General features: G+C 41.2%; 4 protein-coding genes across 6 annotated transcripts; 2 read left to right on the forward strand and 2 right to left on the reverse strand.

The window, feature by feature from the left end:
* Positions 1-14307: 14307 nt before the first annotated feature.
* LOC125007825 (tripartite motif-containing protein 16-like) lies at positions 14308-17023 on the forward strand. Its single transcript, XM_047584668.1, has one exon. It carries the CDS (start codon positions 14408-14410, stop codon positions 16202-16204), a length of 1797 nt encoding a protein of 598 aa, XP_047440624.1. The 5' UTR covers positions 14308-14407; the 3' UTR covers positions 16205-17023.
* Positions 16884-38500, reverse strand: LOC125007813 (broad substrate specificity ATP-binding cassette transporter ABCG2-like). 2 transcript variants are annotated; one of them, XM_047584655.1, is made up of 19 exons: positions 38457-38500; positions 34458-34545; positions 34259-34386; positions 30545-30604; positions 29874-29988; positions 29591-29743; positions 29346-29503; positions 28596-28698; positions 28447-28495; positions 28262-28360; positions 20512-20616; positions 19566-19714; positions 18755-18837; positions 18571-18660; positions 18305-18429; positions 18064-18218; positions 17621-17710; positions 17450-17526; positions 16884-17337 (listed from the first exon to the last, which is right to left on the reverse strand). In XM_047584655.1, the coding sequence occupies exons 2-19, from the start codon at positions 34512-34514 to the stop codon at positions 17190-17192; spliced, it is 1944 nt and encodes a 647-aa protein (XP_047440611.1). In that variant the 5' UTR covers positions 34515-34545; positions 38457-38500; the 3' UTR covers positions 16884-17189. The 2 variants fall into 2 exon arrangements, with proteins under 2 accessions (XP_047440611.1, XP_047440604.1); XM_047584648.1 differs by lacking the exon at positions 38457-38500 and adding an exon at positions 35511-35663.
* Positions 23147-25147, forward strand: LOC125007834 (tripartite motif-containing protein 16-like). The gene has a single exon (XM_047584677.1). The coding sequence runs from the start codon at positions 23312-23314 to the stop codon at positions 24977-24979; it is 1668 nt and encodes a 555-aa protein (XP_047440633.1). The 5' UTR covers positions 23147-23311; the 3' UTR covers positions 24980-25147.
* A 2668-nt stretch (positions 38501-41168) lies between the features above and the next one.
* On the reverse strand, positions 41169-50986 carry ppm1ka (protein phosphatase, Mg2+/Mn2+ dependent 1Ka). 2 transcript variants are annotated; one of them, XM_047579776.1, is made up of 9 exons: positions 50839-50986; positions 48693-48851; positions 48373-48549; positions 47313-47485; positions 47135-47235; positions 45570-45735; positions 44066-44210; positions 42991-43125; positions 41169-41678 (listed from the first exon to the last, which is right to left on the reverse strand). In XM_047579776.1, exons 2-9 carry the CDS (start codon positions 48801-48803, stop codon positions 41547-41549), a joined length of 1140 nt encoding a protein of 379 aa, XP_047435732.1. In that variant the 5' UTR covers positions 48804-48851; positions 50839-50986; the 3' UTR covers positions 41169-41546. The 2 variants fall into 2 exon arrangements, with proteins under 2 accessions (XP_047435732.1, XP_047436609.1); XM_047580653.1 differs by having other exon boundaries at positions 48693-48822; positions 50839-50969.
* Positions 50987-57281: the final 6295 nt, after the last annotated feature.

Genomic DNA, 57281 nt, shown 5'->3' on the forward strand with positions numbered 1-57281 from the left:
CAGACTGTGAATAAATACTCGTACTGGACGTCATTCTCTCGTCTCTTTATTCCTCACATCAACGGACCCGGAGAGGAGAGGAAAGCAGGGCTAAAATTCCTCCTCAACAAAGTCCAGCTGACCTTATTCAACGCCTTTTTGGATTATCATGACCTGGATGACTGAGAACCTTCACAGACAGTATTGAGCATAGACATATATATGTAGACGCGGCACTGAATGCCGAATCGTACGGCAACATCGCCGCCATCTTGGATGTGGCAAAGTGGAGCAATGGGAGAAGATTCCTCATTAATTTTTGGAAGTGTACCAACTGGTTTACAGTAAAAACCGGATGTCACAGCATTATGTAAGAGTGAAAAGGGAGTTTAATAGGTGGAACTGTTGGTAGTTGTAGTTGATTTTGTTTAAATATGCCAATTTGTGATTTTATGGGTTGCTGTTTGGACGGTTGCGCAAATCTATTGGCTGTTACTTGTTGCTAATATATATGAATATTATCCGGGTAACTGTATATGTAAATGTGGGGTTTGTATATGTTTTAAGGGGCTGGAATTACGCTCCTTCAGCCAGACAGTTCCAGGCCATCTTCCACCATCTGATGGTGCAATGCGACCATGTCCCTGTCTGCTTTTGAGATGTCCTCTTCTCCAGCAGCGGAACAAACTAAAATATAATATAATGTTAATCAATGCCACCCGTTTAGATAAATATACATATGGGTCATTCCTACTATTCAGTGACATTTGAGTTCCCATGGCATACTATGGCATAGGGTATTTTGGGTAAAAATGGGCTAACACTTAATTAATTATTAATTAAATAAAATATGAATAATTTCATTACTATTTGTTTCCCAAACATATTGGTGTGTGTGTGTGAATGGGTGAATAAGAGGCATTAACTTAAAGCACTTTGTAGAAAGGCGCTTTATGAAGTTCAATCAATTGCCTTTTATTAGTTTACGGGCAGATTTGCCACATCCAATATGGCGGACGCGCTGACGTATCGGAGCAACGGACCAACCCGCTCAATGCGGCCTCTAAGTATATATGTCTGTGGTATTGAGTGTCAGAGCTGCGCCCCCTGCTGTCGACAAGGAGCTATAGCAGAGTGAGTCGGTGCATCGGGGGAAACGTGCTGCTGACAGTTAATATTTTTGATGTTACCGTTTCTGTCGGGAGTTGGGAGCTTGACAGTGTGCGTTCCGAGACCAGTGAGTGTGATGTTTATGGATGTTCACTATATGCTGTTCATTGCGGTTTATATATGTTGATAATCCGGCTAACCAGTTAGCTCGGTAATGCTAATAATTGCTAGTAGTAAGAAGCCTCTCACAGGCACCTTTTTGTATTATTACTGTTTATTATTAAGCTGAATGATTCGCTATAAGTTCGTTGGTTGTAGTCTACTGTACAGTTAAAAGAGTATGTGCTGTTCTGATATCTGTTTCTCATTCTATGTTACAGAACCACACAGCTTTCACATAGCTCACACACACATTTCATCCCCACATATAATCATATGTCACACTCCAGAGGTGGGTAGTAACGAGGTACATTTACTCCGTTACATGTACTTGAGTACGTTTTTGAAAAAATTGTACTTCTAGAAGTACTTTTAAATCGCTATACTTGTGTAGTTTTTTCACCAAGCACTCTTTAACTCTTACTCAAGTAATTATTTAGATGACTACTTTTTACTTGTACTTGAATCATATTATTCTGAAGTAACAGTACTTTTACCTGAGTACAATTTTTAGCTATTCTACCCACCCCTGTCACACTCACACCTTCGACATTCTTAATGAACAATAAAGAGACTGATAGGAACATCATCAGGACTCTTGCATTCTAACCGATGCCCCCCAGCGCCCTCAAGTGCTTTAATCCTGTTCATTATACAGTCCTTCAATAACCTCCAGAACAAATTGGTCCTTCGAGCCGGATCCGTCAGATGTATGGTAATTAGTGACCCCAGTTTCTGGTCAGCAAGTTCCTGGTGGGTGTTACCCACAGAGTTTTTTTTCCTATTTAAACCTCAATTTCCCACTAGTTTATCAGAACTGAAGAAGCTACTCGGATGAGTGGCGAAACGTCTTCAGGAAATTCTACAAGTCCAGCTGACCTTATTCAACGCTTTTTTGGATACCATGACTGGATGACTGAGAACCTTCACAGACAGTATTGAGCATAGACATATATATGTTATAGCCACCACCCCCTGTGGCAGATGATGAGATCTACCAACCAGTACCACCATCACAGGGGCCAGAGCAGAACTGGCAACGATGCTGAGAAATGTGAAGCCAATACATCAGGAGCAACCTTTATTTCAGCTAGAACTGCACACCGTATGCCCCACCCAGGCCTGAGTCACTGTGCAGCAAGCCATCGCCCTCCCCCCACCATGAGTCTATATACCGTGGCCCCCAGCCCACGATGCCTTACTTCTCCAAAGGAGATCCAAGAGAGTTTGCCAGGTTCAAAGTTGCGCTCGACAATTTGTTGCCAGAGGGTGTTACAAATTGCTTTAAATACCAAATCCTGGTGGATCATCTGAAGTAAGAGGAGGCATTGCTCATAGCGGACTCTTACACCAACTCACCACAGCCGTACACTGACACCATGATTATCCTCACTGAGCAGTACGGACGACCACACCACCCGGCTCTCAGGAGAATTGCTGAACTGATGGGTGCCCCAAGCATTTCATGTGGAGACACCCGAGGTTTTAAGCAGTTTGCCCTGAAAGTGAGAGCCCTGGTTGGAATTTTAGACCAGCTTGGAGACAACAGCCAGACAGAGCTCCGCTGTGGGTCACACATGACACGGCTGTTGTGTAAACTACCACAGTACATAGAAGCAGAGTTCAAGAGGTTCCTGTATCCCATGCGCGCCACTATTCCCAGCGTCTTGCATTTCTCTGACTGACTTAACTATGAGTTAAACATCTTCAAGCTCTGCATGAAGTGAATGCAAAACCTGCAGCTGCGGATACATCCTGCCTTGTCAGGACCACAAATGAAGTCTGGTACTTGGATAGACGCTCTGGGTGCAGTCAGGTCCTGCTGAAAGTGAGTAAGGTACTGCTGCAGAATGGTAATGGTAGACACACTCGCCATTTTGGATGATGGATCTGAGCGGACTATTATTCTCCCAGCTGGACTGTTCGTCAGGATTGCATGCGACTGCTGTGTTGTTTTCCATATCCCCAGCTGACCAGCCCCAGAAGTCATTCAGGATAAATAAAGCATTCACTTCAGATCAGATGGGCCTGGCTGAGCACACATACCCTGTGAAAGCTCTTCAGAGGAAACATAAGCACTTAAAGGGTCTCTCCCTCCAGTCCTTTAACAACGTGCAGCCCTGTTGTTAATTGGGTCAGACTACCCCCACCTCATTATCCAGTGGAACCCGTGGGCCTTGGACACCTGGGAGACCAGAGCAGTGAAGACAAGGTTGGGCTGGATGCTCAGGGCCCACAAACACAAGCGCAGTAGACTCAGTCAAATGCTGCATATCCATCACTCTCCCACGACGGTTCTCAGATTGATTGGCATGGGTGTTTTCCCTTACCACAAGCTGCAGCCAAACATTCAGGATAAATAAGCATTCACTTTAGACAGATAGCCTGCTAGACAATGACCACCTGAAAGCTCTTCAGGGTAAGCATAAAGTTCCCAGCTTTAGCAACAGGCAGCTGTGTAATTGGCAATCCCCCACCATCAATATGCCAGTGGTTAACTTTTGGGCTTGCTGAGACCGGCATGACAGACAAGTGCTATGCTTCAGCTCAACCAAACCATGGAGTAACGTACATCACAATGCCATGATATCCCAATCTACTTTCCCACACGAGCTTCGAATAAGTTTGCAGTTGGATGCATACCTTACAGAGTGAGAGCTTGTACACAATCCAGCTGGACGACATCACGTGGAGAAACTACACGCGTAGCTGGAGGCCCAACGCACACAACCCTCTTCTCAGGGTAAAGAAAATGCAGCTATCCACCAGAGTGTATTACCAAACCACGCAAGAGACAGGTTGAGCTTTGTGTTGGCCATGGCTCTCATGTCTGCTACTCTGTGAGTAGACCGGACCATAGAGATCATTTGGATGATTCCACTACTGTCGTAAAAGTCTTCTGGACACCAGTAGCAAAGGTACGGACTGACATGTGGCGGAGGTGTGTGTCTCAACAACCAGCTACGACATACAGGGAAGAAATGGATGTTGCAACAAGTCTTCCTGTCTCCGCAACAATCACCTAGCTTGTGCCCACTCAGCCAGTGAGGGATAAGAGAGTGTACTCCAATATGGAGCTGGGAAGTGAATTGGTTTTTGCAATACATCTTAAACTTATTGCTGCCAAGTGACAGTTTGCTTTCAGTTCTCAACAAGTGTTCATGTCCTGTCTGCCAGGATCCTGTCTATCCTAGAGATAGAGAGGACTGGAAATCCAGAGATCCCCAGCGTAGCTGCGAACCATGACTATCTCTCCAACATAGTCAGACACATCCTCAGCCCATTATGATGGACTGTGACTAGTTATGTGGAGAAGTGCTGGGAAAATAAAATAAGACAACTGTATCTTCTGGGAACAGGAAGTAAAATTTGGTATCACTCCAGTGTTTTTGTCCCAGGTTTACTGATATTGTCGTCAGTTCTGGCTTGAATCTCTACGATTTGTTTGATGGTGGTTAGTGGTGTAGGATTGAGTTGCGTCACATACAATGGCTACAGGAGAAACAGCAGTGAACTTCTTTATCTACAACGATCTTAGTTTCCCAAATAATCATGTTGCATATTTTTTTACAACATGTCCAATGATGTTCAGTCTGTCTAGAGGGAGTGACTGATCACATATGCTCTACTGCCTTATTACAGGTCTCTGAACATGAATAAGTCAACCAAAATTACACTCTCGTATGCTGGACATATGGTCCTGTGTGAGACCTGCAGTTATAAGCAATAGACAGAGTTTACAGGAATGCATCTAGTCCAGGGGTTTTCTAGGTTGCTAAGCTATATTGCACATTGTTAGATCAATTGTTGCTCTGACTCCTGACATTTGACATTAATATGAAGCTGTGTTTGTGTGTAGTAGTGACGTCTTCCGATGAGGACCTAAAGAAAACACACCAACTTCTGATACCAGAGAGATTTATTACAAAATTACTTGATCTTTTATTCCCCACAACATTGCTCAATGGAGTAAAAGGGGGTCTGATGTTCTCATACAATAACAGCTCATCCTCAAAGAATTACTAAATAAAGTGACCACTGTGATGGAAATATAGAAATACAAGTTTGCTTGAAATAAACTTGCTGTGATAGCACGTTAGCATGCATTAACAAAAGATATACCCTACTAAAAGTCAGAAGTTTCTACCTTATAACGTTAAAATCCTTTATTGCCGCATTAAATCAACTCTCTGGTCAGTAACTGTTTTTAAATAAAGAAAAACCTTAACTGCAATTTGGAACAGCTGAAACTCATTCAAATGAACAAATTTTTTCCTTCTTAGAAATCTTCACTCACGCTGAAACCTGTGTTATTGTTCAAACAGTTACCTGTGATAGGGAGACGATACTGACCTAACTTCACTACATCGATGAGATTGATCAGTAGCAAGAACAGTACGTTAGTCTTCACTAGTAGATCACCTTACAAGATTTTAAAGAAGTAAGTGGAACCACTGTGAGGAATATAGATCATCTGCTACCCAGAAACACACTTGTTAGTTAGTAGATAGCATAGCAGTAACACTAGTTAACTAGTTTCATTAATTTTCAACATAACGTATCACAGCTGAAAATAGATGATTAATTACCTTTCATACATTTTAAGACAGAACTATATCAATTTGGAATGTAAACTTGTATTGTTTGTGTTGTACCTTCTTAATCTTTCCGCAACGGGTCAATAAGTCTAACTGTATTATCATTTATAGACTGAGTTTGTCAAGACACGTACTGTATTAATATATCAGTCCATACACATTTTGTTTCGTGCAAAACTGTGTAAGACTCATACAGTATCTATATGTGTATCTCAAGTGAAGTAGGTTTCAGTCACGATACACAGACTCATAGCACTAACTGTTAGCTAGTTGCAACGTAAATAGATTGAACATGAACATAAAGTTCATCTTAATATTTTTCCTGTAGTACCATCAAAAATTTTGCAGTTGTACTCTTTTTCCACAACGGATCAAAGTCACCCTTACTTACATTACCAAGTTTAGCCAAAGCAAGTAACTCTCCCCCAAAACATGTGCATATACAATGAGTTTAGCCTCGCTTCTGTGGTCAGGTCCAAGTAAAACCTAAATATACGCAACAAAAAACATGATGTTCTGTCATTGATGTGAGTGATAAACAGAGTGTGTTCAATTTAAATTTTTATCAGATTTCATGTTTAGTTCATTATTGGTGCAATAAAACAGGAAGTGTACATTCATGATGACTGACAGTATGCGCTGACCACTGCAGCAAACAAGTGCCCAAACCGACAGTAGCGCCCCCTGGTTCAGTATATTTATGCAGAAATGTGCAAACCTTCTGTGGGTAGAAAGAACAAAAACGCACAGGATTTCATCACTTCTATGTGTTACACTGAGGTGTTATTATTTATCAACAGTTTGTTCAAATGGTCTGCTGGTAATTACATCATGTACTGATTAACACAGCTCAGCAGAAACCATATTCAACTGCATGTTCATGTATTTAAAAAGCTGGTAAATAACACAAAGTTTCAAACTCTTCTGGAATGAGTCAACTCTGATAACCACTCCTGTTCCTTCTGCTATGAAAAACAACAGCTCCACTCATATTTCCTGATGTTCCTTGTTCCAACCCCTTTAGATCTCTACAGGGTAAGAGTGAGACTGATTGGTTCATCACTGTCACATGTTGTTCAGGTCAGAGCTCAGACTAGAGTCACTTCTAGGAAACAGAAATTCACTCTGTCGTCGACACTGAGAGGAGAAATGGAGCAGAAAGGAGTTCATCTGGACAGAGAAACCTTGTCTTGTTCCATCTGTCTGGATCCACTGAAGGATCCTGTGACTACTTCCTGTGGACACAGCTACTGCATGAACTGTATTAAAAGACACTGGGATGGAGAAGACCAGAAGGGAATCTACAGCTGCCCTCAGTGCAGGAAGACTTTCATACCGAGGCCTGTCCTGGAGAAAAACACCATGTTAGCAGAGTTAGTGGAGCAGCTGAAGAAGACTGGACTCCAAGCTGCTCCAGCTGATCACTGCTATGCTGGACCTGAAGATGTGGCCTGTGATGTCTGCACTGGGAGGAAGCTGAAAGCCTTCAAGTCCTGTCTGGTCTGTTTAGCCTCTTACTGTGAGAAACACCTCCAACCTCACTATGATGCAGCTCCATTAAAGAAACACAAGCTGGTGGAGCCCTCCAAGAAGCTCCAGGAGAACATCTGCTCTCGTCATGATAAGATGATGGAGATTTTCTGTCGTACTGATCAGCAGAGTATCTGTTATCTCTGCACAATGGATGAACTAAAGGCCATGAACAGTCCAGCTGCAGCAGAAAGGACTGAGAGCAGAAGAGGTGGAGGTGATGCTAAAAACATCCTGCAGGGATCCAGAGAGAAAGAAAGATGTGAGTGCTTAGACGAGCTGAAGGCCATCAAAGACTCTGCTGATAAACAGTGAAGGACAGTAAGGAGATCTCACTGAGATGACGTCTCTCAGAAAGAAGCTCTGATGTGGAGCAGCTGGTCAGATCCCAGCAGAAACTGAAGAGAGTCGAGTCAAGATGTGAGGAAGCTGGAGCAGCAGATCACTGAGCTGGAGAGGAAAGGCTCCGAGCTGAAGCAGTCTTAAACAGAGGATCACAACAGTTTCTACACAACTACCTCACTGCACCACCAGTAGTCTACACACTCATCCACATCAAGATTCGTCCTCTGAGGAACTTAGCGGAACAGCTGTGACAGAGACAGAGAGACTACAGGACATCTGAGAGAGACATGACAAACATCTCAGTGACAGTGACTGAAGTGATGTTTTACTGCACAACCAGAGCCAAGACAGAGATGAATTCTGAAATATTCATGTAAATCACACTGATCCAAACACAGCAAACACAGGTGTTATTATCTGAGGAAACAGAAAAGTAACAAATGATCAACCTCAGTCTTATTCTGATCATCCAGACAGATTCACTGATTATTATCAGGTCCTGAGTAGAGAAGCTGACTGGACGTTGTTACTGGGAGGTGGAGTGGAGAGGAGATTGGTGTAGAGTCGCATACAAGAATATCAGAGAGCAGGATGAAGTTATTTGATACAATGACAAATCTTGGTCATATATTGACACAGTTAAATTTTACAACAAAGTCCAACTCTCTCAGTCCTGTTCTCCAAGTAGGAGTGTACCTGATCAAGAGCAGGTCTTCTGTCTTCTACAGCGTCTCTGAAACCATGACTCTCCTCCACAGAGTCCAGACACATTCACTCAGCCTCTCTTGCTGGACTGTCTTATTCTGGATCACTGCTGAGTTGATAAAGTCAAATAGAAAAGTCTCTTCAGGACAGTTGGTTAAAATGTGTCTTTAGTCTCCAGTGTTGGTCTCATGGTTGTAGCTGAGAGCTCATTGTTGTGTCATGTCTTCACTGCTCAGAGATCAGCTTCATCACACTTTGTGGCGTACTTGTCGTCTCTGGTTTGTTGTTTGCTTGATGTTGACTTTGTTTGGTTTCTCCTTCCTGTGTCGTTTATCCACGGCTCTCACTGCTCACCATGACTTTGATTCACATAACTACATTTGTCCACATGACAATTGAACGGTCTGTGCTCTGACGTCTCATCAACATTTGTGTTGATGTGTTTGCTATTGTTGTTGTCTTCCGTGCATGGGCCTCAACAGAGAACCACAGACCTTCTTTATCACAGAGATTTAGTTACCATCAATCATTATGATTTTTATTTGCTGATATCTGAGTCAAACTCACTGATTGTGTAGAAAGGTGAATGTTTCCATGATAAGTTGTTGTTTTTATCTGTTCTCTTGTGTGTGGGCATTTAACAGGGAATATTCTGTCAATAAAGCTGGATGAAAACTACACAGACATGTTGGAATTATAGTTGGACTGAGCTGGAAATCAGAGAATGGATTCACAGTGCTATGCTATGCTATGCTATATGATACTATGTTATGCTATGCTGGATATGATACTTGCATGCTATGGTATGCTATGCTTTCTTATATACTATGTATGCTATGCTAGTAGCTATGCAGCTATATTCTAGCTATCTAGCTATATGCTATGTATGCATGCTTGCTATTATCTATGTTGCTAGTAGCATGCTATGCTATATATCTATAAGCTATGCTAGTATGCATGGATTTATATATATGCTAGCTATGCTTGCTCTATGCTGTAAGTTATGCTATGCTATACTATATGCTATGCTATTTCTATGCTAACTATGCTATGTATGCTTGTATTCTTACTATGCTATGCTATGCATTATACTATATGGTATGCACTATGTATGCTATCTAGCTAGTTTGCTACTATGCACACTATGCTATGTTTGTACTAGGCTATCTATGCTAGCTATGTGTCTTGCTCTTGCTTGCTATGTATGCTTGCTGTAGTTCTATGCTATCTATACTACGCTATGTATGCTATGTATAACTAGCTATGCCATCTGTTACTATGCAATGCTAGTTGACATGCTTGCTATCCATCATGCTATGCTAGCTTCTATGCATGCATGTATGCTATCTAAAATCTATGTATCTATCTATGAAAGGTGATCTATTATCGTGCTATTGCAGCAAGCTCTGCAAGGATTTTGTACACTTTCTACTGTATGTTAATTTTTATGTTGTATTATGCTAGCCATGTAGCTATACAGCTAGGTTTCTATAAAAGCATCGTATGTCACGCTATGCTAAATATGTTATGAGTACATGGTTATGTACTCTACAAGTTATATCAACTGCAAACTAAATGTTTTCTATTCTTGCTAATAACTATACTAGGGATAAAAGTGTTTAATAAATTCACCACATCTGCATATCACAGAAAACGAGCCTGAAAAGGTTTCTTGTCACGTGTGTCAGTACGGAGATTTTTGATATTTTGATATTGTTTGTAATACTGAATGTGTCAGATAAACGTAAGGAAAGTTTTTGCTTAATATCACTCTCCCAATAGAGAACCTCAACTTTCATAGACTAATGAGTTGTGAGTTCATAAATAAAGTTTCCCACGGAAAACTCAGAAATGGTTTTTATTTTCCTTCCTCGTGCTAAATGGAATCTGTACTACACCAATAACACCAAATATGATTCACTAGAGAAATGTAAGAGTGTCACCACAATCTTCAGTGCAGTCAACCGAACGAGGCTGGATGTCGTCCTCATTGGTCCACCGTGAGGAGGATGTCAATGGGGGAGAGTTTAAATACAAAACTAATTGTCGTGGTGATGCTTAATAATACTTAATTCTTTGGTTTTCCTGTAAAGATCTAAAGGTGTTGAAACGTATTACCTAACATTTTATAACTGACTTTCCAAGGTTGTCTGATATGTACATCAGGTGTCAGGTGGTGAGCTGTCACTCGTACATCCGTGGCCGGAAGGTGAAAACCAACATGAACTAAATTGGTGAATTTGGCTCCTTAACGGTGTAACACGTCACTGTCTAGTTTGAGTAATGTCACCACAAACAACATACAGACTTAAAATAACTCTTACTGCCCTCGAAAACTGGTCCTTGTTAAGTGGAGAATCTGAGCAGCAACAGACCCCATAAGAATTCTCCCCATTCTAACCCAATAAAGTCCTCATCCAGAATTTCCTTTGTTGCTCATGGGAGCTCAACAAACAAGGAAGAGGGGACTGTCAATGGTTGCCTGTTGTTTGTAACAGGTGAACCGATTCGGGGATCTGAAGATGTGCACGCACCTCAACATAGAACATTAAAAACATCTCGGCTTTGTCTGGTACGTGTGATGACTAGACCAGTTTGGGGTTTGTTATGAGACGTTTAACTGAACAGCTGGGGTATGGAAGAAATTTGTCTCCAAGGTACGCTAATACTGATCCAGTAGTACGTCTTCAGCTGGTGTGACACTGCGTACCTTCTGTTCATTCCAGAGGAATGCATGAATGCCAAAGAACCTACGTATGCTAAATATTTCCGTGTTTATGCATTGGACGTTCAACTAAAGCATTGGCTGGACCCATCCGCTTCCATTGTTTGAGGTTGCAGATGTGAATCCCAGAGACATCTCTTCAAACTGCACAATACCTCATTTCATTAGGCGCTGAAATGTTCCAGTTAGCGGCCAAGAGTGGAACCCACGGGCCAGGCTCGACATGGCGCTACCAATCAAGGTGTAGTAATGTCCAATGCCTTCTTCTTTATTCTAAACTCAACTGAACAGAAGAGCAGCATTTCCCTCGTAAGACTAAATTCCAAAAGTCTGTCCATGCTGTCAATGACGGCTTAAGGTTCCACGTTAGCCCTGTTTCTCTATTAACAATTAACCTTGGTTTCTGAGCCCTGAACACTTACTTCACGCACTGGCCTGTGGAAGGTGATAGTGTCATTCTTCTCGTCCTTCATGACTGTCATGCAGTAGTTTCTGGGTGATTAGTTTTACCTCAGTTTTGCGTTTGATGTGTTATTCACTCGACGTTCTAGTTGCACATCCCGAAGGAAGCTCAGGAAGAGGGAATGTTTGTCTGAAAGAGAGGATTTACCTGGCCTTAAATTCAGGAACCAAGTACTGAACAATCAAGACGAGAATCAACTGCAGATATTCACAGAGTTCATGAGTCATACTCAGCCTTGAATGTGTACACAAAAACTATCATGGTTGAGCTTTTTTTCTGTGTAATGTTCTTGTGCCTACACATAAGAAACCTGAGTGTGTCACTGGGGAAACTCTCCCATTCCTGCTTTACTGAAATTGTGTGTTGACTGATCTTCTCACGTGCATTTAGTCCAGAGATTGCTTTCTTCGTCCACAAACACACTCACTTTTCCACTCGTACACAACAAAAGAAGCATGGCAATTTTTCCAGTCTGTGGATAATGTAGTTATTTTACAAGGTATTTGCCATCAAAAGATTCTACCCTGGTCCCCAAGCACTGTCAAATCATCACTGGCCTTTACAGTGACTCACCAGACCACGGCTATTAGCATGAGATCCTTCATAAACCTCACTTTGTTTTTTCTTGAAGGACTGCTGAACAACTTTCACTCCTCACGCAACTTTGTCTTTGAGATGACCGCTTCACCTGTGTTATTCATCTTCATTTATCGGGCTCAATAGTAAATACTCAATTGACATTTCACATTATGTTTTAGATTAGGTTTAACTCTTAAAAAACATGCTTTTATTCTTTACTGTATTTTAACCTCAAGACTGTTTCTGTTAATGTATCATTTTTGCATTTTAAACACAGTTAAAATATACTTATTTAACCCACGGAAAAGACCAAAATAACAAATACTCCTTTTTGAAATACATTTTAAGCCCCTATTAATGATTATCTGACAACCTTACACTTTTCTCCTTTCACCATGCCTTATCCAATTCTTACCTTGAATACTTTTAAAACACTCTTTATGAACTTACTTTCCCCACATGAATATGTTCACATTTATTGCTTTAATTACTGTGCCTTCTTAATCTGCTCGTGATCACTTGCTCTGCTCTGCTACCTCCACCACATCCCACCTCTCCTACTACACCTCGTAACTTATAGAAATGTCTCCCTTTTCCTGGCTCTTCCAATATTGTTTCCATTGACTGTTTATTTCCTTCCGTACTAAACTTTTCCCCTCTGCTTTTGATCATTTTACTTTCATTTCCGCCTCCTCCTTCTTCACTGCCTCCTCTGTGATTTTATCTGCCTTTTCATTTCCTTGTATTCCTAAATGAGCTGGAACCCACATGAACGTTATTTCCCTCCCCAGTATTTCATATAGTAATTCCTGGTGTGTTTCTGCTCTCCTGTTTTTAATGCTTAACAGTGCTGACACTGAATCACTACATGTTGCTACCTTCCTGTCCCTCCTGTCCTCCACCATTCTATGCAGTATATTGCACATATCTCCACTGCTATACACTTAAATGATGATGTTCTTTTGACGTGTGAGATGACACTGAACCACCACGCTGCACCTGTGCTCTGTTACCTGCTCTTTGACGTCTGTATATATGTCAATATGTTCTCCATACTTTTCCTCTATATACTTCTAACATTCCTGCACTGAATCTGCTGCTTTATTTCCTCTTTTGATGTTTGATTTCCAGATCGTCTCCACCTGGTCCACTTAATCAGCTGCCTCCAGGCTGGGAGACACACCCAAACCATGATGCACTCAGCCAGAGAGGGGCGCTGCCTGCAGCTCAACTCAACACTCACAGATGTCTTCACGGACATCTTCAACATCTCACTGAGTCAGGCTGTTGTCTCCACCTGCTTCCTGAAGAAGTCGTCTCCCTCCTGCTTCATCCTGATGAAGTGCTTCCAGCGTCTAGTCGTGAATCACATCAAGTTCCACTGCACAGCGATGCACAACTCCAGCCTCCTCATCACGTTTGCGGATGACACGACTGTGGTGGGTCTCATCTGCAACGGGGATGAGACGGACTCCAGGAGTGAGGTGAGTCACCTGGACACGTGGTGACCACACAACAATCTCTGTCTGAATGTGGACCAAAGAGATTGTTGTGGCCTTCAGGAGAGCGCACACCCAGCATGCTCCTCTGTCCATTAACGGTGCTGCTGTGGAGAGGGTGAGCAGCACCAAGTTCCTGGGTGAGCACGTCACAGAGGAGCTCTCCTGGACACCAACACGGCTCACAGCTCCTCTACTCTCCACAAACGAGGAAAGCAGACTCCAGCCCCATCATGTGCACCTTCTAAGAGCTCCAATGTGAAAGTAAAACACAAATACAACATAAGATATTCTGTCATTTTATGAGTTGTAAACACTGATGTGTGTCAATGCTATTTTTATCAGATTCTTGTTTTAGTTCATATTTGGTGCAATAGAACAGGAAGTGACATCATGATGACTGAGGTTGCGTGACCAATGCAGCAGACAGGCCCAAACAGGACATTGCGCCCATGGTCAGTTATTTTATGCAGAATGTGCAAACTCTGAGGGTAAAATACATTGAAGCAGCACTGGATCAGTCATTCCCTTGGACACAGCTTTAGTTTACTCAGTCCATCATTATCAATCTTGTGTTTATTCACTGGTTTTCTATAAATACACTATTAGAACCTATTAAGTTTATGTGCTCTGCTGTAAAAAGGGTTAAACACAAAGTTTCAAACTCTTCCTGGAATGAGTCAACGTCTGATAACCACTCCCTGTTCCTTCTGCTATGAAAAACAACAGCTCCAGAAGAGTGAGAGCTGATTGGCTCCATTCACTGTCACATGTTGTTCAGATCAGAGCTCAGACTAGAGTCACTTCTAGGAAACAGAAACTCACTCTGTCGTCGACACTGAGAGGAGAAATGGAGCAGAAAGGAGTTCATCTGGACAGAGAAACCTTCTCTTGTTCCATCTGTCTGGATCTACTGAAGGATCCTGTGACTACTTCCTGTGGACACAGCTACTGCATGAACTGTATTAAAAGCCACTGGGATGAAGAAGACCAGAAGGGAATCTACAGCTGCCCTCAGTGCAGGAAGACTTTCATACCGAGGCCTGTCCTGGAGAAACACACCATGTTAGCAGAGTTAGTGGAGCAGCTGAAGAAGACTGGACTCCAAGCTGCTCCAGCTGATCACTGCTATGCTGGACCTGAAGATGTGGCCTGTGATGTCTGCACTGGGAGAAAGCGGAAAGCCTCCAAGTCCTGTCTGGTCTGTCTGGCCTCTTACTGTGAGAAACACCTCCAACCTCACTATGATGCAGCTCCATTCAAGAAACACAAGCTGGTGGAGCCCTCCAAGAAGCTCCAGGAGAACATCTGCTCTCGTCATGATGAGGTGATGAAGATTTTCTGTCGTACTGATCAGCAGATTATCTGTTATCTCTGCACAATGGATGAACATAAAGGCCATGAAACAGTCCCAGCTGCAGCAGAAAGGGCTGAGAAGCAGAAGGAGGTGGAGGTGATGCTACAGAAAAACCTGCAGGGAATCCAGGAGAGAAAGAAAGATGTGGAGCTGCTTAGACAGGAGCTGAAGGCCATCAAAGACTCTGCTGATAAAACAGTGAAGGACAGTAAGGAGATGTTCACTGAGATGATCCGTCTCCTCCAGAAAAGAAGCTCTGATGTGGAGCAGCTGGTCAGATCCCAGCAGGAAACTGAAGAGAGTCGAGTCAAAGATGTTGAGGAGAAGCTGGAGCAGCAGATCACTGAGCTGGAGAGGAAAGGCTCCGAGCTGAAGCAGCTCTTAAAGACAGAGGATCACAACCAGTTTCTACACAACTACCCCTCACTGCCACCACCCAGTGAGTCTACTCACTCATCCAGCATCAAGATTCGTCCTCTGAGGTACTTTAAGGACGTGAAAGCAGCTGTGACAGAGACCAGAGAGAAACTACAGGACATTCTGAGAGAGACATGGACAAACATTTCAGTGACAGTGACTGAAGTGGATGTTTTACTGCCACAACCAGAGCCAAAGACCAGAGATGAATTCTGGAAATATTCACGTGAAATCACACTGGATCCAAACACAGCAGACACAGAGCTGTTATTATCTGAGGGAAACAGAAAAGTCACATTTATGAATCAACCTCAGTCTTATTCTGATCATCCAGACAGATTTACTTTTTATTGTCAGGTCCTGAGTAGAGAGAGTCTGACTGGACGTTGTTACTGGGAGGTGGAGTGGAGAGGAGAAGGAGGAGTTGATGTCGCATACAAGAATATCAGCAGAGCAGGATATGAAAGTTCATTTGGATACAATGACAAATCTTGGTCATTAGATTGTGACACAGACAGTTATGAATTTTACTACAACAAAGTCTCAACTTCTGTCTCAGGTCCTGTTTCCTCCAGAGTAGGAGTGTACCTGGATCACAGAGCAGGTCTTCTGTCTTTCTACAGCGTCTCTGAAACCATGACTCTCCTCCACAGAGTCCAGACCACATTCACTCAGCCTCTCTATGCTGGACTTGGTCTTGGTTCTGGATCCACTGCTGAGTTGATTAAAGTGAAATAGACAGAAGTCTCTTCAGGGACAGTTGGTTAAAATGTGTCTTCTAGTCTCCAGGTGGTTTGGTCTCCATGGTTGTAGCTGAGAGCTCATTGTTGTGTCATGTCTTCACTGCTCAGAGATCAGCTGTCAATCACACTTTGTGGGCGGTACTTTGTCGTCTCCTGGTTTGTTGTTTGCTTGATGTTGGACTTTGTTTGGGTTTTCTCCTTCCTGTGTCTGTTTAGCCACGGAGGCTCTCACTGCTCACCATGACTTTGATTCACATAAACTGACATTTGTCCACATGACAATCTGAACTTGTCTGAGCTCTGAACGTCTCATCAACATTTGTGTTGATGTGTTTGTGTGTAGTTGTCGTTTGTCTTCCGCTGCATGGGCCTCAACAGAGAAACCAGCAGACCTTCCTTTATCACAGAGATTTAGTTACCAATCAATCATTAGTTGATTTTTATTTGCTGATATTCTGAGTCAAACTCACTGATTGTATAGAAAAGGTGAATGTTTCCATGATAATGTTGTTGTTTTTATCTTGTTCTCTTGTGTGTGGGGGCATTTAATAGGGAATATTCTGTCAATAAAAGCTGGATGAAAACTACACAGACAATTGTTGTAATTCCACCTGACGCTGGAAATATATTTAAATACATATATATGTTTAAAAATTAAAAAAACAGAGCAAACATCCAGAAAGGAAATTCATCATTTATTGCAAAAAGAAAACATAAATACAAAATTGTTGTATCTATGTGCCTCTAAACGGTAAAGTGCAAAAATCAGAGTAGAGTTTCTAGGAGTTATTAAAGTTCAGTGCAACAGTGTTGTGTAAAAAATAATTGAATAAATAATCAATAATGCCCATAAATCTGATTTTACAAACAGAGTTGGATTCCTCTGTTATATAAAACTGTCCTGAGTTGCTCATGAGCCGTTTCTCAGATTTTGTTACTATGGCAGTAAAGATGATGATGATGATGATGATGAAGAAGGTCTAGGTGAACTTCCTGATGAAGCGCAGTTTGAGATAAGCGATGGTGAGGAAGGAGACGGTCATGATGCCCAGAGCCATGTGGTTCTGCCAGAGGCCCCACGTGGAGTAGTCTACGCCCTGCTCCTCCAGAAACGCCTCCCCCGTGCAACTACGAATAAAATAATATAATATCATATAATATAAAATAATCCATATATAATGTGTGGTGGCGTCCAGAGCGTGGCGCCATGGCTACATCTGCATTAACTGTGTGAACTCACGCTGGTCCTGAAGGAATCGTTGTCCTGTTAAAGCCTTCACAGAACTTCAGACCAGTGAACTCATTGACCTGCAGAGCCTGAGGAGATCCAGACATAACACATAGATCATAGATCACATAACTCAGGATCACATAGATCAGGACAAGCCTTTAAGTCCAGGTGGGTACGTACGCTGAGGCCATATCTGGGTATACTCAGGTATTTCAACCAGGCCAACCAGCTGACGATGGACGGGAGATTAACCAGGAGCCCTGCAAAGATCTGCAACAGACACAAGGAGAAGGAGGAGTCAACGAAAGCAACGACAACGTGGAGACATCTTGGTCGTCTTCTTCTGCTCTGTCAATTCAGGACTGGACACCAACATGGAGGAGACACTTCTACACTCCTAGCCCATATGCTACATATCGTTAGCCTAATAGCATAATTGTCATGTTTGAACGTTTTCACAAAATAAGAAAAAAAATATATATGTCACAGAGTCTTTGTTTTTTTATTGACATTGTAACAGTTGGTCAAAAAATTACAATTATGCTAGGGGGCTAATGATATGCTAAAATAACCACAATCCCCTGCGGAGAGGAACATGTTGATAATGTGTGTGTGTGCGTCACCATCATGAAGACGCAGGTGATGGTCATGAAGATGTTGGCGATGGCGACCACCGTCTGGTCGGCTGAGATGGCCAGAGCCATGGAGGTGGCGGTGTAGGCCACCAGGGCCACAGTGAACATGAAGAGAAAGAAGGCCTCTACCGTGGGCTTCAGACCTAAGACATGGGTGAAAGACACGGAGGAGGTCACTTCACCCGTTTATGTCCACAGCCGTTAAAGACAGAGACAAAAAAGACGGCACCGATCATGAAGTAGGCCACGCAGCTGAAGACGATGGCAGGGATGGTCCTCAGCGTTATGATGTCAGAGAGCATCTTAGACAGGAAGTAGACGGACAGACGGTAGTAGCCACTGATGTACTCATGACTGTAGAGAGAAAAGACAATATTATATCTATCTATCTATCTATCTATCTATCTATCTATCTATCTATCTATCTATCTATCTATCTATCTATCTATCTATCTATCTATCTATCTATCTATCTCATCTGAGTGTTGAACCCACATGAAGAGTTTCCTCTCGGTGATGAAGAGTTCAGCAGACGACAAAGAGCTGAAACACTGATTGACGACGACGAAGAAGAGAGCGCCAACCCTGAGAACAACAACAATACCGTCAACATATCCGCACGCTTCTCCATCATATAGTCACTGTTACTGACTAAAGTCAAACCCACAAGTAACTATACCTGTTCTGTAGCCCGCTCTGGTCCTGTTGGACGTCAAAGAAAATGGCTCCTACAACCAGAGCGAGGAAGAGCGTCACTGCCACCTACACAAACACAATCACAGGACGGATTCGCAGTAGCTGTAGTGACTTTGACCATCAACCTAGGGATGTGCGTATGGATCCAGAAATATTAATACTTTTGATATAGACATGTGTTTTCATTACAATCGATCTTCACATTAAAATATCAACTTCCACAGGAAATATTTTACTTTTATGAATCTGTGATCAATTCTAAAAAAAAAAAAAGCCCTTAAATTCAGAGAGGCAGGCAACATCCATGTATATAGTGATAGTGATTGTCAAAGTTGAAGTTCTGTCAAGTTCTAACCTGAAAACCACTGTCTGTTCCAAAAACAATTACATCAAAGTCAGAGAGGTTGTCCTCATTTTCATTTTTGCTTGACAGATTATTTTTTTAAATGTGATTTACATTTTTCATAATTATATTCACGAATATTCATTCAAAGTCATTTTCATATACACAAGTAGATGTTGAAAAGTATTGATAGCGGTATTGGTATCTGTATGGGGCCTTGATATTGCTTGGTATCAGATCAAAAGGAAAAAGTAGTGGTATCACATATCCCTACCTCAAATTAGCCAGCACTGAATTTTCCCCAAAAATGTTTCTCCAGTTCCTCGTATGGCCACTAGAGGCTGTTCCACCTTCAAACTTCTTCTATATTTATTTTTTGTCTGCATGTGTCCTCATGGTTGAACGCCACAAGGTGTTGCAACGCCACGTTATAGCACTGAAATGCACTGACCTGAGCGATGGAGGTTTGAGGGTTGAGCAGGAGGTTGCGGAAGGTTCTCTTGAGAACCCATCTGAACTGCGTTAGGAAACTGGTGTTGTAGGTGATGGTTCTGGTCCGAGACGACGAGGAGGTCACTTCCTTCCCCTGAATTATCCTTTCTGAAAAAAACACAGAGCACGTCAAAGGTTCATATTAAATGCAAGTACGTATCTCCGTTTTTCTGCATCTTTCGTTCATGTTTTTTTTACTCACGGGGTGGCCTGCTGCAAAGAGCCAGAGATGGAAATTTGTGAACTCTACAAAGCTTACATCGCTGACTTAGCCATGAAGTTGTCGTTGTGTTGTACTGTGCAACAACAGACAAAGAGCGGCTTTGTCATGACGACGTGATTTTATGGTAATTTAGCATCTCTTTGTTTTGGTTTGTGGCCTGAACCAGACCAACATCCTCTACTGTCAATGTTTTTGTGGCAGAAAGTTGTTCTGGAGTCTCTCCATTGAGAATGTTAAGCTCATAGGACTTGGTGTTCCAATCCCTGAGAATAATCAGTACCTGATAAGAATTGTGTCTGGCTATGTCATGCTGGAACATTTAGCTTCTCTTTGTCTTGGTGGTTGAACTTTTCTGGAATGAAGCCCAAAGACCTAGAGGTTGGTGACCACAGGGTTGGAAGTCACTTTAATTGGCATCTACTGTTCTTTTAATGCTGTCTAAAGTTAGGATGCCGTCACCTCTGGCTGCATGTCGATACATCCTCTTTGTTTGCTTCATCTCTCAACAGCCTAAAATATCCTCTATGCGTGAAAAGTCATTTGTGCACTGAGTTAAAAATTTCTGTCAAGGAAACACTTATTCTTGGATCCTTGAAAGTCAGAGATAAACCTTTAAACTTTTATAGGGACTGTAATTCAAGGCTACTCCTGGACAAGGAGCATCAGTAGTTTTTGTACTCACCCAGCTCCGCTTTGGTCTCTTTGTAATAGTGGCTATTTCTGTACTCCTCCACCAGTTTGTCCTCAATCCCTCTCCTGGACAGAGACACTGAATCTGAATCTATATCTGGACAAAAAAAAGATGCATTCAGACTCATTCAGCCAGGACAAATTCAAGGCCTGATTAGATATACTGTATGTGCTCTTAGACCACTTCACACTGAGAGCTCAAATGGTCAGTGCTACTTAGGCTTAGGTGCCCGACACACTTTTTTACATAAAAATAGCTCAAAACATCAGTAAGTTTTTATACAAGTAGACTGTATTTCTGCATTTGTTTGTTCAGTGAACTCATTCTCCATTTGTTCCTGTCGGTAAGGTAAGTGAACCCTCTACTGTGACGCCCGTCCCAGAGAAACCTGGACAGCAGTTTGTGTGAGGAGGCTACAAAGGGCCTGCAGAAGTCCTGCCACCAGTGGCGTTTTGAAAAGGGTCTTAAATTCCAGGAGCCAGACTGTATGGACAAAGGACATGTGAGAGATGCCTTAAGCCTTTGTTTGCCAAGGTGACTCGGGGGCTGGATATGGCATAGGGGGATAAGGAATGTTTTGTTGTTGACAATGATGTTTTGTACATTGTGGCTGACAGTGTTAAGCGTCTTGTTGTTCCTGTGTCATGTCGGCCAATGATAATGCACCTGGCACACACTTTGCCTCGGGCAGGTCATCTTGATCGCAACAAAACCTATTTGCGCCTCTGTTTGCCCCTGCTGTGCTGCATTGTATTGTCCAGATGTTTTCCAGGGTTGGTGTTCCAGACAGGATCATAACCAACCAGGGGGCAACTTCACCTGCAGATTCCTGCAGCTCATCCATTGGCAGCTGGGGATTTTGGTGATCAAGACCACTCCGTATTACCCTCAGACGGACGGTTTGGTCAAGTGGTTCAACCAGACCCTTCCTGCTGTCCACGTACCGGGAGGTCCCTGATGCAATCTCGACCACCTCTCTGCGTCCAGTCCTGCCAAGTCCTGCCACCTGAGCTCCAGCAAGTCTCCAAGTTGTTCGCTGCAAACCCAGGGAAGACTGAACTGGTTGCGCACATTGTCTGCCTGAAAGAAGGGGCCAGTTCGACCGGGGCGCTTACCAGGTTCCACAACACCTGGTGGCAAAGCTAGTGAAGCAGGTGGAAGAGATGCAACACCTGGGTGTCTGAGTGGCGCAGCCAAGTGGTCATCCTGGTGAAGAAGGATGGCTCACTCCACATCTGCATCAACTTCAGGAAGCTCAACACGATGTCGGAGTTCAATGCCTAGCCGATGCCCCAGATCGACGATCTGCTGGAGAAGATTGGTCAGGCAATGTTCATCACCACTCTGGGCCTCTGCAAAGGCTACCAGCAGGTACCACTGGAAGCAGCCAGTCGCCCCTACACTGCATTCCAGACACCTGCCAGCCTCTTACAGTTCACGGTGATGACATTTGGCCTCCATGGAGCACCCGTCACTATGTCCTGTAGGGGTGTGAGGACTGCAGCGCTGCCTACCTCGTTGACGTGGTCATCTTCAGTGACTCCTGCAGCATCTGCAGCATTTGGAGCGAGTCCTTCGTCAGATCCAGCAGGTGGGCCTGACACCGAATCCTGCCAACTGCCAGTAGGCCGGGGAGGAAGTGAAGTACCTGGGTTACCGGCTTGAACAAAGTGAGGTCCAGCCACAGCTGCCCACGCCCTTGAACGAAGAAGGAGGTGAGATCCTTCTTGGGCTTGGCCGGCTGCTACCGGAGGTTTATCCTGCAGTTCGCCACCATTGCCACCCCATTGACAGCCCTCATGGCAAAGGACCAGAGGAACCCTGTTGCGTTGAACGATGACTGTGAGACAGCATTCTGGACCCTCAAGGCCTGCTTGTGTTCCTCTCCAGTGCCTCTGCAGTGGGACTGGGGGCAGTCCTGGCCCAAGGTGACCCTGGGGAAGAACAATCTGTGCTGTACCTGAGCCGCAAGCTGCTGCCATGGGAGACCAGGCCCTCCACTGTGGAGAAGGAGGTCCTGGCTATCAAATAGGCCCTGGAGAGCTTGAGGTACTATCTGCTGGGGAGGGAGTTTGACTTAGAGACCGATGACCGGGCTCTAACCTGGATGAACGCCATGAAAGACCAACCACAACAGCTGGTTCACCCGCTGGTACCTCTCTCTCCAGCCGTTCCAGTTCCAGATCCGACATTGAGCTGGCAAAACCAATGTTGTGGTAAATTATCTTTCCAAGATGTCACAAATTACAACCTCAGGGAGGAGGGGGATGTGATGAAACGTCTTTGAAAGCACCATCATTCCCCGTCCGGTGCTCTCTCTCTCTCCCTGAGCCAGAGAGTGCTGGTGTCCGGATGCACTCTTTGGTGCAAATAAAATTCACCACACATGTTTTTCAACTGAGCCATCATTTTCTCTTGTATCAAAATTAACTTGTGACAACCTATAAAATGTTTTAAATGTGCTCTGCTGTAAAAAGGGTGAAACACAAAGTTTCAAACTATTTCTCTTTCTGGAATAAGTCAGTGTCTGATAACCACTCCCTGTTCTTTGTGCTATGAAAAACAGCAGCTCCACTCATGTTTCCACATGTTTCCTCATGTTTTGTCACGTTTTCTTGTTCCCTCCCCTTTAGATCGCTACATTGAAGATGGGTGTAACCAACAGGTGGTGAAGAGTGAGAGCTGATTGGCTCCATTCACTGTAGAGTCACATGTTGTTCAGATCAGAGCACAGACTAGAGTCACTTCTAGGAAACAGAAACTCACTCGGTCGTCGACACTGAGAGCAGAAATGGAGCAGAAAGGAGTTCATCTGTACAGAGAAACTTTCTCTTGTACCATCTGTCTGGATCCTCTAAAGGATCCTGTGACTACTTCCTGTGGACACAGCTACTGCATGAAGTGTATTAAAAGACACTGGGATGGAGAAGACCAGAAGGGAATCTACAGCTGCCCTCAGTGCAGGAAGACTTTCAAACCGAGGCCTGTCCTGGAGAAAAACACCATGTTAGCAGAGTTAGTGGAGCAGCTGAAGAAGACTGGACTCCAAGCTGCTCCAGCTGATCACTGCTATGCTGGACCTGAAGATGTGGCCTGTGATGTCGGCACTGGGAGGAAGCTGAAAGCCTTCAAGTCCTGTCTGGTCTGTCTGGCCTCTTACTGTGAGAAACACCTCCAACCTCACTATGATGCAGCTCCATTAAAGAAACACAAGCTGGTGGAGCCCTCCAAGAAGCTCCAGGAGAACATCTGCTCTCGACATGATGAGGTGATGAAGATTTTCTGTCGTATTGATCAGCAGAGTATCTGTTATCTCTGCACAATGGATGAAAATAAAGGCCATGAAACAGTCCCAGCTGCAGCAGAAAGGACTGAGAAGCAGAAGGAGGTGGAGGTGATGCTACAAAACATCCTGCAGGGAATCCAGGAGAGAAAGAAAGATGTGGAGCTGCTTAGACAGGAGCTGAAGGCCATCAAAGACTCTGCTGATAAAACAGTGGAGGACAGTAAGGAGATCTTCACTGAGATGATCCGTCTCCTCCAGAAAAGAAGCTCTGATGTGGAGCAGCTGGTCAGATCCCAGCAGCAAACTGAAGAGAGTCGAGTCAAAGATATTGAGGAGAAGCTGGAGCAGCAGATCACTGAGCTGGAGAGGAAAGGCTCCGAGCTGAAGCAGCTCTTAAACACAGAGGATCACAACCAGTTTCTACACAACTACCCCTCACTACCACCACCCAGTGAGTCTACACACTCATCCAGCATCAAGATTCGTCCTCTGAGGTACTTTAAGGATGTGAAAGCAGCTGTGACAGAGACCAGAGAGAAACTACAGGACATTCTGAGAGAAACATGGACAAACATCTCAGTGACAGTGACTGAAGTGGATGTTTTACTGTCACAACCAGAGCCAAAGACCAGAGATGAATTCTGGAAATATTCACATGAAATCACACTGGATCCAAACACAGCAAACACAGAGCTGTTATTATCTGAGGGAAACAGAAAAGTAACATTAATGAATCAACCTCAGTCTTATTCTGATCATCCAAATAGATTCACTGATTATCCTCAGGTCCTGAGTAGAGAGAGTCTGACTGGACGTTGTTACTGGGAGGTGGAGTGGAGAGGAGGAGGAGCTGATGTAGCAGTCGCATACAAGAATATCAGCAGAGCAGGGGATGAAAGTTCATTTGGATACAATGACAAATCTTGGTCATTATTTTGTTACACAAACAGTTACATATTTTACTACAACGAAGACTCAACTTCTGTCTCAGGTCCTGTTTCCTCCAGAGTAGGAGTGTACCTGGATCACAGAGCAGGTCTTCTGTCTTTCTACAGCGTCTCTGAAACCATGACTCTCCTCCACAGAGTCCAGACCACATTCACTCAGCCTCTCTATGCTGGACTTTGTCCTCGTTATGATGGAGACACTGCTGAGTTGATTAAAGTCAAATAGACAGAAGTCTCTTCAGGGACAGTTGGTTAAAATGTGTCTTCTAGTCTCCAGGTGGTTTGGTCTCCATGGTTGTAGCTGAGAGCTCATTGTTGTGTCATGTCTTCACTGCTCAGAGACCAGCTGTCAATCACACTTTGTGGGCGGTACTTTGTCGTCTCCTGGTTTGTTGTTTGCTTGGTGTTGGACTTGGTGTTGTTTGGGTTTTCTCCTTCCTGTGTCTGTTTAGCCACGGAGGCTCTAACTGCTCACCATGACTTTGATTCACATAAACTGACATTTGTCCACATGACAATCTGAACGTGTCTGAGCTCTGAACGTCTCATCAACATTTGTGTTGATGTGTTTGTGTGTAGTTGTCGTTTGTCTTCCGCTGCATGGGCCTCAACAGAGAAACCAGCAGACCTTCCTTTATCACAGAGATTTAGTTACCAATCAATCATTAGTTGATTTTTATTTGCTGATATTCTGAGTCAAACTCACTGATTGTGTAGAAAAGGTGAATGTTTCCATGATAATGTTGTTGTTTTTATCTTGTTCTCTTGTGTGTGGGGGCATTTAACAGGGAATATTCTGTCAATAAAAGCTGGATGAAAACTACACAGACAATTGTTGGAATTTATAGTTGGACCTGACCCTTGAAATTTTTTGTTCCATTTTTATAATTACCTAACAGTAGAAAACACCCAAAAGCAATGATATCATGCAAAGAGATGCCATGTAAGAGCTTATAGAAAAAAATCATAAACTACGAATACCTCATTCACTACTCGATGCCGCTGTTGCATTTGTTATTAGTAGTATCACCATGATTTCACTAGATGGAGGCAAAGGACCAGACAAGGACCAGGGATCAGATTCTGCTATCGTGGTGATGGACTCAAAATGACCACAAAACGTGAAATATTAGGACAAAATAAGAAAAGGAAGCTTCTCTAGCTTCAAATAACAATGGAGTAGAGTTGAGCAGTTATGGAGGAAATTGTGCACAGATGGGGTCACCTCTACTTTAAATGCAAGGTATAAACTGATACAATTTAACTTCCTGCATCTGCTGTACCCCACATAAATTACATAAATACAACTCCAGTATATCAACTGTTTGTTTTAGTATTGCAGTGAAGTGGAAATCTGATGTCCACCTTCCAAAAAACTAAAGTGTGGTTTTCTGAGATCAATAGCTGTGTGCCCATAAAGAAAATAACTTACTGGATGCAGAAAAGTGGTAACACTTTTTACAAAGAACGGTCTCCTACAAAAGTATTGGAACAGCAAGGCAAATTCCCTTGTTTGCCTGCGACCCATCGACATCACCAAACTGTTACATTCTTCATTTGTGATACTATTCCAGGCTTTTACCGCAGCTTCTTTTTATTCTTGTTTTTTTTCGGGTGTTTCTCCTTTAAGTCTCCTCTTCAGGAGGTGAAATGCTGCTCAGTTGGGTTAAGGTCAGGTGATTGCCTTTGCTAGTTTAAAACCTTCCACTTGTTTCCCCTGATGAAGTCCTTTGTTTTGTTGGCAGTGTGCTTTGGGTCATTGTCCTGCTGCTTGATAAAATTCCTCCCGATTAGTTTAGATGCATTTCTCTGTAAATTGGCAGACAAAATGTTTCTGTACACTTCAGAATTCATTCTGCTGTTACCATCATCAGTTACATCATCAATAAATATTAATGAGCCGGTTCCAGAATCGAACATGCACGTCCAAGCCATGACATTACCTCGACCATGCTTCACAGATGAGCCTATATGCTCCGGATCATGAGCAGTTCCTTTCTTTCTCCACACTTTGGCCTTTTCATCACTGTGGTTAAGATTAATCTTGGTCTCATCAGTCCATAAGATTGTGTTCCAGAACTTTTGTGGCTCATCTCTGTACTTCTTTGCAAATTTCAATCTGGCCTTCCAATTCTTACTACTGATGAGTGTTTTGCATCTTTTGGTATGACCTCTAGATTTCTGCTCTCGGAGTCTTCTTCAAACAGTGGATTGAGATACCTTCACCCCTGCACTGTGGAGGTCATTGGTGATGTCACTTACTGATGTTTTGGGGTTTTTCTTCACAGCTCTCACAATATTTCTGTCATCAGCTGCTGTTGTTTTTCTCGGCCGACCTTTTTGACGTCTGTTGCTCAGTTCAGCAGTAATTTCTTTCTTCCACATTCCAAATTGCTGTGCTTGCTTTGCCCAAAGTTTGTCCAGTGGCTCTGATTGAGTTTCCTTCTCGCTTTTCTCCCATAGACAGCTCTCTGGTCTCATGTTGGTTTATCCTCTTTAACAAGAAATGCATACTTTACAGGTTTCAACCCAGGCCAAAAAGTAGACTAGTCATGCAGAGCTATTTGATGTTTGAACAATCAACCTTAAAGGCAACACCTGGGCAACAAGAAACACCTGTCAGTCACATGTTCCAATAGTGCAATATTTGCTCACTGGAAAAACGGATGGGTTCAAACAAAGGGTGGTAAGTCCCACGTTGTTTAACACATCAAGATGTAAATACCTGAAAAAATAAAAGCTGACATTCTGAACTCGTCTCATACTCATCTTTTGATCTTGAACCCAAATGTCTTCAGTGAACAACAAAAATAAGGGAATGTGCTTTGCTGTTCCAATACTTTTGGAGGGGACTGTATGGCAGCCATTTTTATTTTATATGGAAAATCTACCAGCACACCAGATTGACTGATCTAACCTGTGTTTGAACGTGACTTGGCATGGTCTATGTTTCTCTTAGTGATGCTAACTTTTGTCTCTCTCTGTATCTTTGATTACTGTATAACATGTTTTTTTCCCCTTTTTCTTTATTGTTTTATTACTATTATTTTTTATTAATTCTTTGTATTTTTTTTATTTTATCGTTATCTGTTGTCATGTCATTGTGAGTTTACTTTATTTTTCCTTGATTTGATTGTGTCTGGTCAGTATATAACTGTAACTGTTCATGAAAAAGTTAAAAATAAAATATTATAAAAAAAAAAAAACAATGGAGTGGAACGGATTATCTATTCTGTGGCCTTACATTTTAACGTATGTAAAAGTTAGTGCAACAATAAATAAATAAATTATTCTTATTGTCCTTCAGGGGGAAATTCCATCTCTGCATTGTGACCCATCCATTTGTTCAAACAGTAATATGTACAGCTGGAGCAGTGTGCTGCAGCCTCAGGTGGGCCATGCCCGGGGAGCAAATTGGGAGGAAATATAGTCATAGTCATGGTTTTTATAGTGTGGTTTCCTATTTTTACTTTTACTGCTTGTACTCAGATAAAACAAATACACATACCTTCTCCATCCAGGCTGTTGAGGGCGACGGCGGTCGAGTCTCCATTAATGACGTCCAAGAAGAAGTCTGCAGGGTTGTTGTGGGCCTCACAGGTGTATCCTGGGAAACGGTTTCCAAACTAAGTCACGAGTCATCTTTATATCACGTTGTACGATGTTACACTGAAGTTTAACTCATATTCCTACCAATGTCTGAGAAGTACTCAAGTGCTGACTGTGCTGGACCGTGGTAAACCTGGTCATTTTCATTATGGCAAAAACAAGAGTTAATATAATAAACATATTATGTTACATCTGGTGAAAATGTTCAATAAGCAGCAGGTGACTGGATTGACCTGTTTGCCGTTGACAAGCAGGGTGAGGCTGTCAAACAGGCGGTAGATGCTGTATCGAGGTTGATGGATGGAGAGGATGATGGTGCGACCATTGTTTGCCATCCTGCAGAAACGAAGAAAAAAAAGCAGGGATTTATCACACAGCAGAAACAAAACAGCACAAAACATTCTCGTATTTGTCAGTTTCAAGTACAAATGAGTCTTTGTGAAACAAGCATAAACTCCAAACAATACAAAACATCACCTAACCTTATGTTGGAAAACAAATAATTCTTCAAATAAGATAATAATTCTTGACATCTAATAAAAACAATGATTCTGTCACATACAGTTAGTTAGTTATGGAGTTCCACAGGGTTCTGTGCTAGTACTCCTACTTTTCAAAACATCGGTGCATCCCTTAACCAGTATTATTGGCAAATACTGTCAAAGCTCATGAATTTGGAAATAAAATCATGAACACGGTAAAGACAAATGTATTTGAAGACAGCAACATAAACTTTTTCATTGCATAATGTGCATTTTGTTAGAAAATATCCAATCAACCTTTTTCTCATTTTGTCCATTTCCTGTTTTGTTTCTGAATTTCTAGATTAAAATCTGATCTTCTAAATTAAGCCAACTATCCAGTGAAGAAAATCAGGTGTTTTCTATGTTGACAAGCAAAACAATGTCTCAGCTGTGTAGAAATCATTAGTATTTGCTCAGATTATATTGAGGAAGTGGGGATGTTTTGGCTGGGGTGTTCACCTCTTCAGCAGGAGTAGCACAGAGTTAGCTGTGCTGGCGTCGAGACCCGTGGTCGGTTCGTCCAGGAAGAGGACGGGCGGGTCAATGATCAGCTCCATACCGATGTTCGTCCTCTTCCTCTCGCCTCCAGAGACTCCGCGAATTAACTGAGTGCCCACCTGCATACACCGTTCAGCATTTCTGTCTTTTCTTATTGTTTTACTTTATTTGTTGTTCCTTTTTTATATATTTTTTATCTTCCTCACCTTGGAGTCAGCCACTCGACCCAGCCCCAGCTCCTGAATCAGTTTGTCGACTTTCTGCTCTTTCTCCTTCTGAGAGATGGTCGATGGGAGACGCAGTGCTGCAGAGAAGGTGAAGTTTTCTCTGACCGTCAAAGTTCCCATCACCACGTCATCCTGCCAAAAACAAAGCTTCTTGAAACCACGAAAACGACAATATTCACCAAAGCTGCTTGGTGACCTTTGCATGAGCTGATCTCATTGTCTCTTCCAGGAAACATTCCTGAATCTCAGGTGGTTTACCTACCTGCACCACGTATCCGGACAGACACTTAAAGTTTGGAGGCTGATGGGCTCCGTCAATCAGGACTTCTCCAGACAGACCTGCAGGGTCCTTCCTTGCTGCCAAAACATCCAGGAACCTGAACGAAAAGTATCTCCCTGTAACAAATCTGGCTTCAGTGAGGGTTAAATAGTCTGTGGTCAAGTTTCACTTTGTCCAAACGGAACCTTTCTAATAAAATATTTACTCAAAGCACAACTGTCTTGTACCAGTGAGTGATTTTTGTTTAGTTGTTTGTTTTACTGGCCATAAAGATCAGAAACATGAAGCCATGAAGATCAGAAACATGAGGATGCACAGATCTAGTGACATGCTATTTAGTAGTAGCTGAAGTGTAGGTAGTAGGTAGTAAGTGAAGGAGGAGCGTAGAGGACTGGTGCATCATTAGAAGTCCCCTACACCTATGGCAGCATAACTACTAGGACAACAAATGTACTGAGGAAAACTAAACAGATGTCTTTTCCATGAGACACAAACTTCCTTTGTGCATAAATGACGCTTGTTGCTGCTTGTTTTCTGGGAAAGCTGGTAAAAACTAAATATGAATGGATACGTGACTTTTACTTTCACGCCTCTTTGCTTCTGACGTTTTTTTTTTTTTTTTTTTTTTTTTATATCATATCTGCAACACTCACGATGACTTGCCACTCCCTGTTGCTCCCATGATGGCGTTCAGACCGGGCTTCATGAGTCCACTGAAAAAGACAGAAAAAACTGTTATTTTTGTGTCTGTGTCACATGGTGCCAGTCAGATTTCACATGTATGGTATAATACACGGGGTGTATGAATCTGCTGAGAGCAACAAGTTAAACCAGGCGTTCATTGATGAGCTGCTGGCTTTTTCACAGAGGATCGGTTTAAAATGACGCAGCAGTTTCAGTTCCGAGTTCAGTGGCCACGTTGAGGTATTTTTCAGGAACAGAAACGTTTTCCTGTTCCTTTCTGTGACCTCAGAACGTTGTGACAGTTTTTATTTTCAGGTTGTTTTTTTCCCTGAGTCATGTTTCAGGGCATTTGCTGACAAACGTCAAACACTATAACCGTGACACTGCAGTTTCTTTGTCTTTCCGTCCGTCCTTCATTTTTGGTTTTCCAAGAAGAGATGAGAATCCAAAGAGACGGCGTCTTCCCGTCCAACATCCGTCAGGTCATCAGTTGGCCAACCTTGGTTTTGCAATCTAATGTAGTTTGATTTATCTATGAGTTATTACACGAAGATGACCTCTCCCTGTCCAAAGTCAGACACTCAGCAGATCTCATAAAACATGACGCTGCAGATTTGTTCGGATTTCAACACAAAGGAAATTGACCTTTCTTTCCTTGTCCTTCTTTTCATGACTGACAAATATTTTCCTTAATTAGACTTTCATTTTCAGCCTCCTGTCTACAATTTGTCTCTTTCATTCCATGTATTTTCTATTTCATCTTTTTTTCCAGCTTTCTTCTTTCCCTTCTTACTATCCTTTTGTTCTCTACCTATTTTTTTAAAGATGATTTTCTATTTTAATGTCATTCGGCACATTTATTCACATTTACTTCCTTTATGTATTAGATTTTCCACATTTCTCTTTTTATTTTTCTCCCTAAATCATTTTCATCATAGTTTAGAGTCTTTTGCCAACATTTGTCTTTATTTTCATTTTTTTCTCTCCTCATCTTTCTACGACTTGAAATAGGGTATTTCCTTCTTTTGCTATTCATGTCTTTAGCTGTTTCCAAGTTTTCTTTTCCTTCTTTTAAAAAATTGCTGAATTACTGTGGTGAACTTTTAAAAATTTAAAGCTTAACATGGCCTCTGCATTTGATCATAGTTTATTTAACATGTGTAACTGGAAACAATATTGACACCATACCATTGGTAGTTAAAAATTAACACTATGAGAACGTTGGTTAGTGTTGCGAAGTGTTAAATTTTAACTATAAGACACGTTTGGAGGGTGAACTGTTGATTGGTGAATGCTGATTTTGTGTAATCTTATAAAAACGTACTCATGGGCTCAGTAACAAAATGTCTTTGATTATCCCCGTATCTCATATTTAAAATTATGCTTCCGGCCTCTTTCTGATAACACAGAAACGTGCAGAGGCAGTTTGTGACATTTCAGTTTTGGCATAAGTTTTATAACATGGTTATAAAACTTGATTTAAATGCCGCTTCTAAAAGACACGTGTAAACTCACTCCAAGAATCGTTAATGAACATGGCTCCTCTCTTATGTGAACTCATCCTAGACTCTCAACCTTGTCAATGATTACACACCTTGAACCTGAATTAGCAGAGATACCAGCCGCTATAAACTCAAACAAACACACACACATGCTGCACTTTGACCGACTGTACATTTCATAACATTTATATGTAATGACGGACTTTGGTCGTTAGTAGTCAGATGCTGGTGTTACAGAATCTCAATAATCCACGTGAACTCTTGAACTCGTGAATGTTTTTGCTCTTGAATAATTTTCTTTTTGATTTTCCACTGATATAACTAAATAATTAAAGAGAGTAAAAGTCTTAAATACTTTGGCATGGATTAAAACGTTTTAGTTTAGTGTGTTAGCATGCTAACATTGCTAATGTGTTTAATAATTGTGGAAAAGGTTTAAGGTCAATCAACAGGTCACCATAGCTAAGTGACGTGCATCTTCACGAGGGCATGAACATCTGTAGCAAGCTTTACGGCAACTCATCTGATAGTTGCTGAGACCTATCAATCTCTAAATTCTAACCTCACTAGTAAGATAGCATCTTGAAATTTAACCTCACAATTAAGCAAAAGTCATACGGTCAGACATCCGTCCTCTGGGAGCACACATCAGTTTAACAATTGAAACTGAAAATCTTCAGGGTTTACCCACAAGGATGAGCTAGCTGAAATGCCAAAGGGTTTCCAATGTTGCTGAAATTCATCTGTTAAAGTTAAGATAGCTGCAAAGCTAAAGTTCTGCAAATGTCCACAGAAACTCAACCTCTGAAACCTGGAACCACGAATACCTTTAGCAAACTTTATCGCAATTAATAGCAATTTTACACAAAATCTCAAGGGTTTTCACCTCAAAGTTGTTGCACCTAGCTGAATATGTGAAGCAAACCTCTTGGCAAAGTGTCTTCTTGGCAAAATTAACTTAATTATTAAAGAAAAAAAAAAAAAAAAAAACACTTCTGGGAACCATGACTTTCTGTTACAAGCTGAATCAATTCTTGAGATATTTCAGTTTCCAAACGCTTGCATGGCTATTTTCAAATCGTATCTATATTTGTTAAAGTTACTAGAATCCACGAGACTTTAACACCTTCAGCTTTCTCACAAAGCCAAGCCTCATAGTAAGTGAGGCAGTCCAGCATCCTGCCACCGCGCCTGTTTGTTGGTTTAAGCCCAAACTCATTGTCCTTTCACAGGCCTCAGTACATGTCACAGAGGTAAAGTGGAAGCTAGTCTCCTGGACAAAGCAAACTTCCTTCCTTTGCCTCCAAACGTTTGGCAGTGTTTGATCCAAGCAGGCCTTGATCGGATCACGTTTGCCTCCCAGGTGGGCTCCTGGGGCACGTAGACAAACAAACGCACAATTAATGTAGGGCTGAAGCATCTTTGTGTTTGGGAACGTGGAAAACGGATTTCTGGAATTGAATATGCAGATGTTAAACCGGTAGTTCTGCTCCAAGTTTTGTTTATTTGAACGGAATCGCAAGGTTTATTTTGTGGGATGAAATAAATACGAGCTAACAGTTTCTGTTGACGTTAACTGGAATTCACACTTGGCGTATAATGTGTCATCTGGTCTAGGGTGACCCGATATGAGTTTGTGAAAAAGAAGAGCCTTCAGCATGTTAGGGAAATGCAAAAAGCGCAAATTTGATATAAAGTATAAAGTTTGAGGCGCTAGTAGAACAAACAAAGTTTGACGCATATTTAGGTCTCAAAAAGAGGACACGTCGGGAAAAAGTGGGCACCCGGTCTCCCTGTCTGCCTGTCTGGAGCAAGCTTGCCCTTCACATTTGCTTTGAGGGACCACTTGTGATCAGATCTCAGTTCCATGCTTCATATCCAAACAGAAAACCTACATTACGTTTACTTACATGCCTTTCCAGACTCAAAGACTTTTAATAAAAGGGTCACTGACAAAGACATTTATGCAGAAGTAGGACACCATAGTCAGAAAACACAACAGATAATTAAATTTAACCTCAGGATGTAGTTAGCTTAAAAGTTCAGTGATCAAAGTTAAAAAAGTGTCGCTCAGTGTTATGCTAATAACTTATTCATCGTTAGCAAGTTTACTCTTCAAGGACATCATTGGCGACACACAACATTTGTCTCGGGACTACACGCACACAGTGTCGTACTCACTTGAGGTCGATGAGGATGTCCTTGGTCGTAGCCTTTTTACAGCAAAGAAAACTTCCTCCCTGGTTCACTTTGTAGTGAATATTGTGGAAACTGACGGTGGCACCGTGCGAGCCACGAAAACCTGCCGACTGCAAAGAAGTTAAACACCCGGACCTGACAAACATCTTTCCAAAACATTCACATCCAGAGGGGAAGGTACCTTAAGTTTGGACGTGCCGTTCAACCCAGCGTCCGTCATCTCGTGGCTGTTTGACATCTTTTACCTCGCTCCTCCTGAACGCAAAATCCTGAACAAACAGTTTACCCTCATTAATACCAAATTAGAAATTTATATATTTTGCGATTTATATATATCAATATATATATATATGAAATAAAGCACAACTAAATGTGAGCTAAGTAGCCACAGCTGGCAGCAGCTAAAACTGAAAAACTAAATAAAATAAATTCTGAGATCTTAGCATCTTGTTAAATCACCTCTCAAAAAGTTTAACACATAAAGGACTAAATTACAACCTAGCTTAATGAATGCACAGCTAACAATTAGCATACCCATCTAACTAATACAATCAAACTGTAATTTTGTCTGCTCTAAACTTTGCATATGTTACTGTTAGCAAACCTAGCTAACTATCCAAGTAAGATTAAACTGTGGCTTTGTTTAATGTTAGCACAGTCTAGTTAGCATATGTTTAGCATATGTTTTTGAGACCACCTGGACCAGAAGCCTTAAACAGTGACACCAAGGCCGATTATGACGTGCGACCAAAAGCGTCAGAAGCGCTAGTAAATGTGGTTAGATTTAGTCTTTCCCCAACAATGAAACTGCTCACGTTTCCCATTTTTAGCAAGAAGACATTTGTCAATCGCCCAACAAACTTCACACTTTCATCATCAGGTTCAGGCACAAAAAACTCTTGAAATTTGAAAAGCTTGCAGACGTGACTGACAATAACTCACAATAACAAAACTGCTTTTCACTCTGGAACCAGAAAGTTTAAACGATGTCTGGTTGCTTGCAGTTTGCAGTTAATCAAATTAAAATGTCCCAAACCCATGTGAGACTACTTTATACGTAATGTCCCCGGCCAGCGGGGCCAAGTTCCCTGCATCAGCAGCTAAATCAAATTTTCCTTTTCTAAAAATAAAGCTGTGAACTTGCGTTACTTGAACGGAGCAGAAGCAACAGACGACTGTAGATTGATCATTGTACAAAAAAACTAAAGACACAGACGACGACAAGAGATCTCACCTATTGAAGCAACACACACACACAAAAAAAAAATCTAAAGAAGTCTGCAGCCGTTGACGGACGTCCAGTCCACAGGATGCTGACCGGGAGAGATTGAGATGTGTGTTTGACAGAGTGCAGCCGTTTGTTTAGTTCACTGTGTGTGCGGTGAGCCCAGTTATATGACGGAAGGCGTGATAAGGGAAGTAGGCAGAAGGGCAGAAGCAGTTTATACAACTCTCTCTACTCTGGTGATGAAATCCGTCGATAAGTGCAAAGAAAAGTAAAAAAATAAGAAAAAAGAGGTAGTGCCATTTTTAAAAAAGATGCAGTGTCATATATATTAGAGGCTTCTTATGACTGATGTTTGGTTGTGTACATAGCGTTGTTGTATACTTTGTTGTTTGACACAGTTGACACTTTGGGTTTAGCAATTTAAAAGGAAGAAGAAGGAGACTTTTGAGTGTTTTTGTGTGATTTTCTGCAGCATACAGATACTGTGGTATCACCGTCATGATAATCCTCTTATTTTTATTTATTTTTTTTACATAATATGTTGGAAGGCGTTTAACCGAAGGTAATGAACTCAATGTTCCCAGATGGGCTCTGCGTTGTCACGTTGCCCTGGTGAAGTTACTATTACTGTGGTCCAAATCCAACTAAGACATAAAGACATAAAACTTTTTATTACATTCTCTAAGTGTAAGAAATGACAGTAAAAAAAAACATATAATCAGCAAAAAATGCAGTTCCGCAAATGCCCACTAGATGCTGGCTTCAAAACATGAGTCAATGCTAACAGAATTTCTCTGATTTTTTCTCAGCTATGCAGCAGAAATAAACTTTTAATACACTGCATAGGGAGATTTTTTCTCTCAGTTTCTAAATGAACTAAACATCCTGATTTAGAGCTAGACTGTTATATCAGAACACATTCACTGGTGTGCCTAATGTTTTGGCAAGAGAGCGGACTCATTAACCTAAATCTACAGCAGACACTCTGCTGGTTGTTAGTCGCTTATCTCGATTTTCTCATGTTGCATTATTACAACCTCTGACCAACTTTGGTGACCACGCCTGCTCGTGTCTTTCCAGACGAAGACATTTGTGCATGACAGACAGAAATATGACACTTAAATAAAAAAGATAAGAAGAAAACAGTTGGAACAAAAGTCTAACCTCATAACTTAACTAGCTTAAAAGTCCAATCATCAAAGACACAGGCGTCCATCCCTGGGCAGCTTGAATATCTGGAGTAAATATATATCATATATGTTATATAAACTGCTTTGTTATTTGGGGAGCAGTATATTGTGCAAACAATGGTTTCAATGGGCTCAAAACCATCTACTGCTGTTTCAGAACCATGCACTAGAGATCGACCAATATAGATTTTTTAAGCTCGATAGTTTTTGATACCTCTGCTCCGATACTCAACATATTGAAGGTCAGAGCAACAATAACAACTCCTATTTAACAACAACAAAAACAACAGTAAAAGTTGCAAAAAAAATAAAAATGAATAACCAAAAGAAAAACTTTTCTTTTTTAAACTCTTATTTTTGCATGTGCCTGTAAGTACCACCATTTTCCAGCTTCCAGCTGCATACTCTCTGCTAGCGGGGGAGGGGTAATGTATGGGCTGTACGGTCCTCAGTGTCTCCAGCAGCACAGGGCTGCCTGTGGATGCGCCTGTCTGGAAATCTGGCCGGGCCGACTGATCACTCGATCTCTAATGAGCACCTCTAGTGTACCTAATGTTTTGGCATGAGAGTGGACTCATTACCTGCAGACAATCTTGATTATCCCAATGTTGAGTCTCGTCAGAAAGTAGGCCCACCTACACCTGAGGGATGAAGGACACTTCTTTGAAAACAACAAATCTTAGCCAGAGGAATAAAGGACCCTCTCTAAACAGAGGAGGTGGACCTGCCATCCATTTACAATACAGCCCTGACAGATGTTCCTATTTAAACCTCAAACTTCCCACCAAACCCTTAGACCTGAAGAAGCTACTTGGATGAAACATCTTCAAGAAACTCTACATGTCCAGTCGCCTTTTTAAACCCTTTTTGGATATGTATCATTAGAAACTGAAGAAAGACAAAACACAGACTAGAAAGTTTTACATGGCTTTTAAAAAGAAGAAAGTGAATAATTCTGCGGGACCAAGAAGCTGAAAAAGTCAAAAATGCAGTCCCCCAAATGTCCACTAGAGGCCCCATAGACCTCCATGTTAATACGTTACAGCAGAAGTGAATTTGTTTACTGCCTGATACAAAAATAACAATAATAAAAATCTCTGAAGCTTATCTTATTTTTCAATGAACACACTCGTTTGTATTTGATAAAGGATTGAAGGTACAAATCAGGGCTGTGGCTAATGTTGAGTGAGGTGTCCTCAAATGTTGCTAGCTGTCTTTAGCCTCAGCTCCACTCATGTTCCACCTACACTACCAGTCAAAATGAGAAAGTGCGTCCAAACTTTAGACTGGTGGTGTAATTTGACCATTTTTGTTGTTTTTTTTCTTTGAGTTACGTGGGGTCAAGCATTGCCAAGATGGCGGCCATGGTAAACAGTGCACTGAGCATCCAAAAAGAGATACACATATTCCTTTTATGTGTATCAACCAAAACACGCTCCATAATAAAACCTAAATGCTACCAGGGTCGTATTTGAATAAAAACTGATTTAGGCTAAGGTGTCTGCCAGCATGTTTTGGATACTTTTTTTATTTTTTTTATTCCTTAAACTTCCAGTCAAAGTGTTAATTCATGAGGAAATGAGGCACCATGTATTCTGCTCCCTCTCTTTAAGGGAACAGAGAAAAGGCATTTTTCAAAGCCAAGCAAAAAAAAAAAAAAAAAAAAAAAGGATTAACAGATGTCTTCGATGAAGACATGACTCAGCCTGTAGGAATGAAGCACTGTCTCAATGATATTTGAAAGGCAACAGAAAGCTCTCACCGTCACTGTGTGGAGTCCTCGCTGCAGGTCACACTGGTGGACGATTAAATAATCACCACAGAGCGCCGCGGTCTGGAAACACAACGACACTGACTTAGATTTATAGTCGACTTGGTGATAAAATCTGAGCAAATGCTTTGGTCGTCTACAACAGGATGTGATTGTGCTCAGGCAAACGTGAAGACAGCCTGGTCCTGTGTTTGGGTCCTTTCAGTGTAGTATTATATTTATCTCACCCCTTATTCACAGATTTATGTTTTGCAGAGAAATCTCATAAAATGTATTTTATAAATTTGTTTTTTTTCTCTTTCTTAACATTTTAATCTGTTTTTGAGAATTCTAAACTTTTCTTGACATACCCAGACGGTGTCATAATTCTTATTATTATTACTAGATTAATCTGTTCAATGTTCAATGGGACACTTTTTACAATCTTAAGCAAAGGGGAACAGTCGTCTTCAATCTGTATGACTCTCTGTGGATTATTTGTGGCTTCCAGACTCTTTACAGATGGTTGTTGAGATGAAACAACGAAGATATAATACAGGCACGAATGTGCTGAGAAGTCTAAGAATAAATTCAGTTGATGCAAAGACCGAAGCTACTGTGACATCAGATTGTTGAGTTTCAGCTGCAGTGCAAAACAAAAAAAGAGATCAAACTGACCCATGTGGTGCGCTGCAGCAGCCCCCTCTGGTGGTCAAACTTTGCCGGTGCACGTCTGAGACCAGCAGCTCCGGCTTGCAGGGTTTGGAGGTCAGATGTGACACAGCCTCAAGTGATCAGTACAATTTTTGGCAGTCACCGTTGCTTCAGTTGCTCCTTGGTTTTACAAGTAACTGAGTTAGATTACAAGTTACAAGTGGTTTTGTCAATACTCACTTCATTGGAAGGGCATTTTTAACAGCTTTAACTTAAAAACATATTTCCTCACAAAAAAAAAAACGTCTCCAGCTTATTGGTTTTGCACCAAAGTCCGACTTTTGTGTCGTTTGTGCTGTGACTCCGAATGTTACTCCTAATTCGATGTCGTGTTGTTGAAGCTAACACAGAGTCAAAATAGTGGCTGTATTTCCAGTCGTAAAACGCTCACCTCTCTCCTCCCTCCATTGTCGTTTACCACGGAGTGAGTTGTCCTCAAGCCAAAAACGTGACTCCCGCAAAAATTATGTATAATGTATATTTATAAGTAGTTTAAAATTAATAGAGAACACATATAGTACGTAGGGGGTCCCTGCTTAAACTCTTCAACATGTTTGAGGCCCATGGCCTGAAGACGCTGAAGATCCCTGATCTAAAACCTTTGATAAATATCAGTGGTACAATTTCACAAGTGTTTATTTTAGTAAAAGGCAACTAGTTTGTTCGTCTCACACCACGAATACTTACACTAACAAAGAGTAATAGTTTCATTATGTTGACATCACTTGAATGAAATACAACTCTAGTTTTTGACAAAAATAGTTGAATAAAAGAAAAACAACATCTTTGTCTTAAATCTAAGTGCTGTCCTTTAGTAGCACTGAACATCCTGTGGTGTGTCTTGAAAAATCTTACAAATCTGTGGAATATTGTATCACAAATACTAAACAATCCTTACTCATTTTGAGTTAATATAATTGGTATAATTTGGGGAAAAAAGTCGTTTTGAATAGATGTCGACAAAGGTTTAGTGAAAGAATTCACAAAGTTTTATTTTTTCTACTTTTTATTTTTCAACTACCCAATTATTTCAATACCCCAAGACGTAAAGGAGTCAGCAGTAGTGTACACTCCTTTAACATCTTTAAAAGGCTTGTACGTCGGTTTAATTCCTAATATTTTCTGCTGTGTCCTTGCAGACGAGTTGTCCTCCCACGTGTGGTCCTCACAGCAACAGACACACCAGCTCAAACACACACACACACACACACACACACACACACACACACAGTCTCTGACATGACAACATTTTCCAGAGGTCAGCACACACACCGTCCGTCACAAGGTTTTCTGGGTCAAGTTCTAGTGGGTGTTAAGTGTCGCTGAAACATAACACACTTCGCTTCTTTTTTCTGCGTACCTGAATGAATTCAGAGAATTCCTGTGATTTCTATATTTGCCTGTTGATGCTTGAGCACCTCACCACGGGCGGGAGATTCCTGCAACGCCGTTGGACGTCTCAGAGGGAAGAAGTCAGATGTCGGAGAGCCAGTTGTAACTTTCCACACTTACTGGTCAGTTCATTACGTACACTGGTGAATGCACTCTTAAAAAAACACACTTACTATTGTGGTGCTATTAAAATGTGTTTTGTTGTACCAACACATGTTCCTAATTTTTTGGCATTTCAGTCCAGCGGGTCAATGTAAACCCACGCACAGTCTGGTCCTCAGAAACTTTCATGAGATCTCCAAAAACTATTTCCACCATCCCAAGAAACTGTTTCATGACCTCAAGCGAGATCTCAAACAATGAGATTTAAAGTTTTTCATTTTGGTTTATTTACTGTAAGTCCCCGTGGAAATGCCCCCACCATCATTAGAGGTGCATCAGATGTCATGGCAAGATGCACATTAACGTCGTTAGCATGAATTTAGACACTGCCAAGTCAACACGCTTGATCTTCAAATCCTATGGGCATCTTTGTAAACTTGGATCAAAACGAAACAAACTATTGAAGGATGTTTGACTTAGAACGTTTGTAGAAGAACAGAGCGACAAAGACAAGTGTCGGTTTAACATGTCAAACTTTATTCTACCCAGAGGTGAAAGGTCAGAGGTCTGAAGTTTGAATTATTTACTTACAGAAAAGAAAAAAGAACATCTACTCTTGTTGATCTTCTCCCTCCAAATGATAGTTTATGGGGTGAAACACAATTTGAGTCGATGCAATTTCTCTGAGTTTGTTTTGGAGGAGTTCTGCCATCGGTTTGAAAACAAAAATACATGATGTGCATTAAGGCACAGTTGTACTAATAGAAACACTGCAGAAAACGTCTCTCTATGTACAATACATATTTTTATACACTCTATGTACATATGTGTTGTCACGTGTGGGCTACATTTTTGTGCCCTTCAAGTTCATCTCCTTTTTTTTTCATCTTTCGTCTACGCCCACCGCCCACTCGACGTGAAGTTCCTGCTCATGCTGTAGACAACGGTGGAGCTCTGATGCCTCCCCCAGGCTCCGAACGGGATGATGACGATGGTGCTGTTGTCCTCCGAGCCGTACTGAAGCGCCTGAGAAGGACATCACAACAAACAGCAGCTGTTCATTGGTATCACATTACTTAATATTTAACCCTTGATTTAGTAACTCGCTTACACGACTTAGTCTATTTTAATCTCCATTAAAATAAAGGGCGTACATACGGAGGTCAGGAAAGACCAAAATTCACTCAGTGGTTTATTACTTAATTCAGTGAATATGATTCAGAGCACAAATGCACACTTGGTTTCTCTAGAGTTAACCTGTAACTGGTCCAGAGAAAGATCTCGAGAAACATTTTTGACTTTTTTTTTCCTCTTTTTGCAAGATTTCAAGAATTTTTTGAGACAACCACAAACTTTTCAAACATCCTGAGAAATCCCATGAAATGTACGGACTAAACGTACTTCTTGGCATCCCATCAGTCTTTTGCAATATGTCAAGACTTTTTTTTTTTTTTTTGTAGGGCACCAAAATATTTTTATATAATTTTTTATTTTCATCTCAGTCAATTTACTTTTTACGGAGCCCCTATGGTGACATGGGGAAAATAAATAAAAATAACTATTTCTTTCTCAAACCCGTTTAGACGAACGAAATCATTAAATAAAACATTCAAGTGTGGAGCTGGATTAAATACGGGACATTTCCCCATGTCCCTTCAGGGGCTCCGTAACTTCTTGGTCAGATGGTAGAAGTTCATATGTTGTCTTATTTCTTGATTTGAGTCAAACACAAAATGACCACATTAAGTGTTTGGATGCAGGCACAGATTTGAGAGAAACCAAGAAATGAGAAAACTTAGCACAAGGAGACACTACTACTACTGTTAAAGTGTGGAGGATTTAGTAGAAGATATGTGTTTGTGGGCTCCATTCATACACAGTATTAATTTAAAAAGTAATTTAAAAAGAAGTTTTTAGTAAAATTAGGAGATGATGGAAAATACTTTATTTTTTTTATTTTCTTTTAAACAATAACAATAACTAGTGCTTGTTTTTGTCTGTGGAGACCCCAAGTCATTTAGGTCATCGTAAATCAGCTCAGGGGTTAAGGATCCTATTGCTGTCGTCAGGAATAGTAAACGAACTCAATAACCCTACAAGAGTTTAAACAGCCTGTGAGACCCTCTAACCTGAAGTAGACTTTTGAATACATGTCTTTGAGAAATTCAAGCAAATCCACTAACTTTGTTTTAATTAAACATAACCTTTGATTCTCAGATTTGGCATTCACCAAGTTTACCAAATTTCATCTTTCAGTTTATTGGCCAATTCAATTTCTGTCAATTAGAATAAAATAATTATAATTATTCAATCAAAATGAAGAATACATTACATCTACCTGCTGAGCGATGACATCAGCAGCCTCTGTAGGGTCCTGGCACTGGTTGACGACATCACAAATCTCCTGGTCACTCAGCAGGAAGTTGATGCCATCGGTGGTCAGCGCAAGGAAGGAGTCGCTGGCGTGCTGGACCTGCAGAGAAAGAGTAATCACACCATCACAGCGATGTCTGCGAAGTTTCTCAGATATTCAGGTCATGGAGTATCTAAAAAAAAACAAGAAGATGAACCAAGGTCAGCCAGACTTGTTGGGTTTCTGGTTCTGGTTTCATCCAAGTCTTCAGTTATAAGAGACTGGGGGGGGCTCCAGTGGACGGTGTTTTAGCTTGTTCTCTTAGATCACAAGTGTCAAACATACAGCCACTACTCTGGCCCACAGAATGAATTTGCAAAGTGCAAAGTACTCAGAAAAGAATTACTCCGTTTTTTTCAGAAAATCTCCTATTTAGGGCATACCCAAAGTAAATTAATGCTGTTCATGAACAGTTTGGAGCTCATTCATGGTCTTGGTCTCTTTTGAAAGCTACAACTCTGGAGCTTCTATCACAAAAGTCTGAATCCCTCTAACTGGTTTTTATCTGGAGTAATCAAAGTTGACACACAGTTAAAAATAAATAGTTGATGGGTTCGTCTGAATTGTTTATGCTTGTTTCTCCTTTTTATTGCGTTGGTTGTGTCGGCTGTGTCAATTGAATCCTATAATGTCTTACATCGATGAAATCACTAGAGGATGAGCTTTCCAATGACATATTGCATGTAGCATTTGTTGAAACACAACTTATGTACAGAGCTCATATTGGTTCAGAAAACTACTGCCGTCTCATATGCAACCCAGCGGAATGTTAAGGGGTTAAAGACTGCACTTGTTCTTCTTCTTTGTCCTAAAACTAATGGTAAAAGTGTGGCGCTGTCATTACTTATAATTTACTATTCTGTTGTGTTACTGGTCCAGCCCCCTTGAGTTCAAATTGGCCTGAATAAGGCCCCCAAACTAAAGTGCGTTTGACCTGAAGTCCTGCGTTCAAAATGATGTGTTGGTTCAGAGGTCGGAAGTCAGTTGTGGCGGTACTCACGGTAAGCCGCTGTGTATCCGGCTCTGCGATGACGCCGCTGGTTTTCAGGTGGAAGTCTCCGATGCTGCGTGTCATTGCTAGCCGCCCGTTAACGTTAGCCTGACCCACGCTGTTCCACGTCACAAAACCACCGAACCTCTGGATCCTGAACACAAAGAAGACCCATGGGGTTTAGTCACCGTCTGCTCTCAAGGAACTTTAACAGCATCTCCAGAAACATTTGTGACATCATCGTTTCCGAATGACAAACTGTCTGGTGAGAGTCTGCTTACATACCTACATACAACTTTTGTTGTACCAGGCTTTTTATTGCTGCTGTAAAGTTGGATATTTTTGTTGGAATTGACTCACCGTTGGAGCCAGCTTTTGGTCGGACAAGAGAAGCTGTATTTTTGTATTCCCTTTGAGGCTCCTGGGAGGCAGCTGCTTGGTTTCCCCCAGCTTTTGCAAGACTTCGAGAAACTTCTACAAAAATCTCAACAACTTTTTTCAAGATGTCGAGATATCTTCTACTGAAGACCAGCTTCTAAAGGGCTGTTACGTACTACACGAGAAACTAAGTCATTTTGTTCTGGCAGCTTGTTCTCGACACATCAACCAGGCAAAACGTTTTCTGCGCGTGGTGTCCAGTTACTATTCCGTGATAGGTTAGAAACTGGAAGTGGGCGTGGTTAATGCAGAAATGCTAGCAGCCACTCTATGAGCTCCCAGATGCTAATATTCTCAGTATGACCGCTAATCTCTCCGGATTAGTGTGTGTCAGTGCACGCTCAATGAACGATGTGATCTAATGGACACGTCGTCACAACAACTGGTTGACATCCTAAAATAGTAAGTGCCTATTGTCGTGTGACGTATGCGGCAGTGGGAGGAGCCTATAAGGACTTCCTGGAGTTCGGCATTTGAGTTTCTTATTTTCTTGTTCTCGCAGCCCTAGCCCTAGCCTCTCCTTGAGTAAGTAACAAGATTAAGGCTGAGGTATCCACGTGAAGTCATTCCAACTTTCTGACTTTTTGATCCTCTCATATGTTTCCATTTTCTTCTTGCAGCTGGTAAAATGTGTGACTCCTTTAATTAACCAAACTGCTGCAACTAGCTTCAAATGATAGTCATTTAGCCTTAGACTTTATATGTGCCTATCACACAAATAAAGAAGCATAGCCTCGCGATTCCTGCAGTTACATAACACCAGATTTGAGCTGAAGAGAATCCCAGACCTGTCCTCCTGCAGCTCTCCTCTCATTTGAGCTGCTGGATGAACCGAACTGAGTGGCTGCCAAATGAAGGCTGTTCCCCAGTCCAACATACTGTACAGTCTATTTATACCAAGCAACCCAACCGACTTCTGTTACCAAACATGAACCCTGCTGTTGAACTTAACTCCGGACCTCCATTTGATGATTTTTGAGCAAAACTTAGTATCGTAATTAAAAGATTAAAATAAAACAGTTGTGTAAATCTAATATTAGTCACGGTGGGAGTAGTAGTGATAGAGGTCGTATACCGGTGTTTCTCGTCCTCGCGGTCAGGTGTGTGGTCTTTGGTGAGCTTGTGGGCTTGTCCTTTCCTGCACAGTAACGCCCGACTATCACCAACGCTACCAACCACCAGCTCCACACCGTCACGCAGCATAGCAACCGTCGCTGTGGTGCCAGCTGTCAGGAATGAAGCTAGGGTAGAAGACAGGAATGAAACATTGGTAGATGTATTTAGTACTCCACTTTTTTTGACACATTAAACAGTTAGTCATTATTTCAACCAATTATCCCACAGTTGAAGTTAGTGGTGCACATTTTTTGTTGTTTGTGTGGAGCATCTTCATTGGGAACTGATTATACTCCAGCAAAGATCTTCCCAGCTTGGCAATTAAATTGTTTGGGCGGGGCTTTGTGTGGTCATGGACTGAAGAGTGACAGTGGTCATACAAGGCATCTGAGCGTCGTATAGTTGAATTTGTTTACAATCCAATGGCTGCCATCATTTTAAGGCATCTGCGGAGAATGCTTCAATTGACCTTTCGCAGAACCCTGCCCCATTACAATCCGTTACAATGAAAACAATATGGCATATGTAAGGTGGACACTAGGTACCCTAAGAGATTGGCTGTGGGGGTCGTGTGCTGCACCACAGGAGCGGTGCTTTAAGTGGATCAGGCCCCACTTCAGCTAAACCTCAAGAAAATAAACAAACATATGTATGTCTGCTCTAATGTAAGGCTTGAATGGGTTAAAGCCATAGTGACAGCTAGCTAGCTAATGTCGAGCTAACAAGATGCTCATATATACAAAGTTGTTTATCAATTTTATGGTTACTATTGGCGAATATTAGTAATGTTAGTGCTGTTAGCGAGCTAACTTTAGCTGTTGCGTTGGGTCTCAATGCTGGGAGCTCTCTCTAACGTTATGTTTCGTCAGTTTACATCAAAGTTGAACATGGCGTCCCAACAGGCAATTTAAACTTATTTTGTTTTCATCATTCATGTAGCATTTTGTGAATGGAGAGTCTACTTCTGAGGCTGTGCTCATTGTATTTGAGGTAGAAGTCGTAGGGTTTCTCAGATTTTGACCAGTATGCTTTTGCATCGATAATCGTATTTTCCCCTTTGTTGCATATTTTAATATTTTGAATATATATCCCTCAATACTATATCCCTGCATACGGCAAACCTGTTTTGCCTCAATCTGGAGGATAACTCGGTCCAAATAGAATCACTGAGACGCCATGACACTTTGTCCATCAAATGTCAATTGCCTACTGCTTCATTGCTGTGATTGGTTGTAGAACAGAGAACTGAGTAGGCTAGGGAGTTAGCACAACTTTGTTTTTTGTTTTTATAAATAAATGTTTTAATTGCAATTGTTTGAAGTACATTGACATTTAAATGTATTTCTTCAACTAAACTCAATGCTTTTCAAGACTTGTGTCCTATAATTTTGTTAAACTGCTTTAATTGAGTTTTTTTGTCTTCTTAGAATTATTTACCATATATTTATAAAAATATAACATTGACCGATGTTTATAACTGCAGATAATGCAGCATACAAAATGTAGTTTTTGTGCGTGTCTCACCATTGTTGAAGTATCTTAGATGTGTGTGCAAAGCCTTGTCAGCATCCAGAAAGGCTTTCTTTAAAACCTTCTCCAGATCATCGTCCTCTTCCAAAGCGTCTCTGCAGCAAAAGTGCAGCAGTTTAACAACTTCATTCAGTTAAATTAATATCACCATTAAATTTAGAGGTGCACTGACCTGATGAACTTCTCCATGAAGGTGTAGCAGTAGTCAGCCGCGTGCGGACCACCGTGGCCATCGAACACCGCAAAGTACAGCAGGTTGTCTTGGATACGGGCGAATCGGAGACGGTCCTCGTTCTGCTTCCTGAGACCCAAAACCGATGCACTGCCAACCCGAGACAGACTGACCTAACAAAGGGTAGACTGTTACTTCACTGAGCTGTTCATCCACCACTTATCATATATTTTAATTTCAATCCAACAGTGTGTTTTTGTCAAAGTCTCTAGTAGGTCAAACCTATAAAAAACCACTGTCCGTATGTGCTTTATTCACAAAGTGTATAAAAAAAAAAACAAGTAGAATTTCACAATGAACTTGTGAAAATTTCTTCTCATGACTGAATATTTTATCAAATCTAAAAAAAGTTGAGATTAAATGCAGCTGAATTTTTTATTACCCCTTTTTGGTCCTTTTGAGCCTATCTCCATCAACTATGCACCACGTGGCGACGTGCCTGACTGAATCTGAGCCACATGCCTCACTTTCATACATGTCTCCATCTAGTGGGCTAATAATGGTACTACAGATAAAAAACAACAATATAGTCATCTTGGACTGAAAGTTAGATTTGCAAAAATATAGCATCCCTGATTTCTCCGATGAGTTACATCGACGCGCAACAGCCAGATGTAGGAAATGTAAAATTTTGTCAGCTTAAGTAAACATTTTATTTTTTTTTTTTTTTTGCAAGTCTCTTCCAGGGCTCCATAAACAATATTAAATTATTTAATTATATAGTTTTTTGTTTTGTTTTTTCAAACTAAGGTGAGAAAATGAAACAATTACAAAATAAGAATGTAAAATGTTCTCAAGACTTAGTTAAAATACACATAAAAAAATTTAAAATGTAAAATTCCCAAGTCCCTTCCAGGGCTCCATAAACAATGTAAAAATTATTTAATTATATAGCATCTTTCAAATTAAGGTGACAAAATGCAAAACAATTACATAATAATACATCTAAAACAAAAAAGATATAAGGGTAAAATCTCAAATAGACATTTATCCATCCAACCTGTGGAATAGGTTTTCCATATCGGATACTGGAGGGCAGAAGGATCGGTTCTTCTATCCGGTTGTCCCAAATACCGAATGAGTCCCAGGTTACCGGCTGGCCGCTGCCATCACTGTCGAAGCGGGCTGACCCGCTGGCCTTACGTACGCCCACCACCCCAAGCGACATTCCACCCACCTTCAGGGCGACCATAAAAACCATAAAGAGTTTGGCGAAGGTCAGTTTCTTAAACAACTTTCCAAAACAGTAATCACAGTGTCATTAATCTACAGCAGGGTCTGTTTCTGAGACTTGTTATGAAAGTCTGTTATCATCCACACCTGCCCCGACGCTGTGCAGGTTTCCGGGGAGGATCGTACAGCGAGGAAGGTTTGCCTGGAGACGGCCGAGCGAGCACAACGCACAAGACTCAGCAGCACTGGGGACGACATGACTGACCGTCTTTAACAGCTGTGGAGATGTGTAAAAAAAAAAAAGATCTGTAAAAAATGAGACAGAACAAAATAGATGTTAAGTTTTCTGGGCGAACAAAGTAAAACTCCTAAGTCTTCATGGATTGACTATCAACATCTTTGTAAATTGTTTAGGCAAAACTCCAGGAGTAAGGAGAGCCAACTATACTAAGCAGGAATTATATAAACATACTGTCATAAGCAAAATATCTGTGGAGGTTCTTGTCACCCAGGTCAGGGTATATCCAAAAATTATGTTTGAATCTGAGACGAGGACAACTGGACTCGTGGAGTTTCTGGAAGACCTTTCATCAAAGTACCTTCTTCAGTTTTTAAAAGCTTGTGTATCTGGTTGTCAACGCACCCTGGTCATGTGATTTTCTGATGACAACACCTACAGATGTTCCTGTTTTAAAGCCCACCAGTCTTTTAGAACTGAAAACCTGGATGAAACATTCAAGAAACTACAAGTCCAGTTGCCCTAGTTCCGGCTGTTTGGGGCATGTCTTAAGTAAAATGTACCTAAAGTATCAAAAGTACTAATAATTTAAATCAAGTACACATACTTCAAAGTTCTGTTTGAGGACTTGTACTCAGACTATACATAGTAAGTAATGTCCCGAAGCTAACCACAAATTAACTAACGCCATTATCTTTGTTGTATGTTTAATAAAGGCAACAAACCTATTAAAAAGTTTTATAGTGTCGCATTTACAGTGTACATGACATATTCACCAGTGGTCACAGTGGGTAGTAAGTAGATATATCATAATGATTCATTAATTTTAAGAAGAAAGTGTTTATATTATCAACAGCCTCATCCTTTCATTGGTTTTACAATTCCCACAAAAAGTTACCTGGTCCTTCTCTTGCTAGCTGTTAGCCTCTGTGACTATTAGACACCGACAGGTTGCCGTTAGCAGCGGTAGGGGTGGGGTGGTGGGTTCTCATAACATTGTGCATTCATTACTTCCCATGTCATAACCACGACCTTACGAGTTCCATTTGAAGAGGCAGCATGAGATTGGACATGGAAGAGGAGGGACGTGGTCAGCTGTCCACTGTTGTTTAGTCCTTGAGGTTTAATAACATTGATAAGGATCATGTTTGTCATTCTCTCTCCACGTTCCCGTCACCACTGCTTTCATATATGTGTGTGTTCCAGAAATAGAACCTTATCTCCTATCCATTACCAACGGATCCCACCGGGCTTAAAATACAACTCTGCTTTTAGATTCCAGAGCTTTTATTCTGAAGCACAGCCAGTAACAATATGTGCTTTATTTAAAACACAAAAATGCTGCATGACTAGTAACCCTGTCACCTTTACCCTATTTCCTTGTGGCATATTTGGCACCGTGTAAATAAAACAGTTTGAGATCAATATTAAACCCATGCCACTGATATGTTTGGAGTAAAACTTGGCTTGTAGCCTTGCCAGCTACGTTTAACTTGACCTTTACGGTGTGTACACAACACAACACAACACAACACAACACAACACATGCGACCTCTGGTTTAAGCTGCGTAATGCAGGTAAGCAAGTTCAGTTAAACAATAATCATTACTGATTATTACCTGCTTGTTATTTCATTTTTTCTCAATTTAAATGTCAAAAACCTATGAAATACTACAGATTTTAAAAATATTTTTCCAATGCTCTTCCCAACATACCTTCTATATACCTCAAACAATTCCTCTGTTAGCAAAACAGGAGCACTATTCTATTAGTGCTGATATTAAACTGATTTGATTTGCAGTGATTTATCCCAAAAAAAAATATATGTATAAATATATGTATATATATCGCTGGAATAAGATCAAAAAAACTAAACATAAACATTTGCTTAGTAAAATACCACAAATTTTAGAGCAGGAACTCGTGGCCAACATAACAAATATGATTGTACAGAAAAAGTTTAACTACAATAAAAGCCTATATATTCATTTAAAGCTGTTAAAACACAACAAACATAACAAACAAAATCAAGATGGCGGCCGCGAAAAAACTCACTTGTCTGTTGCCTTTTATTGGGGATTTTTTTTTCTTTTTTTTTTTCGTTTCCGTGGCAACCGGTTTCCAGAGTTCCAGCAGCTGCCTCGAGCCGTCAGTCGCCCTTGCGCTGTGGCGCTTGAGGGGCGTGGGCGCGGATGGAGGAGGCTTTAAACGGAAACGCAGCCGTCCAATCAGAGCAAGAGGCTTGGCCCTGACGTCAGAGCCAGGCCTACGGCTCTGACGTCAGGAGGTGGGTGTGACTGTGACCTCTGGCTTTTCTTTCCTCCGCTTCTTTTTTGGCGCCAAACCAGCTCTTCTTCTCTTTCTCTCTTAACAGGTTTGTTAAAAAATACTGAAGTCTGTCAAACTTTATTTAAATTTTCTGTTCAGTTTAAGTCAAACACAGGAAAGTGTTATGTGAAACTAAGCTACTAAGCTACTATGACCAAGCTGTTCCCCTTGTGCATATTGAAGTCTAAGTCAAAAATTAACTAATGATGAATCTAAAAAAACAAACAAACAAAAAAAACCTTTTAGGATCGGATGAAATGAATCAGTGAGATAAGTTTGTGTTTTCATTGAGCCGACCCAATGATACTGGTAGTTTACTACTTAAAATTATATAAACTAAGTCCGGTTTACTTAATAATCGTCCGTCTCACCACATTTTAAATGTTATTGCTAATATATTGAGTGTTTGGTTTGAGTGTGTCTGAAACGATGGAAACACACAAATCACCAAACAGAATACACTACAACAGAAGGATGACACAGGAAATGATTCCTTTATACATTTAAAAGGAATATGTGCAATGTTTACAACTAATGATTTTCATCCTTATTTACTAAAATTAATTATCCAGCTGAACTTGTTAAAGCTTTGGCTGCACAGTAATGTTCCCTGTGATCCTACAGCTCCCTCTACTGACTGACTGACGTTTTTATAAAGAAATGTGAAAAAGGAAGCAAGTAGCTCGGTTTACACTGGTTGTTATCATGAACAAGATCTTAAGACATTTGAGTAAATTTGACACATCACAGTATATATAAGTATATATAAACATCATAGTTATTTTAATTGTGTGCTATGAAGTCATGTGATCATCACGTTTATATTTTTGAGAATTTTATATTTTCTGTATGCTTTTGACTAGTGGAAAGTATTAGTATGGAGTCACAGGAGTGCCACAAAAATCGAAGTAAAAAGAATCTGTAAAAGAATAACAAAATAAATGTGCAAATATAAAGCAAACTAAATGAAAGTAAAATAAATAATTTTAAATTTCCGTGTTTTAAGCCCCTTGTTCTCTGTCTGTCTGTGGCCTTTTAGTGTGGAGTCCCAGGAGTTCCACAATAAAACGAAAGCAAATCTGTAAAATAACAAGGAAATAATACATTAAAATAATAACAGTAATAATCAAATAACACCAAAGGCTATTTGACAACAGTTTGAATATTTAAGATAGTCAAAAGCATCATAGTTTTTTGTAACTTCATTTTTCGTACTTAATTTCAAACTAAATGATATAAGTCTCAATATGATCTAATAATAACTATTTTGCATTTAAATCAGCTTGTTAGTGGGATAACAATATATTAACATTGTTAGTTACATTTGTGCTAAACTGTGACCTGGATTGTCTCAGTTTATATTCCTATAGTTACCTTAATCTTACATTGTTATTAAACTTTAAGGAAAGAGTGAATAATTTAGCGTTTCGGGATCTAAAACCACTCAACTCCTACAAAACTCTATGTTTCCTGAGTCCGGACTGAATAAAACATGGACAAGAGACTCTGTTGTTAACATGAACGTGACTTTAATGTTTCTGAATAATTCATCGGAAACACCAACCCCACCACAGGAGGAGAAGAGGAAGTTATTACGGAAGGCGGAGCATGACAGAAAGGAGGAACATTTGTAAAGCCCTAGAATAAATAAATAAATAAATTGTGTGCTGCCCCCTGTCCGAAGAAGCCTGCAACTGCATCATCTAATAACAACAGCTTAAACTGGTGACCAAGAAAGAAAGAAAAGGAAGTACAGATATATTTCCTTGTAGTCGTCTCTACTTCCCTGTCGTTTCTGTGTCTGTGGGAGAAATAAAAAAAAAAAAATAAAACCAATGAAAGAATCCGAAAATACACTTGGACATATACTGTAAAAAGAAACAAATAAACATATTTATATTATATATTTATATATTTAATTTATTCCTTTTTTGCAAGAGGTAAGAGCAATATTTCCATGGCTATGTATCACATAGGAAAAGGAAAGGAAATAGGAAAGGAAATAAAGGAAATGAAAGTAAAGGAAGTAGACATGGGAAGTAAACATGTTTTCATCTAAGAAATCCAAAATAAAAAAAAATAAAAATAGTTTTCTGTCTTTCTCTTGTGCAGCTTGAGTGCTTTGTGCACCATTTGTTGAAAAAGAAAGTGGATGAAATATTTAGCAGCAGTGAAGCTTCTGTCCTCTCTGATACACGTCAACAACCAGCGCTGGTTATAACTCAGACCCTGGAGGGTGTTTGATAACGAACAGCTTAAAACCAGCAACGGTATCACAAAGATACTGAGACACAAGGAGACAAAAACACAACGTATACACATCAATCCAGTTCAAATCCTCACCCTGAGAAATAGTATTTATGTGGGTGGCCCCAATCTCATTCTTCCTGACACCAGCTAGCTGTAACTTGCTATTAGCTACAGCTGAGAGGCTAGGAAGTTGGGAAGAGATGCTACTAGCTGTGAGACTAGGAAGCTAGGAAGAGCTACTATTAGCCAGAAGGCTAGGAAGCTAGAACGTGTGACTATTAGCTGGGTAGCTAGGAAGCTTGGAAGAGCTACTATTAGCTGGCTAGGGACATCTGTAACCTACCTACTATATGTGTTCTATATTGAACTCATCCTAGTGTTATTTATAAATATATATAATTATCATCATTTTGACTTCAGTAGTAAGCCTTTCAAATAATGCACAGGTTCAAATATTCAATTTTTTTTTTTTTTTTTTTTTTTAAATGTCCAACAGTAGGGTGGCCATGCACTGCCATAAACATATAACAAAATGATCCATTTTCGCCTTAGTAGTTGTCTGATGGGAGCGAGCTAGCTTAGCTTCTGTTCTGCTAATATCGTTGTGTGCTTCTGGATTTCCCCTGGGGATTGAATTGACTCTCGACCAATTGCAGGGAACCTGACAGAGTGAGCGTGTAATATGCAGTCTTGTGATTGGCTCAGCAGCAATAGGGGTGGGGCCTACAGTGTACATGAGACTTATATTGACAGGTCTAAATTTAAATTTGTGGGTGAAAATGAAAAAAAAAAAAATATATATATATATATATATAAATGTATAATCAACCAACGATTCTGGAGTTGTTTAAGACCTATGATGTAGATCATCGTGCCGTTGAGGAAGTTTAGCAGCACAGAGCTTGAGACCAGAGAATGAAAACTGCTTGATGCACAGAAATCCTCTTGCTGAGTAAATCAATCACATATTAAAAATACTTCAACAAATCCTTTGTCACTTGGAAACACAGAACAGGACGAAACATAAACTTCAATTTCACTGAGAGTTTAAGGTTAAATTTTTAACAACATGACCTTGTTAAACAAGCCTCCATCCACATGACCCACCATCAACCCCAACCACCTCCCTGTAAGTTACTGATAAATGAGGAGAAAAAAAGAACAAAGGAAGGAAGGAAGAATAGGAGAGGAAAAGAAGCGAAAGGAAAGGAAAGGAAAGGAAAGGAAAGGAAAGGAAAGGAAAGGAAAGGAAAGGAAAGGAAAGGAAATAATTTCCTGGTTGCATATGGAGGTAAGTCCAGTAAAGATGTTATGTTTAGACTTTGTGCATTGGAGGGATTTGAACTCTGATCCGATCAGTCTGCCACGGCTGGCGTCTTCCCACAGCATCCCAGAATTCCCCCGCTCCTCCTCTTCCTCATCTTCTTCACGTCGTAGCCTCCGTCGGAGCAGATGGACTTCCTCAGGGTCCTGATGTGTTTCTCCTGCTCCCGAATCTTTGACTCCAGGTGGGACTGGATCGCCGTGCCCAGGGATTCCAGGTCCACGGAGGCGCCGTAAACCTCCCACGTCATCCCCTGCTCGTCCCAAGCCACCTCCTGTGGTTTTGCCGTCTCTTCATCCTCCTCCTCCTCCTCCTCCTCCTCTTCTTCCCAGATGCTCTCAGCGCTAACATTTTGGTTTTGTCGCAACATGAGGCCAGGGCTCTGCTGGAAGCTGTACAGACGTAGCGAGGTGGGGAGGGAGCTAGCCTCATCTGTCACATCGTACAGAGGCGCACACGACTGGCTGCACAGCTCAATGTCGATGGTGCAGATGTGCTGGAAGGGTGGCGGGGTAGTGGTGGCAGTGGTGCCGGTGGTGGGAGTGCAGCACAGCGGTGAGGTCCGGCTTCCTGACCGACTCCTGACCGAATCAACCCCGACCTGGTGGAGGCTCGGGCTGGTAGAGGTAGAGGCCTCCACCTGGATGGCCACTTCTCTCCGCTCCCCTGGCCGGATTTGGACCTGCCCACTTGGCTCAGTCATAGTCGCCATCTCCCTGACCTCCTTAACGTTGGCCGGATCACAAGGAGGGCTTAAGGGTGACCATGAGCTCCCCAAACCATGTCTCTGCTTCCCCCTCTCCTCCTCCTCTTTCTTACCCTCCACACTGGTTGCCCTTGACAACGGTACATAGCTACCAGCGGTGATGGTATTTGCATCTCCTCCCCGGTGACTCGGTTCGCTCAGTGGCATGCCCGGTACCCTCCTGGCATCTCCCGGCGACCACCCTGTATTGTCAGTCACGGCTCCCCTGGAAGCCGCCGGTCCTCCTCCTCCTCCTCCTCCTCCTCCTCCTCCTTCTCCTCCTTCTTCTCCTCCATCTACCACTTTGCTCTCCGTTTTCCCTGTTGCCTTGACAATAGAGTCAAAGGTGAGGCCCCGAGTCAGATCGCCACCAGGTGGTGCACTGTTGGTGTTTGTTTCTGCTCCCCTCGTCTTCAGTTCAACAGCGGCTCTGGTTTTGGGGCTGGAGTTGGACAAGGGGCCTAAGATCATGGGACTGCCTAGAAGCAAGAAAACAAATGATAAGCTGAGCTGGTTGGTATAAATGAAATGGTAAAGCTAAACTTATACTTGTCGCTTTGGTTTGGACCACCAATTTCGATAGGTTGTGCCAACCTATTGACCTCATTGAGGCCTACACGTCCCATTATGTTAAACTTATTACTTGTACACTGCATAACTACTATAACTTTCTACTATAGTTTTTATTTGCTATGCATTTTAATTTCTCCACTTTATTTGGGATCAGTAGGACTGAACATGTATAAATGTTAAATGACTCATCAGCAATACGTCAGATGACACTTCTGAGAAAGACTGGAGTCACAGTCGAAACTGTGAAGCAGGTAACACCAACATCTGCTCATAATTATGTCTGAAGAGGATATATATTACAGTAGTAAGAAAACCGTAATATATATCCAAAATAAGACATAATGAACCTCATTAATTTATGTATAAAAACTAAGTATCATCTTTGAACAGGAAGTAGTAGTTTTCAAAAAAAAAAAAAAAAAGATGTCTTCGTATGTGGACATTGGGATTATTATATTATTTATATTATAATAAAGTCATCCAATGTGTAACCAAATACAAAACAGTTAACTTTAATACCCGAACATGGCAAAGACAGAACAATGAAGTCCCAACGTCCCCAAACGAGTACTTGCTGATTAGCGATGTTATAGCTCGTTGCTATTGATAAAATATGTTAAATTTGTGCATCGTATCAAACTACAAACGTAAGAATAAATAAATAAGTTTTAAAGCGTCCGTGAATGAGGACAGTGGGTCTAAAACTTAATGACCCCATATGAGGATGTGAAGTCTCAGGATAATGAAGCTTTACACTATGCTGCTATTATATATTATTATATAACTTTAACTTAACTAGAAAGAATAAGTCTTCTTAGCAGTATCAGATGAAACATGTCTTCAATCCTCTAAGACTTTCCACATGTCCTTTCTCAGTTGAGACATTTCTGGTAGTGTGGGCTGTAGCTGTGGGAAGAAAGTGACACTAGTCCTGGAAATTAAAAGACTTTGGTCTGAGGGGTCGGGCTCCTGCTTACTTTTGAGTTAAGTTTGAGTTTAATTTCTGATGGTTTTTTTCTTTCAACACAGGTTGCCTGTAATCTGGAAATAATTGTTAGTGGGTGCAGTACTAGCTGAGAATGAGCTGATCTCAGAAATCTAACATTATTGTCTCTGATTAAACCAAAATGTCTACCTGGAGTAGAGTCATGCCTCCACAAGACCTCCTTCTTTGTTCCAGCTGGACTAGAACCAAGACTTTTCCCAGGACGAGACCCTGGATTCCTGCTTTCAGACATCAAGGAGGAAGACGAATCGGTCAGAGTTGACTTTGAACTA

This window comes from Mugil cephalus, chromosome 1, assembly GCF_022458985.1.
Source record: "Mugil cephalus isolate CIBA_MC_2020 chromosome 1, CIBA_Mcephalus_1.1, whole genome shotgun sequence".
Taxonomy (NCBI): Eukaryota; Metazoa; Chordata; class Actinopteri; order Mugiliformes; family Mugilidae; genus Mugil; species Mugil cephalus.

Bases quoted from the DNA above. Each gene is read 5' to 3' on its own strand.
- LOC125007825 (XM_047584668.1), top strand. From the start codon at position 14,408: ATGAAAAACAACAGCTCCAGAAGAGTGAGAGCTGATTGGCTCCATTCA.
- LOC125007834 (XM_047584677.1), top strand. From the start codon at position 23,312: ATGGAGCAGAAAGGAGTTCATCTGTACAGAGAAACTTTCTCTTGTACC.
- LOC125007813 (XM_047584655.1), bottom strand. From the start codon at position 34,514: ATGTCAAACAGCCACGAGATGACGGACGCTGGGTTGAACGGCACGTCC. The intron at 29,989-30,544 runs GTGAGTGTTGCA...CTTTTCGTTCAG, and splicing joins ACAGGGAGTGGCAAGTCATC to GTTCCTGGATGTTTTGGCAG. The intron at 29,504-29,590 runs GTGAGGAAGATA...CGGTGTATGCAG, and splicing joins GTCGAGTGGCTGACTCCAAG to GTGGGCACTCAGTTAATTCG.
- ppm1ka (XM_047579776.1), bottom strand. From the start codon at position 48,803: ATGTCGTCCCCAGTGCTGCTGAGTCTTGTGCGTTGTGCTCGCTCGGCC. The intron at 48,550-48,692 runs GTGTGGATGATA...GTCGCCCTGAAG, and splicing joins CCTGCACAGCGTCGGGGCAG to GTGGGTGGAATGTCGCTTGG. The intron at 43,126-44,065 runs GTGAGTACCGCC...CTTTCTCTGCAG, and splicing joins CGGATACACAGCGGCTTACC to GTCCAGCACGCCAGCGACTC.